The 68,399-nt window shown below is 48.9% G+C and overlaps 1 protein-coding gene and 2 pseudogenes across 6 annotated transcripts; all 3 read right to left on the bottom strand.

Moving 5' to 3' along the window:
• Positions 1 to 11,143: 11,143 nt before the first annotated feature.
• On the bottom strand, positions 11,144 to 23,009 carry LOC307209116 (zinc finger protein RFP-like; annotated as a pseudogene). The gene is made up of 8 exons (XR_013843979.1): positions 22,484 to 23,009; positions 21,955 to 22,050; positions 20,766 to 20,996; positions 20,292 to 20,314; positions 19,361 to 19,479; positions 17,463 to 17,495; positions 14,612 to 14,641; positions 11,144 to 12,839 (listed from the first exon to the last, which is right to left on the bottom strand). The product of XR_013843979.1 is annotated as a zinc finger protein RFP-like (transcript).
• Positions 23,010 to 29,646: 6,637 nt separating this feature from the next.
• On the bottom strand, positions 29,647 to 41,472 carry LOC307209119 (zinc finger protein RFP-like; annotated as a pseudogene). The gene is made up of 8 exons (XR_013843978.1): positions 40,986 to 41,472; positions 40,457 to 40,552; positions 39,268 to 39,498; positions 38,794 to 38,816; positions 37,863 to 37,981; positions 35,959 to 35,991; positions 33,105 to 33,134; positions 29,647 to 31,334 (listed from the first exon to the last, which is right to left on the bottom strand). The product of XR_013843978.1 is annotated as a zinc finger protein RFP-like (transcript).
• Positions 41,473 to 51,978: 10,506 nt separating this feature from the next.
• On the bottom strand, positions 51,979 to 62,885 carry LOC307208692 (zinc finger protein RFP-like). Of its 4 annotated transcripts, XM_079963562.1 has the most exons (8): positions 62,401 to 62,885; positions 61,872 to 61,967; positions 60,683 to 60,913; positions 60,209 to 60,231; positions 59,278 to 59,396; positions 57,369 to 57,401; positions 54,532 to 54,561; positions 51,979 to 52,774 (listed from the first exon to the last, which is right to left on the bottom strand). In XM_079963562.1, the coding sequence occupies exons 1-8, from the start codon at positions 62,824 to 62,826 to the stop codon at positions 52,254 to 52,256; spliced, it is 1,479 nt and encodes a 492-aa protein (XP_079819688.1). In that variant the 5' UTR covers positions 62,827 to 62,885; the 3' UTR covers positions 51,979 to 52,253. The 4 variants fall into 4 exon arrangements, with proteins under 4 accessions (XP_079819688.1, XP_079819689.1, XP_079819690.1 ...); XM_079963563.1 differs by lacking the exon at positions 54,532 to 54,561 and having other exon boundaries at positions 62,401 to 62,884; XM_079963564.1 differs by lacking the exon at positions 57,369 to 57,401 and having other exon boundaries at positions 62,401 to 62,884.
• Positions 62,886 to 68,399: the final 5,514 nt, after the last annotated feature.

Below are 68,399 nucleotides of genomic sequence, written 5' to 3'. Positions count from 1 at the left end.
ATGTTCAAACCAGTGAATGCTTCTCTCTGTGAGGGAGCCTTCCCAGACCCGCTGAAAGAGGCGGTTATCAAACCGCTTCTTAAAAAAAATATCTTTAGATGCTGTCAATAGGGCCAACTCAACCCAGTCTCAAACCTTCCATTCTTGGGCAAGGTGATTGAGCGGGTGGTTGCTGAACAACTCCAGGCACGCCTGGAAGAAGCGGACCATTTGGATCCCTTCCAGTCGGGATTCAGGTCTCATCATGGGACTGAAACTGCCTTGGTCGCGCTGGTTGATGATCTCCGGTGGGCTAGGACAACGGTGAGTGCTGTTTCCTAGTTCTGCTGGATCTCTCAGCGGCCTTTGACACCATCGACCATAACATCCTTCTGGAGCGTCTGGTGGGGCTGGGAGCTGGGGGCACCGTTATACAGTGGTTCCGCTCCTTCCTCCTGGGCTGTGCCCAGAAAAGTGGTGTTTGATTTCTGTGACCCAACTTTCCAGTCACACCTTGTGGCATCCTGTTCTCACTGCAGCCAAGCAGATGCCCAAGGGGAAGTCTGCAGGCGCGATTCAAGCGCAAAAGCCCTCTGCCCCCTGCAGATCCCAGCAACCTGGATTCAGGGTATTCAGAAGCATCTCTGCCTCCAACCGCAGAGGCAGAGCACAGCCATCATGGCCAGTAGCCATTGGTAGCCCCCATGAATTTGCCTAATCCACTTTTAAAGCCGTCCAGGTTGCAGTTTTGCAACATGAGGAGGGGGCGGCAGCAGCAGCAAGAGGGTCCTTTGTGGCAAAGCAGAAGTCCCAGTTTTTCTCCCCGGGACCCTGGGAACGGTAGTTCTGCGGGTGAAGGTTAATGGAGTTCTTGGGTGGCTCACAGAATTGTAGATTTGGAAGGGACCCCAAGGGTCATCTAGCCCAACCCCCTGTAATGCAGGAATCTTCTCGCCCAACACGGGACTCGAACCCACAACCCTGTGATTAAGAGTCTCACGCTCTATCAACTGAGCTACTCATTCAGTTCAGTAAGCTTTAGTTGAACTTCCTGCATTTCAGGGGGTTGGACTAGATGACCCTCGGGGGTCTCTTCAGTTAACAGAGAAATCTGAGGGCTCCCTTGGACAAGAAACAAGGACACCAGCCAGGAATACCAGAGCCAAACAGCAGCCAGTAGGCTTGGTCTTTACTGAAGACTGTCGCAACAGGACTCCCACCTGCCACAAGGTCGAACAAAAGAGCCCCCAAACTTTTTTTAGCTGATAATCCCCATGTTACATCTTCCCCCAAACTATATCACTCATACATCACAGTTACATCATGAAAGGGGAGGTCTGGTGGCAGTAATCTGAACATCCTAGACCCTGCCTCATGGTTCTCCTTGCCCTCCACCAAACACCCATCAAGTGTAGCAAAAGACATATTTGCATTTCCCTGTTTCCCAGCCAAGTTAATCACACCCATTTGTCTTCATCTGGGTTTGTTATTTCTGGAAGGGCTACCTGTCTGGCACTCAGGTATCAGGAGGCCAGGGATTATCACTCAAGCAGAGGGGCTGCTGAGTAGCTGAGCTCACCTGTCTATATGAATTTCTGAAATTTTCCCATATGAGCCAGTACATTTATCAGTGAATTCTTACCTTTGTTATTGTGCAGCAGAGGCCCTTTGAATAGATATGATGAAGTGTTTTGTGGGGACAAAAAACAAGTCACAAAAGCGATTGTGCTGATTTTGGTAGTGGGCTGCATGTGCATGATATCTGCTGGAGGGGCAACCCCCCCCCCACCCTATACATAAATTCCTGCAACACTTCCAATTCTTGGAATTGGAACGTGAGCAACCTTGCCACTGTTTTAGGACTACAACTCCCGTCATCCCTCAGCACTGGCCATGGTAAGCTGGGGCGAAGGTAGGAGCTGTGCTGCCATGGGACTCAAGAAGACTGCTGCTGCAGAGGCCGGCGAGAGGAAGAAGGAGAAGGTGACGCTGGAAATGAAGAAGGAGATCATCCGGAAGCACGACGGTGGAATGCGTGTGACAGACCTCGCCAGGGAGTACGGGAGAAATCGACCATCGCGACCATCCTGAAGATGAGGGGGAAGATCCTTGCGACTGATGTAGCCAAGGGAGTTACCAGGATCGTGAAGAACCGCCCATGAAATATACTCAGAGTCGCAAAGTGATTTCATGCTCTTTATTCAGCTCATAGTGGTGAGGAGGAATGAATGAAAGTCCCCTCAAGGTATCTGCTTTATATACATTATTTACACAATGGACTGCACATGATTGGCTAATTCCGGAATTCTACTGTAAGCCAATCAGGTTGTGGATTCACTTCTATCTGGAGCATGATTGGGTAGTTCCTGCCAACCAATCATACTGCTGCATTGTTCTAGAACCAATCAGACTGCTGCATTCTGAATCCTATTGTTCTAGGACCAATCAGGCTGCTGCCTTTTGGATCCTATTGTTCTAGGGCCAATCAGACTGCTGCAGTTTGGATCCTATTCAACCCAGTACATAACACCCCTCCCCTCTAAGTTCCAGTCCTGCCCGGGAGGTCGCATTCATAGTCCTCGAGGTACGCCGGCGGCCTACGTGTGCGTTGCGGCCTGGGGTGTTCCCTGGTCCGGGGTTCAGGTTCTGGCTCGTGTTCCAAGGATGCTGGCTGTGATGGGGCTGTTTGGTCTGGCGCAACCGGCTCACTCAGTCGTGGTTCTGGTTCCAGTGTCCTTTCAGCCTCGCAGGTCCTCTCTGTATTTACTGATTCTGCCTCTCCTGCTGGCCCCTCATGCTCTATGGGCCTCACTGCCCCTCTGTTCCCTTGGGACTCCTCTGCCCTTTCCTCCTCCTGGTTTTCTCCTGGGAATCGTCGCCGTATCTGGTCGCAGTGGCGGCGCCAGCATTGCCCCCCATCCGTTAGCGCCTCATACGACACGGGGCCAGTGACCCTGATGACTGTGGTGGGTACCCATGCTGGGCCTGCCCCAAAATTCTTTGCGTACACTGGGTCCTGAGCCTCGAAGGTCCGGGGGTTCTTGCCTTCCCCCACCACTGCCTCATCCTGAGCTCTATCGAGGTGAAGGCGGTCCAATCTGATTGCAAGGCGCCGACCCATTAGTAGTTCAGCGGGGCTCCGGCCAGTCGTTGAGCTGGGGGTGCTGTGCTGTGCTAGAAGGAATGTGGCAAGGCGGTACTCCCAATCCCCTTGTGTCATACGGCGAAGGGTGTCCTTGGTGGTCCGCACCATGCGTTCTGCTTGGCCATTGGTGGCAGGGTGGAATGGCGCCGAACGGATGTGGCGGATGGCGTTCTGCACTGTGAAGATTTGGAATTCTCCTGACGTAAATGCAGTCCCGTTGTCTGAGACGAGAGTGTCAGGGAGCCCGTGGGTTGCAAACAGCCTGCGTAGTACCCGGATGGCTGCGGACGTAGAAGTGGACGGTACCAGGGCGACTTCCAGCCATTTGGTGTAGGAGTCCACCACTATGAAGAATGTTTTCCCCTGAAAGGGGCCAGCGAAGTCCACATGCAGGCGTGACCATGGTGCTCGGGCGGACTCCCAGGACTGGACTGGGGCCCTTGGGGGATCTGGGTGGGATTCTTGGCAGGCCTGGCAGTGTTTGACCCAGGCCTCTATCTCTCCGTCGATCCCTGGCCACCACACATAACTCCTGGCAAGGGCCTTCATTCTTACTACCCCTGGGTGTGTCTCGTGTAGGGCTGTGAGGACCCTTTTGCGGAGGGGCTGGGGAACAACGACCCTGCTTCCCCATAACAGGCACCCCTTGTGGGCTGACAGTTCATGTTTGCGGGTTGTGTAGCCGGCGAATTCTGGCCCGGGGCTGCTGCTGGGCCTTCCCCTCCACACCCAGTCCAGGACCCGGGAGATGACCCTATCTTTCTTGGAATGGTGTGCAACTTCTTGTGCCTGAATGGGGCGGTCAGGAAGCAGCTCCAGGCTCATAACCTCTTGTGCAGGTGCTGGGTCGGGGCCTGTTTCCGGTAGTGGTAGCCTGCTGAGGGCGTCCGCATGGCCCATCGCCTTCCCCGGACGGTGAATCAGTGCATACTGGTAGCTGGCAAGGAAAATTGACCACCTGAGGACGCGAGGAGACAGCACTTGGGGGGTCTGCTTTTCAGGGGCAAACAAGCCAAGCAACGGCTTGTGGTCAGTCACCACGGTGAAGGGCCGCCCGTACAAGAAATCATGGAATTTTTTTACTCCCTTCACGATTGCCAGACCCTCCTTGTCGATTTGCGAGTAGTTCCGCTCGGTTGCGTTGAGTGTCTGGGAAAAGTATGCCACTGGTACCTCTCTTCCATCCGGGAGTTGGTGTCCCAGGACAGCGCCAATTCCATAGGGCGAGGCGTCGCATGCTAGCACCACCGGCAGCCTCTCGTCGAAGTGTGCCAAGACCGAGTTTGAGACAAGCAAGTCCTTGACTGCCTGGAATGCGGCCTCCTGGCGCTGGCCCCACACCCAAGGGGCCCGCTTGTCCAGGAGTCTGTGTAGGGGCTCCGCTACCGCCGCCTTGTGGGGAAGGAAGGAATGGTAAAAGTTCAATAGTCCCAAGAAGGCCTGAAGTTCAGTCTTGTTCTTGGGCGCTGGGGCATCACAAGTGGCCCGTACCTTGTCCCCAGTCGGGTGGACCCCTTCTGCGTCCACCATAAATCCCAGAAAGTCCACCTGAGGCACTCCTAGTAGACATTTTTCCCGCTTCACCTTGAGACCCGCCGTCTGGAAACGGTGCAGAACGGTGCGGAGGCGGTCCTCAAACTCCTCTGGTGTGGGCCCGGCAATCAACACATCATCGAAGAAGGGGGTGACACCAGGAATCCCTTTAAGTAGAGAGTCCATTAGATTCTGGAATATGCCTGGTGCCACGCTGATACCGAATTGCAGCCGCTTTACCCTGAATGCTCCTCTGTGCGTCACAATCGTCTGTGCCTCTGCTGTGGCCTCATCTACTGGCAGCTGTTGATATGCTTGGGCCAAGTCCAGCTTGCCCAAAATTTTCGACCCAGCCAGGGTGGCAAGAACATGGCTGACCACTGGCACTGGGTATGCATGGGCCGTAAGGGCCTTGTTTATGGTACATTTGTAGTCTGCGCAGATGCGGACCGAACCATTAGGCTTGACGGGTGTGACAATTGGGGTTTCCCAGCGGGCATTAGGCACCGGCTCCAGCACTCCTTGCTCCAAAAGCCGGTCCAATTCCTCGTCTATACGGGGTTTCAGGGCGAACGGGACCCGGCGGGCCTTGAGCCTGACCGGTCGTACTACGGGGTCAAGCTGTAGAGCAATGGGGGGGCCCGTATACTGTCCCAATTTCCCATCAAAAACCCCCGGAAATTCCTTGCATATGGCGTCCACGTCCACTTGTAAGCTAGTGTGGTTCACCCCGGTGACGGCTAGCCCCAGTGGTCCAAACCATGCCAATCCCAGTAAGCTAATGTAGGGGCCCTTGACCACCAGCAATTCCAGTTGCCGCGTCCGCCCTCGGTATTGCACCCTGAAGGTCCCCACCCCCATTGTGGGGACCTTACGTTTCTGGAAGTCCCGGAGGGTGAATGGGGCCGGCCTGAGTTTGGGACCCCCAGTAGGACACAGTTTCCTTAAGGTCCTTGCCGAGATTATGGATAGAGTTGAACCCGTGTCAAGCTCCATGCGGCATGGGGCCCCCTCTATCTGTACGTCAACATAAATTTTCTCTACGTTGGGGTGGGGCAAGTGGTATACCTGGAAGTCCGTGAGCTCAGTCGAGTTGCCTTGGTGCGTTGGGCCCCGGGACCTGGGGCTCTTGGATTGGTCATCTGATGCCTGGCGTCGGGTGGGCCGAGCCCGACACACCCGGGCGATGTGTCCCGATTTTCTGCACTGCCCGCACTCTGCGTTGCGGAAACGGCAGGTCCTCCTCTCGTGACTTTCTCCGCAGCTTGCGCAGTTCCCTCCTTCTCGTCGAGGCAGCTGTGGTATGTGGGCTGCTTGAGTGCGCTGCTGTACTCGGTGCACCTCCTCCCTGTTGGATCCTGAGTCGTCGGTGAGGTCTTCATGGTGGACCCTCGGTTGGGATGGCTGGCTCGGCCGTGCCTCTTGCGTCGACCTCTCGGCAGCTTCCGTTGCCAGGGCCTCCTCCAGAGTGACCTGGAACGTTAGGTCCTTCTTAGCGTAGAGGCGTCGTTGCAGCTTCTCATCCCTCAGGCCACCGACGAGGCGGTCACGAAGCATGTTCTCCAGCTCTGAGAAGTTGCAGAACCGGGCGGCTTGGCGGAGAGAGGTCACAGACCCAGTTATGGTTTCCCCAGGGGCTTGCCGCTTTGCGTAGAAGGCATTTCGACGAGCCACCACTGAGGGCTGCGGCGAAAAGTGCCCCTTCAGCTGTTCCATTATTGTTTTGTATGGAACAGTAGCGACGTCTTCAGGCGCAAGGAGAGCCCGGGCGATTTCAAACGTCTCCTCTCCGCAGACGCTGAAGAATATTGCCCTCTTCTTGGCGTCTTCTTCATCGGTGACCCCTTTGGCTTCTAGGAGGAAGGTGAAACGGGAGGCGTATGCTTCCCAGTCTCCAGATGCTGGGTTGAACGGCGAAAAGCTGCTGTTGGTTGCCATTCTGAGTTCCTTGTGTCCCGAAGCTGAAGCCTGGATACACGGTGCGAGGCAGCGATGCGGCAGGTGGCGGTGCTGCGGTGCTGTGCGTGGCAGTCAGCTCAGCGGGATCCCACCTTCGTCGCCAGTGAAATATACTCAGAGTCGCAAAGTGATTTCATGCTCTTTATTCAGCTCATAGTGGAGAGGAGGAATGAATGAAAGTCCCCTCAAGGTATCTGCTTTATATACATTATTTACACAATGGACTGCACATGATTGGCTAATTCCGGAATTCTACTGTAAGCCAATCAGGTTGTGGATTCACTTCTATCTGGAGCATGATTGGGTAGTTCCTGCCAACCAATCATACTGCTGCATTGTTCTAGGACCAATCAGACTGCTGCATTCTGAATCCTATTGTTCTAGGACCAATCAGGCTGCTGCCTTTTGGATCCTATTGTTCTAGGGCCAATCAGACTGCTGCAGTTTGGATCCTATTCAACCCAGTACATAACACCCCAGCTGTTCTGGAGGAGGTGGAGAAGTTGCTGCTCATTTGGTTAGAAGAGAAGCAGCGTGCAGGGGACACAGTGACTGAGGCCGTCATTTGTAAGAAGGCCAAGGCCTTGCACGCAGACCTCGTCCAGCAACAGCCAGGAACCTCAGGCGAGCCAGAAGTCTTCAAGGCAAGCAGAGGCTGGTTTGACCGGTTCAAGATGAGATCTGGAATCCACAGCGTGGTCAGGTATGGAGAGGCTGCCAGTTCTGATGTTTCTGCGGCTGAAGACTTTGCAGCGGAGTTCCTGGAGGTTGTGACGACGGAGGGCTACTTTCCACAGCAGGTCTTCAACTGTGACGAGACCGGGCTGTTTTGGAAGAGGATGCCCAAAAGGACTTTCATCACTCAGGAGGAGGCCAAGTTGCCTGACCACAAGCCCATGAAGGACCGTCTGACCCTGCTCTTCTGTGCCAACGCAAGCGGCGACCTGAAGATCAAGCCCCTGCTGGTGTACCACTCGGAGAACCCACGGGCCTTCAAGAAACACAAGGTCGACAAGGAGCAGCTGAGTGTCATGTGGCGATCCAACAGTAAGGCTTGGGTCACACGTGTGCTGTTTGTGGACTGGGTCAATCTTGCTTTTGGCCCTGCTGTCAAACAGTACCTGCTGGACAACGACCTGCCGCTGAAGGCTTTGCTTCTGATGGACAATGCTCCTGCTCATCCTAAAGGCCTTGAGGAGGACTTGTTGGAGGAGTTCAGCTTCATCAGCATCATGTTCCTGCCGCCTAACACCACGCCACTGCTCCAGCCGATGGATCAGCAGCTCATCGACAATTTCAAAAAACTCTACACCAAGGAGCTTTTCAGGCGATGCTTCGAGGTGACTGATTGCACCAACATCACCCTGTGGGAATTCTGGAAGGACCACTTCGACATCGTCACCTGCTTGAAGATGATCACCACGGCCTGGGACGGGATCAACCAGAGAAATTTGAATTGCGCTTGGCGCAGCCTGTGGCCGGACTGTGTGGCACCAAGTGACTCTGATGCACCAGAGTCAACAGTGGTGCAGGACATTGTTTCCTTGGGGAGGGCCATGGGCCTGGAGGTCACAGAGGAGGACGTCAGCGAGCTGGTGGAGGAGCACAACCACGAGCTGACCACCCAGGAGCTGGTCGAACTGCAGGCAGAGGCTGCGCAGGAACAGGCCTTGCTGGAAGAGGAGGAAGCAACTGAGGAACGGCTGTCCTTCAAAGAACTGAGGGACATTTGCCAGAAGTGGAAAGATGTGCAGGCTTTTGCAGAGCGGCACCACCCTGACAAGGACCTGACACGTGACCTTGCAAACATTTTTGATACGAGGGTCATGTCGTCTTTCAGGGAGGTGCTGAAAAGGCGGATGAAGCAGCAGACCATGGGCAGGTTCTTCAGCAAGAAGCAAAGAGTGGAAGAGGAACCTTCTTCGAGTTGTCCCCCAGAGCCTTAGAAAATGTATGTACAGTACTGTGTACACTTTGGTGATTTTTAAATGTTTTTCTGTCATGTTTAGAAACTTAAACTATTGTTCCTTCAATTTTTGAAATGCTCTTTACAGTATGTGTGACTTTAAAGAGCACTTAATAAACTCTTGTTGTTCCAAATTTGGCTTTGTTTGGACTTTTTTTGACCATAGGAACACATTAATTGATTTTCAATGCATTCCTATGGGAATCCGTGCTTCGCAAGACAAAAAATTCGGTAGACGAAAAAACTCGCAGAACGAATTAATTTCGTCTTGCGAGGCTCCACTGTATTTGATTGTTATCCAGGCCCTCTTTTTTCCTTGGGGAAGGAAAATCTCTTTCTAAGGATCCCTCCCCTCCCCCCAACAGATGGTGAGGAGAAGAAGATTGTACCAGTCAATTCTGAAGAAGCTGAACCACATTGGATGCTGCCAGGGAGAGCAGAACGGACTGTATCACGATATGCCGACTGGGGACCAGCATCCGAAAACCAGCAGGAAACTCACCCCCAGAATGAAGAAGGCAAATCTGTTCCTTTCCAGCTCTCTGCCATACCAGTCCAGCAAAGGTTCCTCAAGGGTGAGACATGCGCTGAGTGCGGAAAGTCCTTTCGCTGCAAGGCGGAGCTCACCGAACACCAGAGAATGCACTCAGGAGAGAAACCCTACATCTGCTCCGACTGTGGGAAGATTTTCCGCAGGAGGAATGTCCTAGTTGCACATCAGAGAATCCACACTGGGGAGAAGCCCTTCAACTGCCCGGACTGCGGGAAAAACTTCAACCAGCGATCGCATCTTACGGCACATGAGAGAACCCACACGCAAGAGAAGCCCTTTGCTTGCCTGGACTGCGGACAGAGCTTTAGTAGGCGCACTGGGCTTGTGTCTCACCAGAGGATCCACACGGGAGAGAAGCCCTATCGCTGCCAAGACTGCGGGAAAAGTTTCAGGCAGAGATTCGATCTTATTCGACATCTGAGAATCCACACGGGCGAGAAGCCACACCAGTGCCCCGACTGCGCCAAAAGCTTCAGGAATAAATCCGCTTTCCTCGTGCACAGACGGATCCACACCGAGGAGAAACCGTACCCGTGCTCTGGGTGCGGGAAGAACTTCCGTCATCGCACCAACCTCCTCGCGCACGAAAGGATCCACACGGGAGAGAAGCCCTACAAGTGTGGAGAGTGCGGGAAGAGTTTTGGTGACGGGTCGTCCCTCATGAAACACAAGCGAGCTCACACGGGCGAGAAGCCGTACAAGTGTGCCGAGTGTGGGAAATGCTTCTCTCAGAACGCCGGGCTGGTTCAGCATGAGAAGATCCACACGGGAGAAAAACCCTTCCAGTGCCCGGACTGTCCCAAAAGCTTCCGGGACAAGTCGGCCTTTGTCGTTCACCACAGGACACACACGAGGGAGAAACCGTTTCACTGCTCGGTCTGCGAGAAGAGCTTCAGCCATCGCTCCAACCTTCTCAAGCACGAGAGAACCCACACTGGGGTGAAGCCATACAAGTGCCTGGAGTGCGGAAAGGGCTTCACTCAGAGGCCAAATCTCCTCGTACACGCGAGAAGCCATTTGAAACAGGAAGGGGAGATTGGCTAAGAGGGTGGGGAGAACTACCTCAATGGGCATCCCCGGTTGGAAAATAAAATAAGGTCCCGAGTTTTAGAGATCTCTATTTTGTTGCCATTTGCCACTGTTATTGAGTGGCAAAGAGGAAGGTCAGGAGAAGTATGTGCTTTTTATCTGTGGCATAAAAGGAAGGGGAAGGTGTCAGGCTGCGGTCAAATCTCATAGCAGATGGAGAGACCACCTTGAAAAGGTCCTTTCCGCATCATTCAGTAATTAAATTAAATTAAGAATACAGTCATACCTCATGTTACATTCCCTTCATGTTATGTTCTTTCAGGATACGTCCCGTGGCAACCCGGAAGTACCGAAAGGGTTACTTCCGGGTTTCGCCGCTCGCACATGTGAAGATGCACAAAATGATGTCATGCGCATGCGCAGAAGCAACAAATCACAACCCGTGCGTGCGCAGACGTGCCACTGCAGGTTGCTCTCTTTTCATGTTGCGAATGGGCCTCCAGAACGGATCCCGTTCGCAACCAGAGGTACCACTGTACAGTCGTACCTTGGATTTCAAACACCTTGGCTCCCAAACTACCAAAACCTAGAAGTGAGCGTTTCGGCTTTCAAGCGATTTTTGGAAGCCGAATGTCTGGCATGGCTTCCACAGCTTCCGATTGGCTGCAGGACGGTCCTGCAGCCAATCGGAAGCCACACCTTGGTTTTTGAACAGTTCTGGGGAGTCGAATGGACTCCCGGAACGTATTCTGTTCGAGAACCAAGGTACGACTTTATCAGGAAAGCCAAAGGTCTGTTTAGTCCAACATCAAGTTTGCACAGCTCAGTTTAGTTTCTTCTTCAGATGTCGCTGTCCCAGGAAGCTTTGCCCCACAGCCACTCACAATGAACATTAACGTCTTCAGAGTATACATTACAGTTAATTGATTTTAAAACAAAAACAGAAACCTGTGCATCTGCTTCAACAAATGTCAATGGTGGTGGAGGGGGGGAAGGTGTCTTTATTCCATTATGTGCCACCACCCTGTGGGAAACGCAGGGAAAGGAGAGCAGGCTGGATCGGTCAGTAGTCAGTGGCCCTGATAGTGGAGCCAGAGTGAGTCCTGCCTGGTCTTTGAGAGAGGTCAATTCCACAGGCATGTGTTGTTCCAGCTGTTAGTATCCAAGGAGAGAAATCAGATGCACCTGGTGGCGAAATGGCGCTCCTTGGGGGAGCACTGTGTATTTGGGGTGGGGCTCAGGAACACAGGGAAGGTGCCCTGCGTAATGTGTGGGGCAGCACAGCCCATGGGGCCCCTTCTGGAAGCTGCCAGACTGCAACTCCCATCCTCTCTGACCCCTGGCCATGCTGGATGAGTCGGAGGGGAGTTGGAGTCCAGCATTATCCAGAGGACACCCCATTTGATGCCCCTGATAGACAGAATCCAGCCTGTGAATAAGAAACATTAATGCATCCACTCAAAACACATTTAACTGAGCAGAAGCCCTGCTCAATGCAAGACGGTTTACTTCTGACAATGTGTGGAGATGGCAAGGCTGTTTCTACAGAGGGCATTTGAAGATGATGCCCTGCTCAATTTCTTTTCTTTTTCTTCCCGTCTGAGGTCTCCAGAGCAAGGAGCTATCCTGCCTGACGTGGGGGAAGGGGTTCATTTTTTTTGTCCTCTATTAATCCGACGATGCATGCATTTTCACAGCTGCATAAGGTCTTGTGGGGAGAGGAAGGTTTCCTAGAATTGCAGAGTTGTGAGGGGTCCTGAGAGTCATCTAGTCCCACCCCCTGCAGTGCAGGAAACCTTTGCCCAACGTGGGGCTCAGACCCACAACCCTGGGATCAAGAGTCTCGTCCTCTGCCAAATCAGACACCTCAAATGGAAAACAAGATTGAAGGTGAGAAAATTTATTAGGACTCCAAAAAGTGTGACTGTCTCTTTAAGAAGTGAGCTGCAGAGGGAATTCTGGGAAAAGGAAAGAAAATGAAAAGAGCAACCCATTTTTGTTTTGTTATTTCTGCTGATTTTGACTGGAATGAATCCTCTCAAAGGGCCCTTGGAAAACTGCCCAAAGGGCTCTTGGCGGGTAAATGGTTTTTATATCAGTCATTTTGGTCTGAAGGGAAACTCCTGCTTGGCCTGAGAGACAGATTTAGTCTCCTCAGGAGATAATGAGGGGGGTTGTACAATTTCCCCCCAGACGAAAGAAAGGGAGGAGGGTCTCTCCAGAGAACGAGGCTCCTGAGAACGTGTAGAGTTCGGCTCCTGAGTCAGCAGCATAAAAAGACACACGTCCCCCTTCATAGTCCAGAGTCACCCGGATCCTCCTGGGCTCCTCCCTCAGGGACAGAGGAGAGGAAACAGGGGAGGTGCAGGCCAAGTACACCCCTCCCCTCTTCCCCACAGCCCAGACCCCTCTCTCAGGGCTTAAGGGGAAGCCGCCCTTTCTCTCCACAGACTTCCTGGCGACCCCCAAACCCCACCATTCCCCACTTTCCACAGTGACTTCCCAGAAATGTCTGCCTGCTGTGAATGCCTCACGTCCCAACACACAAGGCCAGGCATTGAATCTCTCGGGATTATCAGGCAGGGCTTGAGGTTTGTCTCCCCATCTCACGATTTTCCCATCCTCCAACAGGATGAGCCTGGGATGGGCTGTGTCTGGATCCAGAGTGACATTTGCTGTTGGGGAGAAGATGAGGGAAAGAGAAGAGAGGCAGAGTCAGCTGAGTGACAGAAACAGACATCCTGACAGATGATAGATAGATAGATAGATAAATAAAAAACACCCAAAAAACCCAGATTCCCTTTCAGACCAAGGGGATTTCTTTGCATCGCATGCTAGACTGAGACTCCTCCTTGCAGACTCTCATCAGAATAAATATCTTCCTTGATGGTTTTTAAATCAGTTCCCGTCACTTTCTTATATTCGATGTGTATTGTGCCTGCCCTCCTCTCAACCCAGGCATTTTCTAAGGGGAAAAACAACCCAGGAACCCTTTTACTCATCTCTTCTGTGTTATCTAAGGGGAAAGAGGGGAGAATTGGAGGAGGCAGGAGAGGGGATTGGCTTTTGGGGAGCTCTGGGTTGGGCTGGGATATGAGGCCCCCCCTGTAGTAGTAGTAGTAATAATAATAATAATAATAATAATAATAATAATAATAATAATAATATTTGCATACTGCCCTTCATCCATTGGTCTCAGGGTGGTTCACAGCATAAAAATACATTAAAGCACATATAGGCCTCCCCTCACTTTCGTGGGGGTCACGTTCTGGGCCCTTGTGCCTACAAGTGAAAATCGCATTAAGTGGGGAGCCTGTTTATTCCTGCTCTTCATCTTTCTCACCCACTTGGTCTCTCCTTCCTCCCAACCATCTTGGAAGTTTAGGCCTTGCCCCCAGGGAAGAAGAGGCAGATGTCAGGGCAATTTTACAAAGGACTGCTTATTCCATTCTTCTCCTTTGGATTTAATATATACCATTAAACTAGTTCCCTGGGGGAAAGGGGGAATAACTCAAAAAGTTACCAGTCAGGGGCTAAGACAGTCATGATAGGCAAGTGTAGAGTTGCCATATTTTGAAGAACAAAAAAGAGGACACATTTGCCAACTTCTACTCTTAACCATGGATCGCTATGACAACTCTCATTTTAAATACCCCTACTCTATGTAGGCTTTCGAAGCTGTGATATACTGCTAGTAGCAATGTTCTTAACTTTCAACAACCAAAGAATAAGAATAATAATACATATTGCTCCTTTGCTTGCCACATGAAAGTATTTGGGCTCGTGTTCACATCTTTGTGAACGCAAGTGTGCACAGAACAATTTATTAAACTGTTAAATATATACATATGGACTCTCCTTAAGGGCAGGGGGATGTTAACTCTTGCCCTCCCATATTTCTTCTCCAAGATCTTGTAGCTGAGCCAGCATCCTTTTAGTTCAGTCACAAGAGAAGGGTTTTATACAGGATGTGGCTAGCTTAAGATGCTGCTCTGTTGCAATTCTCTGCTCTAGGCTAGCTTAGCTGGGTGCCTTAGATCTGAGTCTAATGCACTAGAATTTTTTTCATGGGTTACTGTAAACCAAACCAAACAACTTGAGACATTTTGCCAAATTTTAAAAATCCGCCCAGGGGAGAAATTTTAATTATGAAAATAGAGGACCTGTCCGAGAAAAAGAGGACATGTGGCAACCAGTCCTGAAAAAGGTCACATGGAAAAACAACCCAACTCCCTCTAGGCAGGAATGAAACTCTTCCCTCTTTTTTCTGATCCTTCTGGGCCGTTTCTCCCCCCCCCCCCCCCTTCTGCACCTTCAAGTCCACCCTCTCTGCCTTTGTGGTACAAACAGCAGGGCTAGAGTCAAGCTGTACAGAACAGACTCTTGACCCCCATGAAACACTAGTCCCCCCCCCTCCTGTGAATTGGGGTCTCCATGTGAAATTTACCTTTCTGAAGATTTCTGAATGACTGAACATCTGAGGAAGCAAAAAGACAGGCTTAACAGGCTACAATGCAGTAGCTTAAAAATAAATCTTTTTTTACAAAACATCAACATAACATAGCATCTGTTGTTTCCTTATTTCAAGCAAAAGATTAAATCATATAACAGAATATTTGCAAAGACGACAGCTGTAGGCCTAAGTAGTGATGTTAACTATTGACCAAAAGATTATTCCTGAGAATGTAATATCACTAGGCCTAAGGAATTAAAACAACTACCGTATTTTTCACTCTATAGGATGCACTTTTCCCCTCCAAAAATTAAGGGGAAATGTGTGTGCGTCCTATGGAGCAAATGCAGGCTCCTTGGCTTCAGCGATAGCAACGCGAAGCCTCCGAAGCGCAGAGGGAGCGCTCCCTCCGTACTCCAGAGGCTTCGCATTGCTTTCGAAGCCTGCAGAGCAAGACTCTCCTGGCTTCAGCAGAGAGGGAGAGCTGCACAGCGCCCCTTCAGCCAAGTGGGAGAAGAAATGGAAGGGGCTCTGTTTCTACTGCGTCTTCGCTGAGGGGGCGCTGAGCAGAGAGGGGGATAATTTTTTTCTTGTTCTCCCCCTCTAAAACAAGGTGCTCCGCTAGGGAAACCATGGAAGATGGCCGACAGTACCATCTCTCCAGCTCACACGAGGTAATTTAGAGGCTGAGATGGGAGTAATCAGCCTCCCAAATTCTTCCCGGTGGAAGGGAAGATGCAGTCTCATCCGCCTCCCCACAAACCACCCCCGAGTTCGTAAAGAAGGAGGGGGTGGGGGCACTGGATGGAAAGCCCTCGAGAGAGAGCTCGTATCTCCTGGACACTGTCTTCGTGAGCGCTCCCCGTTTCTTAAGGTTAAAAATTGGATTTAAGATTGTACATGCTTTGGGCGAAGAAAGGGTATTTAATCTGCCAACTACAGCTACAGCCACTGAGGTGCTAAGAGTGACGGAAGGAAGAAGATAACATCAAAGAATAACATCTAAGCCGGTATGTTGGAACAGAACGGAAAGGAGGGGATAAAACTTTTTCTTTTTCTACTACAATAATACCTAACAACGCCCCCCCCCCAGAAGAATCATCTACACTACCTATAGCAAGAGAGATCGGAAAATATAAACTGTGTGGAAATAATCATACTAACTGAAGCCTTTGTTATTTTAAATATTTGGAAGAAGATAAATGACTCTCCTGTGATGCACTATTTAATCGGGATCTGCCATTATGAGACAGACTGAGTTGCAGAGATTAATAGTCATAGGGGGAGGCGAGCTCTTACTTTGTTATCATATCTGTACTTCAAGTCTGACTTGGCAAACCTCCTCTGGAAAGACTAATGTTTGGTGCAACCTGTCTGAGAAAATTAATGAGCAAATGCCTAGATTTTATTTCATCGGAACTGGGAAAAGATGGTGTCTGCCACCAGAGAAGGACTTTTGGATGGATTCGGCATAAACACCAGCATGTGAGGACATACTGCAAGTAAAAGACTTACCAGCTGCAAAAAAAAAAAAAAAGGAGAGTCACACAAAGTTCACACAGAAGCATATTATTGCACGACTCAGAGGCTATGAATGAAAGAAGGATAACAGGAAGATTTAAAGAAGGGACTATTGGAAACTTAAGGCAGTAGAAATATAAGATGATTGGACCCCACTGAACTTGAAGCATGGGAACCCCCAACAAAAATTTATAATTTGGCAAAATATTTGGACTTTATGATATGTATTTGTACAATTTGGAATATTTAATGTGATTTCATTGGATTGTTAAAATGGAAAACTTAATAAAAAACTATTATTTAAAAAAAACCAACAAGGTGCGTCCTATGGTTGGGTGCATCCAATAGAGCGAAAAATACGGTAACGTGTTTAGCTGTGATTCCTGCATTGCGGGGGCTGGACTAGATGATCCTTGGGAACCTTTCAAACTTCGCTATTCCATGATTATATGGAAAAATCAGAAATGGTAAACCATACTAGAAAATGGAGGAATACAATCATTCAAAATCCACAAATGAGATGGGGATCTGAACTGGATGGATGAAGAAAGGTTTAACATCTGCCCCAAGTAAACTGGTGGGGAAAAGCTGTTGAAACTGGAATTTCCAAGCATGCTGACAAACCAAATTGCAGAGGAAGAATTGGCAGAGCTTTGCCATGTAATTCCAAGGGTCTCGTGCAATGGGAAGTCTTCCCTCCTGGAATGGGGCTGATCTCGAAAGAACTGTGGGAACTCTCAGGCGATGGGGATGGCTGAAGCACGAGAAATGGCTGGTGAGGTTGAAACTCTGAGGAAAGGGCGGCTCAGGCCTTGGCTCTGCTGCTGGGAGACCAGCCTGGCAGGAGGTGGAGGAGGGACTGGGTGCTTGCGGGTGCCCCTTTTAACACACTTATTCCTTATACATGAGAACTTGACAAGATGGACATTGGACTGACCCTGTAGGATTCTCCTTAAGGGCTTTTGTAACATATTGTAAGGCTCTGAGGCTTTTCCCCACAATCAAGCAATATATAAATTTTATGAAAGAAAGCAAAATCAATAAAATTAAGGGGAAAAGCAGGATAATAGTCTATTGGCAGGAAAGGAACTCAGACTGGTGTGCAGGTTCTTCTCAGGGACAAGCTCTGCCCCCAATCCAAGCCTTCAACCTCCCTCCCAGTTCATTCATGGGACATAGAAATAACCCAAACACCACTAGAGGACTGTTTCCCAGAGTTACGCCATTGATGGGGGTCCCAAAGTCTGCAGAACAGACTGCTCAACACCCATGAAATACCAGTCCCTATCCCTCCTGTCAAATTGTTCCTCCCCTGGAAATTTACCTTTCGGAATTGGTTTTCTGTATAGCAGAGCATCTGAGGAAGCAAAAAGATATAAAGTGTAAGGGCAACACTCTTCCACCAGAAATAAATCTCCATACAAAAGTAACACTTCATAACGTGGCATCCTTAAATTACAGTTATTAAATATTAATTAAATTGTACATAAATAATTATAAACATGAAAATCATAGGAAGCATCTATGAAATTAACTAAAGCTTTAAAACTCAGCAATCATAGTACAAAGATTGGGAAAGATTGTGGAAAACAGATTTAAAATTTACAGGTTGTTCCCTTTTAAAAGAAAACTACATGAAAATGATGTGTAGATGGTACATTACACAAGTACAGATTGCAAAAATGTACAAAACTGGGTCAAATATATGCTAGAAATGCAAGGAAAAAGAAGGGACTTTTTATCACATGTGGTGGGATTGTAGAGAAATTTTAAAAAATCGGGAAATGATATATAATGAGTTAAAGAAAATGTTCAAATGAACATTTGTAAAGAAGCCAGAAGGGATTGTAGGTAGAGACCTGCCAAAGAAAATGAATAACATACTTATGTATGCGAGAGTGGCGGCAAAAATCTTAATAGCACAAGGATGGAAGAATGAAGAAACCCCGACAAAAGAACAGTGGCAAGGGAAATGGATGGAATATGCGGAATTGGCAAACTAACATACAAACTGTGTGATAAGGACAACTGTGACTTTAAAGAAGAATGGGAACCTTTTACAAAGTATTTAAAGAAACAACAAAATGAACTGGACTCCTTGGCAGGTTTTGAATAAACATACACATTTTTTTTATTATTGTTAACATAATAGATAGATTGCTTAAGGATCTTTACCATTTTATAAAATGCAGAGAATAATATCTGTTGGAAAACCAGAGGGAGGAGCCGAGGGAAGTCCGGGTGGGAGGGAGGGGGAAAATGGGGGGGGGGGGATGAGGATGATATGTTTTTGATAATTTGTTATGTTGAAACTTTTAATAAAAATCTTTTAAGAAAACAAACCAAAAAAACCCTCAGCAATCATAAAGCAAGCTTACAAATAAGAGAATAAAAATATTCAACATGAATCCTGCTGGTCTCTGAACTTTGTCCCTGAAATTGGGCTCTGCATTCTTGGACTGGAGATGAGGCAGAGGAATAGGAATCCCGTAAAAGGAGGCAGAGGGGAGATGGAGGCAGCCTTAACATCTTCCCCAAGTAAAGTGGTGGGGGGAATCATTAAAACCAAAATTGTGAGACATAAGGAGAAGCAAAGTTTGATGAGGAAGAATTGGCAGAGCTCTCAGGCAAAAGGAAGCCCTTCCTCACAGACCTTCTACAAATCTTTAAGGTTCTTAACAAGCATAATTGTGCCCTTTGGGGCTCATGTGCTCTTGCTTCCACTCTCAGTGGGGGAACTCTCAGGAGATCTTGAAGGCTGAATCCCTAGATATGGCAGCTGCAGGGGGACGTTCGAGGAGGAGACGGCTCAGGCCTTGGCTCCACGGCTGAGAAAGAAGCCTGAGCAGGAGGCAGAGGGGGAACTGGGGGCTTCTTAATGCCCTTTGACTCCATTCAGAGCAGGAGAACCTCCCAAAGGACAACCCCAGATTGTGCAGATAGGGAACCACAAGGAAAAGGAGGTTTTGTATAGCTGTAAACAGATGCACATGGGAGGAAAAAATCCTGACTTTGCTGTACACTCTGGTTCAGGCTTTCTTTACAGGATCCAGCGTCACAATATACATGGGCCACTTGGGGGGACAGGAAATGAAGGCTGGAGCCCCAAGAAGGAAGGGATCCTGGGGTTACTCAATTCCATGCAATAAAAGCCTGGTATGTTCAGTTCTGAAGAAGTAACAGAATTCCCAGTGTGAAATCCTGGCAGCCAGTTTTCATTACCTTTCCATTGTTTTATTGTATCCTCCACAAGGTGATTGAGATCACAGGATTCCAAGATCCTGTTCCTCAGCTCTAGAGGGAAAGCCAGTGGCTTCTCTGGACTCTCTCTTTCCTCATACCTGGTGAAAAGAAAAACAATGAATGGCCCCATTGTGGCCCCATCTCCCTAATTATTATAATGAACAAAGTTGAAGTTCATTTCCCAACAGGTAATTTCAGGATTCAGCTTCATCTCTTGACACCCACCTCCAAGCCCTGGTCAGTGGCTTCGTAAGGATGCTAAACAGCACAAGGGACAAGATGTAACCCCAAGCGACACCACCGGAGGGCTCCCATGGCTTCCAACGATGCTGCCCCCTAACAACTTCTGGGAAGGCCCCAGGACTTAAGAACCAAACCCCTGATGTGGAATGCCTGCGATCCCTCCCTCCCTGAGCCTCCCCAGAGGATGTGAGTGATGTCCAAAGCTGCCCAGTGGTCAAGGAGAACAACCTCAACCTTCCCTTCACCCCCTCTCTCACCCAGGAAGGACGCAACCTCATGCCCCATGGGACTCTCCCTCCAGGAGCATCAAACAACTAGACCCGCCACTCCAGACCACCTTCAGCTTCTCACTGTGGAAACACTCCCAAGAAAAGGATCCCACCTATTGTAGACCAACAGACCTTCCCTCCCTTAGTGCCTCAAAGGAGCTGAGTTACCAGAGTTGAGGGGCTTCTAGTTGGACATTGAAATATGTCCTAAGCTCTTCCCAAGCATCTTTGGGACTTTCTCTTCTAGATGTTTGAAATTACCAAAAAGTAAATGAACAGAAAGTGTGAGGTGCTGCAGGGAGTGAGTCCTACAGTCTCCCCCTGCAGCCATTGGAGGGCCATGTTTGAGGTTCCTGCATCTCTGCTTCAAAGAATGGAAATGAGCCAGATCCACTTACCTCTGCAGGGTCCTTCTCACATCCTAGAGGGGAAAAGAAAAGGGAATTCACTGCACACCACAGGCCACACTAGGAAGACCCCCTCAGACCCTGGCCCTCGGATGTCAGTCTGCCTGGCACACGCCAAGGTTTTGGGTAGGAATGGCTGAATCAGCCAGTTTGGGTTTCTCACAGTTTTATTTTTCCATTCTGAAATTATGAATTTTTCCAGTATCATGTTGTTCACATTTCCACATCACAGCTGAAGGGCATTCGGAGACAAAGCATCAGCAAAGAGCAGAAGATCAGCTCCCTTTCCATCAAGAACACAGACGAATCTCTACTCTGCATTCATGCGAGTCCTAGGTCTCTCTGGTCTTCCTGTCCATTCCAAACCTGACTAGAGGCTCCATCAACTCAGCCCCTGCACTCCTTGCGTACATGAAAGGGGCAGCCTTTTCCTGGAGCCTTGGGCTGCTCCTGCCACCATCTTACCTGCAGGAGTTCACTCGCTGGCTGCTGACGCTTCTCCTCCATCTCCTGGATGATCCTCTCAAGAGAGGAGAGTTTCCTGGAGAGTCTGGCCAGCTGCTCATCCCTTCTCCCTGCAATCTTCTTCTCCACCTCTTCCACGTGAGTCAGCAGACATTTTTCTTGTTCTTCCAGGAACTGGCGCAGTTCTCTGAACTTCTCCACGGCCTTCAGCCTCTCCATTTCTGTTAATTTCTGCAAGAAAAGAGGAGGTCAGAGTGTGGAAGGTGCTCAGCCCTCAAAACATCAGGAAGGGAAATGTGAGAATTCCACAGGGAGGACACTTCTGATTTTTCAGAGACATGAACCCTCCAGTGGCTAAAGAAGTAAACCTTTATTTTGAAGGGAGACCCTCTCCATTACTGTTTCTATTGACTTCTATTTTGCAGAGGGCTACAGCCTAAAGGAAGGAGCATTTTTCCTAGCCACGGATGTTCCCTGCATGTTTTGGGGCATGGCATAACCAGAGTTCAAAGTTGTTCAGAGAACATCCAGGGACATAAAACTCCCCTCAGTTTAGGCTGGTGCCATTTAGGTGTAGGAAGGGAAGAGAAACAGAGGAGGAGGAGGACAAAGTGCAGAGTTCATCCCCATAGCTCCCTTGTTTTCTGTAAAGGTTCAAAATGGCCTGAGTTTCCTAAAGATGAAGGAGAGCACACATTTAGAAAGACAATTCTTTAGTAACATTTATGGTAAATCAGGATTTGAATTAACCTGCTTCCACCCTCTCAGCTCACAATTCCTCAGGCTTCTCCTTCACTTCTTTTTACATAATAAATGACAATGGGAAATAAGCTCAATTTAACTGCATTCAAAGGTGAACTGACCTAATTCGCAATTGCTGGAAAAATATGGATACTGAAACAGAGCAGTCTTTTGAAATTCACACCTCTGAATTTTTCAAGGTTGAACAAGCCAGGTAATGTTCACAAAAAATGTATTTATGAGGGTAAAGTACATTTTAAAATATTTATACAAGGAGGTAGCCACCCTAATATCTAATTCATTTTCAGAATAATAAATGAATAAACAAACTGATATGGAAAAGGAGAAATAGGAAGAAGCTGAAATGGGCAGATTTCCCCACCCTCCCCAGTCCTGACTGGACTCTTCCAGTGCTTGTTCCCTCCCTAGTAATAAGAGTGGCACTTACAAGGAGGTCTTTGCATTCCTTGTCCAGGGCTGCTTGATGGGCCAGAATTTCCTCTCTCTCTTTCCTCAGAATCTCCAGGCGGCGACAGATCTCTTCCTAAGAGAAAAGGGAAAACTCAGGTTTGATTGAGACACATAGCAAGACTATAATAGCAAAGTAGTTTACTGGAGGAAATAAAAGTCCAGAGGTTTTCAACCTTTTTGGGTCCAGCTACCTTTCTTCTGTGGCATCCCTGTGGGGCTCTGGGACCCAGTTAGGTCACCCCTTCCTTACAGACTTCTACCTAGTCTTTGCAGATGCTTCTCAGGGATATCAGGGGAGATCCCTTTGTCCCCCTGGCAGAGAAAAAGACTTGAACTCCCTCCTCCCAGTCATCCCAGGAGCCCTCAGGCTTCCCCTTGGCTGCTTTTTACATAATAAACAAGGATGAATTCATGCCATGCCTACTTTGGACCTGAGAATTAAAAAGAAAACCTCCCAAGAAGAATCCACAGCTATTTCTCCCCCTCAAGATCCAGGGATCTCCTACCTTGTATTCCTCGGAAGCCTCCTTCAGAGGAATCACCTCGTGATGTTTGTGGTCCTTGGATCTGTCACACACCAGGCAGATGGGGGCTTCATCCTCCTTGCAAAAGAGCTTCAGGGGCTCCTGGTGCTCCTCGCAGACTCCTCCTTTCCCTCCTTCCTCCTTTCCCTCTTGAAGGCTGAGATTCACGATTAATTCTACGAAGTTTGCCACTTGCCGGTTGGGGATGAGGCTCCTCCTCTGGACTCTTTCTCTGCACTGAGGGCAGGAAGCCTCTGCCTCCGATTCCCCCCAGCACTGGATCAAGCAGGATCGGCAGAAGTTGTGCCCACACTCTGGGATGGTCACTGGATCCTTGAAGTAATCCAGGCAGATGGAGCAAGTGGCTTCATCACGGAGACGCTGGATGTGACCCCCTGCAGCAGCCATGGCTCCCTCGCACCAAAGATCCGAGTTAAGTTTCACTTTCTCAGTTTTCAGCCACTGGGAGTTTCCCTTCCTGGAAATGACTCATTGATCACATGATCTTTATTTTATTTTTTAAAACTAATATGTCTCCAGTGCTTTGCAGTTCCTGAATGTTTTCTCAAGGAGCAGCGAATGCTTTTTGATTGTGTTATAAGAATTTTGAGTTGAATAAAGGTTTCTTTTCCTCTGTATCAATAAGGGAATAAATATTTGCTATCAATAAAGGATCCCCACTTGTCTGCCCCCCTGCATTGCTCCCTGTGATGCTCAAAACCACGGTAGAGTCGGCTGCATTGCTTCCTTTTCCAGCCCCTGTGAGATATTATAATTGTGTTCACCGTCTCTGTACTAATGTTAATTTCTTTAATGTTAGTTTTATGTTGTCTCCCTACTGAATGTAACTTTATATCTCTGAACTAAATGTAACTTTTTAAGTGTCAAATGTACCCACTGTCTTGCAAAAGGAGAAAATAATAAAAACCTGTCAAATGTTCAAACCAGTGAATGCTTCTCTCTGTGAGGGAGCCTTCCCAGACCCGCTGAAAGAGGCGGTTATCAAACCGCTTCTTAAAAAAAATATCTTTAGATGCTGCCAATAGGGCCAACTCAACCCAGTCTCAAACCTTCCATTCTTGGGCAAGGTGATTGAGCGAGCGGTTGCTGAACAACTCCAGGCACGCCTGGAAGAAGCGGACCATTTGGATCCCTTCCAGTCGGGATTCAGGTCTCATCATGGGACTGAACCTGCCTTGGTCGCGCTGGTTGATGATCTCCGGCGGGCTAGGGACAAAGGTGAGAGCTGTTTCCTAGTTCTGCTGGATCTCTCAGCAGTCTTTGACACCATCGACCATAACATCCTTCTGGAGCGTCTGGTGGGGCTGGGAGCTGGGGGCACCGTTATACAGTGGTTCCGCTCCTTCCTCCTGGGCTGTGCCCAGAAAAGTGGTGTTTGATTTCTGTGACCCAACTTTCCAGTCACACCTTGTGGCATCCTGTTCTCACTGCAGCCAAGCAGATGCCCAAGGGGAAGTCTGCAGGCGCGATTCAAGCGCAAAAGCCCTCTGCCCCCTGCAGATCCCAGCAACCTGGATTCAGGGTATTCAGAAGCATCTCTGCCTCCAACCGCAGAGGCAGAGCACAGCCATCATGGCCAGTAGCCATTGGTAGCCCCCATGAATTTGCCTAATCCACTTTTAAAGCCGTCCAGGTTGCAGTTTTGCAACATGAGGAGGGGGCGGCAGCAGCAAGAGGGTCCTTTGTGGCAAAGCAGAAGTCCCAGTTTTTCTCCCCGGGACCCTGGGAATGGTAGTTCTGCAGGTGAAGGTTAATGGAGTTCTTGGGTGGCTCACAGAATTGTAGATTTGGAAGGGACCCCAAGGGTCATCTAGCCCAACCCCCTGTAATGCAGGAATCTTCTCGCCCAACACGGGACTCGAACCCACAACCCTGTGATTAAGAGTCTCACGCTCTATCAACTGAGCTACTCATTCAGTTCAGTAAGCTTTAGTTGAACTTCCTGCATTTCAGGGGGTTGGACTAGATGACCCTCGGGGGTCTCTTCTGTTAACAGAGAAATCTGAGGGCTCCCTTGGACAAGAAACAAGGACACCAGCCAGGAATACCAGAGCCAAATAGCAGCCAGTAGGCTTGGTCTTTACTGAAGACTGTCGCAACAGGACTCCCACCTGCCACAAGGTCGAACAAAAGAGCCCCCAAACTTTTTTTAGCTGATAATCCCCATGTTACATCTTCCCCCAAACTATATCACTCATACATCACAGTTACATCATGAAAGGGGAGGTCTGGTGGCAGTAATCTGAACATCCTAGACCCTGCCTCATGGTTCTCCTTGCCCTCCACCAAACACCCATCAAGTGTAGCAAAAGACATATTTGCATTTCCCTGTTTCCCAGCCAAGTTATAATCACACCCATTTGTCTTCATCTGGGTTTGTTATTTCTGGAAGGGCTACCTGTCTGGCACTCAGGTATCAGGAGGCCAGGGATTATCACTCAAGCAGAGGGGCTGCTGAGTAGCTGAGCTCACCTGTCTATATGAATTTCTGAAATTTTCCCATATGAGCCAGTACATTTCCCATATGAGCCAGTACATTTATCAGTGAATTCTTACCTTTGTTATTGTGCAGCAGAGGCCCTTTGAATAGATATGATGAAGTGTTTTGTGGGGACAAAAAACAAGTCACAAAAGCGATTGTGCTGATTTTGGTAGTGGGCTGCATGTGCATGATATCTGCTGGAGGGGCAACCCCCCCCCAACCTATACATAAATTCCTGCAACACTTCCAATTCTTGGAATTGGAACGTGAGCAACCTTGCCGCTGTTTTAGGACTACAACTCCCGTCATCCCTCAGCACTGGCCATGGTAAGCTGGGGCGAAGGTAGGAGCTGTGCTGCCATGGGACCCAAGAAGACTGCTGCTGCAGAGGCCGGCGAGAGGAAGAAGGAGAAGGTGACGCTGGAAATGAAGAAGGAGATCATCCGGAAGCACGACGGTGGAATGCGTGTGACAGACCTCGCCAGGGAGTACGGGAGAAATCCATCGACCATCGCGACCATCCTGAAGATGAGGGGGAAGATCCTTGCGACTGATGTAGCCAAGGGAGTTACCAGGATCGTGAAGAACCGCCCAGCTGTTCTGGAGGAGGTGGAGAAGTTGCTGCTCATCTGGTTACAAGAGAAGCAGCGTGCAGGGGACACAGTGACTGAGGCCGTCATTTGTAAGAAGGCCAAGGCCTTGCACGCAGACCTCGTCCAGCAACAGCCAGGAACCTCAGGCGAGCCAGAAGTCTTCAAGGCAAGCAGAGGCTGGTTTGACCGGTTCAAGATGAGATCTGGAATCCACAGTGTGGTCAGGTATGGAGAGGCTGCCAGTTCTGATGTTTCTGCGGCTGAAGACTTTGCAGCGGAGTTCCTGGAGGTTGTGACGACGGAGGGCTACGTTCCACAGCAGGTCTTCAACTGTGACGAGACCGGGCTGTTTTGGAAGAGGATGCCCAAAAGGACTTTCATCACTCAGGAGGAGGCCAAGTTGCCTGACCACAAGCCCATGAAGGACCGTCTGACCCTGCTCTTCTGTGCCAACGCAAGCGGCGACCTGAAGATCAAGCCCCTGCTGGTGTACCACACGGAGAACCCACGGGCCTTCAAGAAACACAACGTCGACAAGGAGCTGCTGAGTGTCATGTGGCGATCCAACAGTAAGGCTTGGGTCACACGTGTGCTGTTTGTGGACTGGGTCAATCTTGCTTTTGGCCCTGCTGTCAAACAGTACCTGCTGGACAACGACCTGCCGCTGAAGGCTTTGCTTCTGATGGACAATGCTCCTGCTCATCCTAAAGACCTTGAGGAGGACTTGTTGGAGGAGTTCAGCTTCACCAGCATCATGTTCCTGCCGCCTAACACCACGCCACTGCTCCAGCCGATGGATCAGCAGCTCATCGCCAATTTCAAAAAACTCTACACCAAGGAGCTTTTCAGGTGATGCTTCGAGGTGACTGTTTGCACCACCATCACCCTGCGGGAATTCTGGAAGGACCACTTCGACATCGTCACCTGCTTGAAGATGATCACCACGGCCTGGAACGGGATCAACCAGAGAAATTTGAATTGCGCTTGGCGCAGCCTGTGGCCGGACTGTGTGGCACCAAGTGACTCTGATGCACCAGAGTCAACAGTGGTGCAGGACATTGTTTCCTTGGGGAGGGCCATGGGCCTGGAGGTCACAGAGGAGGACGTCAGCGAGCTGGTGGAGGAGCATGACCACGAGCTGACCACCCAGGAGCTGGTCGAACTGCAGGCAGAGGCTGCACAGGAACAGGCCTTGCTGGAAGAGGAGGAAGCAACTGAGGAACGGCTGTCCTTCAAAGAACTGAGGGACATTTGCCAGAAGTGGAAAGATGTGCAGGCTTTTGCAGAGCGGCACCACCCTGACAAGGACCTGACACGTGACCTTGCGAACATTTTTGATACGAGGGTCATGTCGTCTTTCAGGGAGGTGCTGAAAAGGCGGATGAAGCAGCAGACCATGGGCAGGTTCTTCAGCAAGAAGCAAAGAGTGGAAGAGGAACCTTCTTCGAGTTGTCCCCCAGAGCCTTAGAAAATGTATGTACAGTACTGTGTACACTTTGGTGATTTTTAAATGTTTTTCTGTCATGTTTAGAAACTTAAACTATTGTTCCTTCAATTTTTGAAATGCTCTTTACAGTATGTGTGACTTTAAAGAGCACTTAATAAACTCTTGTTGTACCAAATTTGGCTTTGTTTGGACTTTTTTTGACCATAGGAACACATTAATTGATTTTCAATGCATTCCTATGGGAATCCGTGCTTCGCAAGACAAAAAATTCGGTAGACGAAAAAACTCGCAGAACGAATTAATTTCGTCTTGCGAGGCTCCACTGTATTTGATTGTTATCCAGGCCCTCTTTTTTCCTTGGGGAAGGAAAATCTCTTTCTAAGGATCCCTCCCCCCCCCCAACAGATGGTGAGGAGAAGAAGATTGTACCAGTCAATTCTGAAGAAGCTGAACCACATTGGATGCTGCCAGGGAGAGCAGAACGGACTGTATCACGATATGCCGACTGGGGACCAGCATCCGAAAACCAGCAGGAAACTCACCCCCAGAATGAAGAAGGCAAATCCGTTCCTTTCCAGCTCTCTGCCATACCAGTCCAGCAAAGGTTCCTCAAGGGTGAGACATGCGCTGAGTGCGGAAAGTCCTTTCGCTGCAAGGCGGAGCTCACCGAACACCAGAGAATGCACTCCGGAGAGAAACCCTACATCTGCTCCGACTGTGGGAAGAGCTTCCGCAGGAGGAATGTCCTAGTTGCACATCAGAGAATCCACACTGGGGAGAAGCCCTTCAACTGCCCGGACTGCGGGAAAAACTTCAACCAGCGATCGCATCTTACAGCACATGAGAGAACCCACACGCAAGAGAAGCCCTTTGCTTGCCTGGACTGCGGACAGAGCTTTAGTAGGCGCACTGGGCTTGTGTCTCACCAGAGGATGCACAAGGGAGAGAAGCCCTATCGCTGCCAAGACTGCGGGAAAAGTTTCAGGCAGAGATTCGATCTTATTCGACATCAGAGAATCCACACGGGCGAGAAGCCACACCAGTGCCCCGACTGCGCCAAAAGCTTCAGGAACAAATCCGCTTTCCTCGTGCACAGACGGATCCACACCGAGGAGAAACCGTACCCGTGCTCTGGGTGCGGGAAGAACTTCCGTCATCGCACCAACCTCCTCGCGCACGAAAGGATCCACACGGGAGAGAAGCCCTACAAGTGCGGAGAGTGCGGGAAGAGTTTTGGTGACGGGTCGTCCCTCATGAAACACAAGCGAGCTCACACGGGCAAGAAGCCGTACAAGTGTGCCGAGTGTGGGAAATGTTTCTCTCAGAACGCCGGCCTGGTTCAGCATGAGAAGATCCACACGGGAGAAAAACCCTTCCAGTGCCCGGACTGTCCCAAAAGCTTCCGGGACAAGTCGGCCTTTGTCGTTCACCACAGGACACACACGAGGGAGAAACCGTTTCACTGCTCGGTCTGCGAGAAGAGCTTCAGCCATCGCTCCAACCTTCTCAAGCACGAGAGAACCCACACTGGGGTGAAGCCATACAAGTGCCTGGAGTGCGGAAAGGGCTTCACTCAGAGGCCAAATCTCCTCGTACACGCGAGAAGCCATTTGAAACAGGAAGGGGAGATTGGCTAAGAGGGTGGGGAGAACTACCTCAATGGGCATCCCCGGTTGGAAAATAAAATAAGGTCCTGAGTTTTAGAGATCTCTATTTTGTTGCCATTTGCCACTGTTATTGAGTGGCAAAGAGGAAGGTCAGGAGAAGTATGTGCTTTTTATCTGTGGCATAAAAGGAAGGGGAAGGTGTCAGGCTGCGGTCAAATCTCATAGCAGATGGAGAGACCACCTTGAAAAGGTACTTTCCGCATCATTCAGTAATTAAATTAAATTAAGAATACAGTCATACCTCATGTTACATTCCCTTCATGTTATGTTCTTTCAGGATACGTCCCGTGGCAACCCGGAAGTACCGAAAGGGTTACTTCCGGGTTTCGCCGCTCGCACATGTGAAGATGCACAAAATGATGTCATGCGCATGCGCAGAAGCAACAAATCACAACCCGTGCGTGCGCAGACGTGCCACTGCAGGTTGCTCTCTTTTCATGTTGCGAATGGGCCTCCAGAACGGATCCCGTTCGCAACCAGAGGTACCACTGTACAGTCGTACCTTGGATTTCAAACACCTTGGCTCCCAAACTACCAAAACCTAGAAGTGAGCGTTTCAGCTTTCAAGCGATTTTTGGAAGCCGAATGTCTGGCATGGCTTCCACAGCTTCCGATTGGCTGCAGGACGGTCCTGCAGCCAATCGGAAGCCACACCTTGGTTTTTGAACAGTTCTGGGGAGTCGAATGGACTCCCGGAACGTATTCTGTTCGAGAACCAAGGTACGACTTTATCAGGAAAGCCAAAGGTCTGTTTAGTCCAACATCAAGTTTGCACAGCTCAGTTTAGTTTCTTCTTCAGATGTCGCTGTCCCAGGAAGCTTTGCCCCACAGCCACTCACAATGAACATTAACGTCTTCAGAGTATATATTACAGTTAATTTATTTTAAAACAAAAACAGAAACCTGTGCATCTGCTTCAACAAATGTCAATGGTGGTGGGGGGGGGGGAAGGTGTCTTTATTCCATTATGTGCCACCACCCTGTGGGAAACGCAGGGAAAGGAGAGCAGGCTGGATCGGTCAGTAGTCAGTGGCCCTGATAGTGGAGCCAGAGTGAGTCCTGCCTGATCTTTGAGAGAGGTCAATTCCACAGGCATGTGTTGTTCCAGCTGTTAGTATCCAAGGAGGGAAATCAGATGCACCTGGTGGCGAAATGACGCTCCTTGGGGGAGCACTGTGTATTTGGGGTGGGGCTGAGGAACACAGGGAAGGTGCCCTGCGTAATGTATGGGGCAGCACAGCCCATGGGGCCCCTTCTGGAAGCTGCCAGACTGCAACTCCCATCCTCTCTGACCCCTGGCCATGCTGGATGAGTCGGAGGGGAGTTGGAGTCCAGCATTATCCAGAGGACACCCCATTTGATGCCCCCGATAGACAGAATCCAGCCTGTGAATAAGAAACATTAATGCATCCACTCAAAACACATTTAACTGAGCAGAAGCCCTGCTCAATGCAAGACGGTTTACTTCTGACAACGTGTGGAGATGGCAAGGCTGTTTCTACAGAGGGCATTTGAAGATGATGCCCTGCTCAATTTCATTTTCTTCCCGTCTGAGGTCTCCAGAGCAAGGAGCTATCCTGCCTGACGTGGGGGAAGGGGTTCATTTTATACTCCTCTATTAATCCGACGATGCATGCATTTTCACAGCTGCATAAGGTCTTGTGGGGAGAGGAAGGTTTCCTAGAATTGCAGAGTTGTGAGGGACCCTGGGGGTCATCTAGTCCCACCCCCTGCAGTGCAGGAAACCTTTGCCCAATGTGGGGCTCAGACCCACAACCCTGGGATCAAGAATATCGTCCTCTGCCAAATCAGACACCTCAAATGGAAAACAAGATTGAAGGTGAGAAAATTTATTAGGACTCCTAAAAGTGTGACTGTCTCTTTAAGAAGTGAGCTGCAGAGGGAATTCTGGGAAAAGGAAGGAAAATGAAAAGAGCAACCCATTTTTGTTTGGTTATTTCTGCTGATTTTGACTGGAATGAATCCTCTCAAAGGGCCCTTGGAAAACTGCCCAAAGGGCTCTTGGCGGGTAAATGGTTTTTACGTCAGTCACTCTGGTCTGGAGAGAAACTCCTGCTGGGCCTGAAAAGCAGATTTAGTCTCCTCAGGAGATACGGAGGTGGGCTTTGTTATCCAATAGACGAAAGTAAGGGAGGAGGGTCTCTCCAGAGAACGAGGCTCCTGAGAACGTGTAGAGTTCGGCTCCTGAGTCAGCGTCAGAAAAAGACACACGTCCCCCTTCATAGTCCAGAGTCACCCGGATCCTCCTGGGCTTCTCCCTCAGGGACAGAGGAGAGAAAACAGGGGATGTCCAGGCCAAGTACTCGCTTTCCCAATTCCCCACAGCCCAGATCCCTCTCTCAGGCCTTAAGGGGAAGATGCCCTGTCTCTCCACAGACTTCCTGGCAACCCCCAAACCCCACCCTCCCCCACTTTCCACAGTGACTTCCCAGAAATGTCTGCCTGCTGTGAATGCCTCACGTCCCAACACACAAGGCCAGGCATTGAATCTCTCGGGATTATCAGGCAGGGCTTGAGGTTTGTCTCCCAATCTCAGGCCTTTCCCCATCCTCCGACAGGATGAGCCTGGGATGGGCTGTGTCTGGATCCAGAGTGACATTTGCTGTTGGGGAGAAGATGAGGGAAAAAGAAGAGAGGCAGAGTCAGCTGAGAGACAGAAACGGACATCCTGACAGATGATAGATAGATAGATAGATGATAGATAACACCCCAAAAACCCAGATTCCCTTTCCGATCAAGGGGATTTCTTTGCATCGCATGCTAGACTGAGACTCCTCCTTGCAGACTCTCATCAGAATAAATATCTTCCTTGATGGTTTTTAAATCAGTTTTCTTCACTTTCTTATATTCGATGTGTATTATTCCTGCCCTCCTCTCAAACCAGACATTTTCTAAGAGGAAAAACCACCCAGGAAACCTTTTAATCAGCTCTTCTGTGTTATCTAAGGGGAAAGAGGGGAGAATTGGAGGAGGCAGGAGAGGGGATTGGCTTTTGGGGAGCTCTGGGTTGGGCTGGGATATGAGGCCCCCCCTGTAATAATAATAATAATAATCATCATCATCATCATCATCATCATCATCATCATCATCATAATTATTGCATACTGCCCTTCATCCATTGGTCTCAGGGTGGTTCACAGCATAAAAATACATTAAAGCACATATAGGCCTCCCCTCACTTTCGTGGGGGTCACGTTCTGGGCCCTTGTGCCTACAAGTGAAAATCGCATTAAGTGGGGAGCCTGTTTATTCCTGCTCTTCATCTTTCTCACCCACTTGGTCTCTCCTTCCTCCCAACCATCTTGGAAGTTTAGGCCTTGCCGCCAGGGAAGAAGAGGCAGATGTCAGGGCAATTTTACAAAGGACTGCTTATTCCATTCTTCTCCTTTGGATTTAATATATACCATTAAACTAGTTCCCTGGGGGAAAGGGGGAATAACTCAAAAAGTTACCAGTCAGGGGCTAAGACAGTCATGATAGGCAAGTGTAGAGTTGCCATATTTTGAAGAACAAAAAAGAGGACACATTTGCCAACTTCTACTCTTAACCATGGATCGCTATGACAACTCTCATTTTAAATACCCCTACTCTGTCTAGGCTTTCGAAGCTGTGATATACTGCTAGTAGCAATGTTCTTAACTTTCAACAACCAAAGAATAAGAATAATAATACATATTGCTCCCTTGCTTGCCACATGAAAGTATTTGGGCTCGTGTTCACATCTTTGTGAACGCAAGTGTGCACAGAACAATTTATTAAACTGTTAAATATATACATATGGACTCTCCTTAAGGGCAGGGGGATGTTAACTCTTGCCCTCCCATATTTCTTCTCCAAGATCTTGTAGCTGAGCCAGCATCCTTTTAGTTCAGTCACAAGAGAAGGGTTTTATACAGGATGTGGCTAGCTTAAGATGCTGCTCTGTTGCAATTCTCTGCTCTAGGCTAGCTTAGCTGGGTGCCTTAGATCTGAGTCTAATGCACTAGAATTTTTTTCATGGGTTACTGTAAACCAAACCAAACAACTTGAGACATTTTGCCAAATTTTAAAAATCCGCCCAGGGGAGAAATTTTAATTATGAAAATAGAGGACCTGTCCGAGAAAAAGAGGACATGTGGCAACCAGTCCTGAAAAAGGTCACATGGAAAAACAACCCAACTCCCTCTAGGCAGGAATGAAACTCTTCCCTCTTTTTTCTGATCCTTCTGGGCCGTTTCTCCCCCCCCCCCCTTCTGCACCTTCAAGTCCACCCTCTCTGCCTTTGTGGTACAAACAGCAGGGCTAGAGTCAAGCTGTACAGAACAGACTCTTGACCCCCATGAAACACTAGTCCCCCCCCTCCTGTGAATTGGGGTCTCCATGTGAAATTTACCTTTCTGAAGATTTCTGAATGACTGAACATCTGAGGAAGCAAAAAGACAGGCTTAACAGGCTACAATGCAGTAGCTTAAAAATAAATCTTTTTTTACAAAACATCAACATAACATAGCATCTGTTGTTTCCTTATTTCAAGCAAAAGATTAAATCATATAACAGAATATTTGCAAAGACGACAGCTGTAGGCCTAAGTAGTGATGTTAACTATTGACCAAAAGATTATTCCTGAGAATGTAATATCACTAGGCCTAAGGAATTAAAACAACTACCGTATTTTTCACTCTATAGGATGCACTTTCCCCCTCCAAAAATTAAGGGGAAATGTGTGTGCGTCCTATTGAGCAAATGCAGGCTCCTTGGCTTCAGCGATAGCAACGCGAAGCCTCCGAAGCGCAGAGGGAGCGCTCCCTCCGCACTCCAGAGGCTTCGCATTGCTTTCGAAGCCTGCAGAGCAAGACTCTCCTGGCTTCAGCAGAGAGGGAGAGCTGCACAGCGCCCCTTCAGCCAAGTGGGAGAAGAAATGGAAGGGGCTCTGTTTCTACTGCGTCTTCGCTGAGGGGGCGCTGAGCAGAGAGGGGGAGAATTTTTTTCTTGTTCTCCCCCTCTAAAACAAGGTGCTCCGCTAGGGAAACCATGGAAGATGGCCGACAGTACCATCTCTCCAGCTCACACGAGGTAATTTAGAGGCTGAGATGGGAGTAATCAGCCTCCCAAATTCTTCCCGGTGGAAGGGAAGATGCAGTCTCATCCGCCTCCCCACAAACCACCCTCGAGTTCGTAAAGAAGGAGGGGGTGGGGGCACTGGATGGAAAGCCCTCGAGAGAGAGCTCGTATCTCCTGGACACTGTCTTCGTGAGCGCTCCCCGTTTCTTAAGGTTAAAAATTGGATTTAAGATTGTACATGCTTTGGGCGAAGAAAGGGTATTTAATCTGCCAACTACAGCTACAGCCACTGAGGTGCTAAGAATGACGGAAGGAAGAAGATAACATCAAAGAATAACATCTAAGCCGGTATGTTGGAACAGAACGGAAAGGAGGGGATAAAACTTTTTCTTTTTCTACTACAATAATACCTAACAACGCCCCCCCAGAAGAATCATCTACACTACCTATAGCAAGAGAGATCGGAAAATATAAACTGTGTGGAAATAATCATACTAACTGAAGCCTTTGTTATTTTAAATATTTGGAAGAAGATAAATGACTCTCCTGTGATGCACTATTTAATCGGGATCTGCCATTATGAGACTGACTGAGTTGCAGAGATTAATAGTCATAGGGGGAGGCGAGCTCTTACTTTGTTATCATATCTGTACTTCAAGTCTGACTTGGCAAACCTCCTCTGGAAAGACTAATGTTTGGTGCAACCTGTCTGAGAAAATTAATGAGCAAATGCCTAGATTTTATTTCATCGGAACTGGGAAAAGATGGTGTCTGCCACCAGAGAAGGACTTTTGGATGGATTCGGCATAAACACCAGCATGTGAGGACATACTGCAAGTAAAAGACTTACCAGCTGCAAAAAAAAAAAAAAAAAAAAGGAGAGTCACACAAAGTTCACACAGAAGCATATTATTGCACGACTCAGAGGCTATGAATGAAAGAAGGATAACAGGAAGATTTAAAGAAGGGACTATTGGAAACTTAAGGCAGTAGAAATATAAGATGATTGGACCCCACTGGACTTGAAGCATGGGAACCCCCAACAAAAATTTATAATTTGGCAAAATATTTGGACTTTATGATATGTATTTGTACAATTTGGAATATTTAATGTGATTTCATTGGATTGTTAAAATGGAAAACTTTATAAAAAACTAATATTTAAAAAAAACCAACAAGGTGCGTCCTATGGTTGGGTGCATCCAATAGAGCGAAAAATACGGTTATGTGTTTAGCTGTGATTCCTGCATTGCAGGGGGCTGGACTAGATGATCCTTGGGATCCTTTCAAACTTCGCTATTCCATGATTATATGGAAAAATCAGAAATGGTAAACCATACTAGAAAATGGAGGAATACAATCATTCAAAATCCACAAATGAGATGGGGATCTGAACTGGATGGATGAAGAAAGGTTTAACATCTGCCCCAAGTAAACTGGTGGGGAAAAGCTGTTGAAACTGGAATTTCCAAGCATGCTGACAAACCAAATTGCAGAGGAAGAATTGGCAGAGCTTTGCCATGTAATTCCAAGGGTCTCGTGCAATGGGAAGTCTTCCCTCCTGGAATGGGGCTGATCTCGAAAGAACTGTGGGAACTCTCAGGCGATGGGGATGGCTGAAGCACGAGAAATGGCTGGTGAGGTTGAAACTCTGAGGAAGAGGCGGCTCAGGCCTTGCACTGCTGCTGGGAGACCAGTCTGGGCAGGAGGTGGAGGAGGGACTGGGTGCTTGCGGGTGCCCCTTTTAACACACTTATTCCTTATACATGAGAACTTGACAAGATGGACATTGGACTGACCCTGTAGGATTCTCCTTAAGGGCTTTTGTAACATATTGTAAGGCTCTGAGGCTTTTCCCCACAATCAAGCAATATATAAATTTTATGAAAGAAAGCAAAATCAATAAAATTAAGGGGAAAAGCAGGATAATAGTCTATTGGCAGGAAAGGAACTCAGACTGGTGTGCAGGTTCTTCTCAGGGACAAGCTCTGCCCCCAATCCAAGCCTTCAACCTCCCTCCCAGTTCATTCATGGGACATAGAAATAACCCAAACACCACTAGAGGACTGTTTCCCAGAGTTACGCCATTGATGGGGGTCCCAAAGTCTGCAGAACAGACTGCTCAACACCCATGAAATACCAGTCCCTATCCCTCCTGTCAAATTGTTCCTCCCCTGGAAATTTACCTTTCGGAATTGGTTTTCTGTATAGCAGAGCATCTGAGGAAGCAAAAAGATATAAAGTGTAAGGGCAACACTCTTCCACCAGAAATAAATCTCCATACAAAAGTAACACTTCATAACGTGGCATCCTTAAATTAAAGTACAGTTATTAAATATTAATTAAATTGTACATAAATAATTATAAACATGAAAATCATAGGAAGCATCTATGAAATTAACTAAAGCTTTAAAACTCAGCAATCATAGTACGAAGATTGGGAAAGATTGTGGAAAACAGATTTAAAATTTACAGGTTGTTCCCTTTTAAAAGAAAACTACATGAAAATGATGTGTAGATGGTACATTACACCAGTACAGATTGCAAAAATGTACAAAACTGGGTCAAATATATGCTAGAAATGCAAGGAAAAAGAAGGGACTTTTTATCACATGTGGTAGGATTGTAGAGAAATTTTAAAAAATTGGGAAATGATATATAATGAGTTAAAGAAAATGTTCAAATGAACATTTGTAAAGAAGCCAGAAGGGATTGTAGGTAGAGACCTGCCAAAGAAATGAATAACATACTTATGTATGCGAGAGTGGCGGCAAAAATCTTAATAGCACAAGGATGGAAGAATGAAGAAACCCCGACAAAAGAACAGTGGCAAGGGAAATGGATGGAATATGCGGAATTGGCAAACTAACATACAAACTGTGTGATAAGGACAACTGTGACTTTAAAGAAGAATGGGAACCTTTTACAAAGTATTTAAAGAAACAACAAAATGAACTGGACTCCTTGGCAGGTTTTGAATAAACATACACATTTTTTTTATTATTGTTAACATAATAGATAGATTGCTTAAGGATCTTTACCATTTTATAAAATGCAGAGAATAATATCTGTTGAAAAACCAGAGGGAGGAGCCGAGGGAAGTCCGGGTGGGAGGGAGGAGGAAAATGGGGGGGGGGGGGGATGAGGATTATATGTTTTTGATAATTTGTTATGTTGAAACTTTTAATAAAAATCTTTTAAGAAAACAAACCAAAAAAACCCTCAGCAATCATAAAGCAAGCTTACAAATAAGAGAATAAAAATATTCAACATGAATCCTGCTGGTCTCTGAACTTTGTCCCTGAAATTGGGCTCTGCATTCTTGGACTGGAGATGAGGCAGAGGAATAGGAATCCCGTAAAAGGATGCAGAGGGGAGATGGAGGCAGCCTTAACATCTTCTCCAAGTAAAGTGGTGGGGGGAATCATTAAAGCCAAGATTGTGAGACATAAGGAGAAGCAAAGTTTGATGAGGAAGAATTGGCAGAGCTCTCAGGCAAAAGGAAGCCCTTCCTCACAGACCTTCTACAAATCTTTAAGGTTCTTAACAAGCATAATTGTGCCCTTTGGGGCTCATGTGCTCTTGCTTCCACTCTCAGTGGGGGAACTCTCAGGAGATCTTGAAGGCTGAATCCCTAGATATGGCAGCTGCAGGGGGACGTTCGAGGAGGAGACGGCTCAGGCCTTGGCTCCACGGCTGAGAAAGAAGCCTGAGCAGGAGGCAGAGGGGGAACTGGGGGCTTCTTAATGCCCTTTGACTCCATTCCGAGCAGGAGAACCTCCCAAAGGACAACCCCAGATTGTGCAGATAGGGAACCACAAGGAAAAGGAGGTTTTGTATAGCTGTAAACAGATGCACATGGGAGGAAAAAATCCTGACTTTGCTGTACACTCTGGTTCAGGCTTTCTTTACAGGATCCAGCGTCACAATATACATGGGCCACTTGGGGGGACAGGAAATGAAGGCTGGAGCCCCAAGAAGGAAGGTATCCTGGGGTTACTCAATTCCATGCAATAAAAGCCTGGTATGTTCAGTTCTGAAGAAGTAACAGAATTCCCAGTGTGAAATCCTGGCAGCCAGTTTTCATTACCTTTCCATTGTTTTATTGTATCCTCCACAAGGTGATTGAGATCACAGGATTCCAAGATCCTGTTCCTCAGCTCTAGAGGGAAAGCCAGTGGCTTCTCTGGACTCTCTCTTTCCTCATACCTGGTGAAAAGAAAAACAATGAATGGCCCCATTGTGGCCCCATCTCCCTAATTATTATAATGAACAAAGTTGAAGTTCATTTCCCAACAGGTAATTTCAGGATTCAGCTTCATCTCTTGACACCCATCTCCAAGCCCTGGTCAGTGGCTTCGTAAGGATGCTAAACAGCACAAGGGACAAGATGTAACCCCAAGCGACACCACCGGAGGAATCCCATGGCTTCCAACGATGCTGCCCCCTAACAACTTCTGGGAAGGTCCCAGGACTTAAGAACCAAACCCCTGATGTGGAATGCCTGGAATCCCTCCCTCCCTGAGCCTCCCCAGAGGATGTGAGGGATGTCCAAAGTTGCCCAGTGGTCAAGGAGAACAACCTCAACCTTCCCTTCACCCCCTCTCTCACCCAGGAAGGACGCAACCTCATGCCCCATGGGACTCTCCCTCCAGGAGCATCAAACAACTAGACCCGCCACTCCAGACCACCTTCAGCTTCTCACGGTGGAAACACTCCCAAGAAAAGGATCCCACCTATTCTAGACCAACAGACCTTCCCTCCCTAAGTGCCTCAAAGGAGCTGAGTTACCAGAGTTGAGGGGCTTCTAGTTGGACATTGAAATATGTCCTAAGCTCTTCCCAAGCATCTTTGGGACTTTCTCTTCTAGATGTTTGAAATTACCAAAAAGTAAATGAACAGAAAGTGTGAGGTGCTGCAGGGAGTGAGTCCTACAGTCTCCCCCTGCAGCCATTGGAGGGCCATGTTTGAGGTTCCTGCATCTCTGCTTCAAAGAATGGAAATGAGCCAGATCCACTTACCTCTGCAGGGTCCTTCTCACTTCCTAGAGGGGAAAAGAAAAGGGAATTCACTGCACACCACAGGCCACACTAGGAAGACCCCCTCAGACCCTGGCCCTCGGATGTCAGTCTGCCTGGCACACGCCAAGGTTTTGGGTAGGAATGGCTGAATCAGCCAGTTTGGGTTTCTCACAGTTTTATTTTTCCATTCTGAAATTATGAATTTTTCCAGTATCATGTTGTTCACATTTCCACATCACAGCTGAAGGGCATTCGGAGACAAAGCATCAGCAAAGAGCAGAAGATCAGCTCCCTTACCATCAAGAACACAGACGAATCTCTACTCTGCATTCATGCGAGTCCTAGGTCTCTCTGGTCTTCCTGTCCATTCCAAACCTGACTAGAGGCTCCATCAACTCAGCCCCTGCACTCCTTGCGTACATGAAAGGGGCAGCCTTCTCCTGGAGCCTTGGGCTGTTCCTGCCACCATCTTACCTGCAGGAGTTCACTCGCTGGCTGCTGACGCTTCTCCTCCATCTCCTGGATGATCCTCTCAAGAGAGGAGAGTTTCCTGGAGAGCCTGGCCAGCTGCTCATCCCTTCTCCCTGCAATCTCCTTCTCCACCTCTTCCACGTGAGTCAGCAGACGTTTTTCTTGTTCTTCCAGGAACTGGCGCAGTTCTCTGAACTTCTCCACGGCCTTCAGCCTCTCCATTTCTGTTAATTTCTGCAAGAAAAGAGGAGGTCAGAGTGTGGAAGGTGCTCAGCCCTCAAAACACCAGGAAGAGAATTGTGAGAATTCCACAGGGAGGACACTTCTGATTTTTCAGAGACATGAACCCTCCAGTGGCTAAAGAAGTAAACCTTTATTTTGAAGGGAGACCCTCTCCATTACTGTTTCTATTGACTTCTATTTTGCAGAGGGCTACAGCCTAAAGGAAGGAGCATTTTTCCTAGCCACGGATGTTCCCTGCATGTTTTGGGGCATGGCATAACCAGAGTTCAAAGTTGTTCAGAGAACATCCAGGGACATAAAACTCCCCTCAGTTTAGGCTGGTGCCATTTAGGTGTAGGAAGGGAAGAGAAACAGAGGAGGAGGAGGACAAAGTGCAGAGTTCATCCCCATAGCTCCCTTGTTTTCTGTAAAGGTTCAAAATGGCCTGAGTTTCCTAAAGATGAAGGAGAGCACACATTTAGAAAGACAATTCTTTAGTAACATTTATGGTAAATAAGGATTTGAATTAACCTGCTTCCACCCTCTCAGCTCACAATTCCTCAGGCTTCTCCTTCACTTCTTTTTACATAATAAATGACAATGGGAAATAAGCTCAATTTAACTGCATTCAAAGGTGAACTGACCTAATTCGCAATTGCTGGAAAAATATGGATACTGAAACAGAGCAGTCTTTTGAAATTCACACCTCTGCATTTTTCAAGGTTGAACAAGCCAGGTAATGTTCACAAAAAATGTATTTATGAGGGTAAAGTACATTTCAAAATATTTATACAAGGAGGTAGCCACCCTAATATCTAATTCATTTTCAGAATAATAAATGAATAAACAAACTGATATGGAAAAGGAGAAATAGGAAGAAGCTGAAATGGGCAGATTTCCCCACCCTCCCCAGTCCTGACTGGACTCTTCCAGTGCTTGTTCCCTCCCTAGTAATAAGAGTGGCACTTACCAGGAGGTCTTTGCATTCCTTGTCCAGGGCTGCTTGATAGGCCAGAATTTCCTCTCTCTCTTTCCTCAGAATCTCCAGGCGGCGACAGATCTCTTCCTAAGAGAAAAGGGAAAACTCAGGTTTGATTGAGACACATAGCAAGACTATAATAGCAAAGTAGTTTACTGGAGGAAATAAAAGTCCAGAGGTTTTCAACCTTTTTGGGTCCAGCTACCTTTTTTCTGTGGCATCCCTGTGGGGCTCTGGGACCCAGTTAGGTCACCCCTTCCTTACAGACTTCTACCTAGTCTTTGCAGATGCTTCTCAGGGATATCAGGGGAGATCCCTTTGTCCCCCTGGCAGAGAAAAAGACTTGAACTCCCTCCTCCCAGTAATCCCAGGAGCCCTCAGGCTTCCCCTTGGCTGCTTTTTACATAATAAACAAGGATGAATTCATGCCATGCCTACTTTGGATCTGAGAATTAAAACGAAAACCTCCCAAGAAGAATCCACAGCTATTTCTCCCCCTCAAGATCCAGGGATCTCCTACCTTGTATTCCTCAAAAGCCTCCTCCAGAGGAATCACCTCGTGATGTTTGTGCTCCTTGGATCTGTCACACACCACACAGATGGGGGCTTCATCCTCCTTGCAAAAGAGCTTCAGGGGCTCCTGGTGCTTCTCACAGACTCCTCCTTTCCCTCCTTCCTCCTTTCCCTCTTGAAGGCTGAGATTCTGGGCTATTTCTACCATATTAGCCAGTTGCCTGTTGGGGATGAGGCTCCTTCTCTGGACTCTTTCTCTGCACTGAGGGCAGGAAGCCTCTGCCTCCGATTCCCCCCAGCACTGGATCAAGCAGGATCGGCAGAAGTTGTGCCCACACTCTGGGATGGTGACTGGATCCTTAAAATATTCCAGGCAGATGGAGCAAGTGGCTTCATCACGGAGACGCTGGATGTGACCCCCTGCAGCAGCCATGGCTCCCTCGCACCGAAGATCCGAGTTAAGTTTCACTTTCTCAGTTTTCAGCTACTGGGAGTTTCCCTTCCTGGAAATGACTCATTGATCACGTGCTGTTTATTTTATTTTTTAAAACTAATATGTCTCCAGTGCTTTGCAGTTCCTGAATGTTTTCTCAAGGAGCAGCGAATGATTTTTGATTGTGTTATAAGAATTTTGAGTTGAATAAAGGTTTCTTTTCCTCTGTATCAATAAGGGAATAAATATTTGCTATCAATAAAGGATCCCCACTTGTCTGCCCCCCTGCATTGCTCCCTGTCATGCTCAAAACCACGGTAGAGTCGGCTGCATTGCTTCCTTTTCCAGCCCCTGTGAGATATTATAATTGTGTTCACCGTCTCTGTACTAATGTTAATTTCTTTAATGTTAGTTTTATGTTGTCTCCCTACTGAATGTAACTTTGTATCTCTGAACTAAATGTAACTTTTTAAGTGTAAAATGTACCCACTGTCTTGCAAAAGGAGAAAATAATAAAAACCTGTCAAATGTTCAAACCAGTGAATGCTTCTCTCTGTGAGGGAGCCTTCCCAGACCCGCTGAAAGAGGCGGTTATCAAACCGCTTCTTAAAAAAAATATCTTTAGATGCTGCCAATAGGGCCAACTCAACCCAGTCTCAAACCTTCCATTCTTGGGCAAGGTGATTGAGCGAGCGGTTGCTGAACAACTCCAGGCACGCCTGGAAGAAGCGGACCATTTGGATCCCTTCCAGTCGGGATTCAGGTCTCATCATGGGACTGAACCTGCCTTGGTCGCGCTGGTTGATGATCTCCGGCGGGCTAGGGACAAAGGTGAGAGCTGTTTCCTAGTTCTGCTGGATCTCTCAGCGGCCTTTGACACCATCGACCATAACATCCTTCTGGAGCGTCTGGTGGGGCTGGGAGCTGGGGGCACCGTTATACAGTGGTTCCGCTCCTTCCTCCTTCCTCCAGAAAAGTGGTGTTTGATTTCTGTGACCCAACTTTCCAGTCACACCTTGTGGCATCCTGTTCTCACTGCAGCCAAGCAGATGCCCAAGGGGAAGTCTGCAGGCGCGATTCAAGCGCAAAAGCCCTCTGCCCCCTGCAGATCCCAGCAACCTGGATTCAGGGTATTCAGAAGCATCTCTGCCTCCAACCGCAGAGGCAGAGCACAGCCATCATGGCCAGTAGCCATTGGTAGCCCCCATGAATTTGCCTAATCCACTTTTAAAGCCGTCCAGGTTGCAGTTTTGCAACATGAGGAGGGGGCGGCAGCAAGAGGGTCCTTTGTGGCAAAGCAGAAGTCCCAGTTTTTCTCCCCGGGACCCTGGGAACGGTAGTTCTGCGGGTGAAGGTTAATGGAGTTCTTGGGTGGCTCACAGAATTGTAGATTTGGAAGGGACCCCAAGGGTCATCTAGCCCAACCCCTTGTAATGCAGGAATCTTCTCGCCCAACACGGGACTCGAACCCACAACCCTGTGATTAAGAGTCTCACGCTCTATCAACTGAGCTACTCATTCAGTTCAGTAAGCTTTAGTTGAACTTCCTGCATTTCAGGGGGTTGGACTAGATGACCCTCGGGGGTCTCTTCTGTTAACAGAGAAATCTGAGGGCTCCCTTGGACAAGAAACAAGGACACCAGCCAGGAATACCAGAGCCAAACAGCAGCCAGTAGGCTTGGTCTTTACTGAAGACTGTCGCAACAGGACTCCCACCTGCCACAAGGTCGAACAAAAGAGCCCCCAAACTTTTTTTAGCTGATAATCCCCATGTTACATCTTCCCCCAAACTATATCACTCATACATCACAGTTACATCATGAAAGGGGAGGTCTGGTGGCAGTAATCTGAACATCCTAGACCCTGCCTCATGGTTCTCCTTGCCCTCCACCAAACACCCATCAAGTGTAGCAAAAGACATATTTGCATTTCCCTGTTTCCCAGCCAAGTTATAATCACACCCATTTGTCTTCATCTGGGTTTGTTATTTCTGGAAGGGCTACCTGTCTGGCACTCAGGTATCAGGAGGCCAGGGATTATCACTCAAGCAGAGGGGCTGCTGAGTAGCTGAGCTCACCTGTCTATATGAATTTCTGAAATTTTCCCATATGAGCCAGTACATTTATCAGTGAATTCTTACCTTTGTTATTGTGCAGCAGAGGCCCTTTGAATAGATATGATGAAGTGTTTTGTGGGGACAAAAAACAAGTCACAAAAGCGATTGTGCTGAATTTGATAGTGGGCTGCATGTGCATGATATCTGCTGGAGGGGCAACCCCCCCCACACCCTATACATAAATTCCTGCAACACTTCCAATTCTTGGAATTGGAATGTGAGCAACCTTGCCGCTGTTTTAGGACTACAACTCCCGTCATCCCTCAGCACTGGCCATGGTAAGCTGGGGCGAAGGTAGGAGCTGTGCTGCCATGGGACCCAAGAAGACTGCTGCTGCAGAGGCCGGCGAGAGGAAGAAGGAGAAGGTGACGCTGGAAATGAAGAAGGAGATCATCCGGAAGCACGACGGTGGAATGCGTGTGACAGACCTCGCCAGGGAGTACGGGAGAAATCCATCGACCATCGCGACCATCCTGAAGATGTGGGGGAAGATCCTTGCGACTGATGTAGCCAAGGTAGTTACCAGGATCGTGAAGAACCGCCCATGAAATATACTCAGAGTCGCAAAGTGATTTCATGCTCTTTATTCAGCTCATAGTGGTGAGGAGGAATGAATGAAAGTCCCCTCAAGGTATCTGCTTTATATACATTATTTACACAATGGACTGCACATGATTGGCTAATTCCGGAATTCTACTGTAAGCCAATCAGGTTGTGGATTCACTTCTATCTGGAGCATGATTGGGTAGTTCCTGCCAACCAATCATACTGCTGCATTGTTCTAGGACCAATCAGACTGCTGCATTCTGAATCCTATTGTTCTAGGACCAATCAGGCTGCTGCCTTTTGGATCCTATTGTTCTAGGGCCAATCAGACTGCTGCAGTTTGGATCCTATTCAACCCAGTACATAACACCCCTCCCCTCTAAGTTCCAGTCCTGCCCGGGAGGTCGCATTCATAGTCCTCGAGGTACGCCGGCGGCCTACGTGTGCGTTGCGGCCTGGGGTGTTCCCTGGTCCGGGGTTCAGGTTCTGGCTCGTGTTCCAAGGATGCTGGCTGTGATGGGGCTGTTTGGTCTGGCGCAACCGGCTCACTCAGTCGTGGTTCTGGTTCCAGTGTCCTTTCGGCCTCGCAGGTCCTCTCTGTATTTACTGATTCTGCCTCTCCTGCTGGCCCCTCGTGCTCTATGGGCCTCACTGCCCCTCTGTTCCCTTGGGACTCCTCTGCCCTTTCCTCCTCCTGGTTTTCTACTGGGAATCGTCGCCGTATCTGGTCGCAGTGGCGGCGCCAGCATTGCCCCCCATCCGTTAGCACCTCATACGACACGGGGCCAGTGACCCTGGTGACTGTGGCGGGTACCCATGCTGGGCCTGCCCCAAAATTCTTTGCGTACACTGGGTCCTGAGCCTCGAAGGTCCGGGGGTTCTTGCCTTCCCCCACCACTGCCTCATCCTGAGCTCTATCGGGGTGAAGGCGGTCCAATCTGATTGCAAGGCGCCGACCCATTAGTAGTTCAGCGGGGCTCCGGCCAGTCGTTGAGCTGGGGGTGCTGTGCTGTGCTGTGCTAGAAGGAATGTGGCAAGGCGGTACTCCCAATCCCCTTGTGTCATACGGCGAAGGGTGTCCTTGGTGGTCCGCACCATGCGTTCTGCTTGGCCATTGGTGGCAGGGTGGAATGGCGCCGAACGGATGTGGCGGATGGCGTTCTGCGCTGTGAAGATTTGGAATTCTCCTGACATAAATGCAGTCCCGTTGTCTGAGACGAGAGTGTCAGGGAGCCCGTGGGTTGCAAACAGCCTGCGTAGTACCCGGATGGCTGCGGACGTAGAAGTGGACGGTACCAGGGCGACTTCCAGCCATTTGGTGTAGGAGTCCACCACTATGAAGAATGTTTTCCCCTGAAAGGGGCCAGCGAAGTCCACATGCAGGCGTGACCATGGTGCTCGGGCGGACTCCCAGGACTGGACTGGGGCCCTTGGGGGATCTGGGCGGGATTCTTGGCAGGCCTGGCAGTGTTTGACCCAGGCCTCTATCTCTCCGTCGATCCCTGGCCACCACACATAACTCCTGGCAAGGGCCTTCATTCTTACTACCCCTGGGTGTGTCTCGTGTAGGGCTGTGAGGACCCTTTTGCGGAGGGGCTGGGGAACAACGACCCTGCTTCCCCATAACAGGCACCCCTTGTGGGCCGACAGTTCATGTTTGCGGGTTGTGTAGCCGGCGAATTCTGGCCCGGGGCTGCTGCTGGGCCATCCCCTCCACACCCAGTCCAGGACCCGGGAGATGACCCTATCTTTCTTGGAATGGTGTGCAACTTCTTGTGCCTGAATGGGGCGGTCAGGAAGCAGCTCCAGGCTCATAACCTCTTGTGCAGGTGCTGGGTCGGGGCCTGTTTCCGGTAGTGGTAGCCTGCTGAGGGCGTCTGCATGGCCCATCGCCTTCCCCGGACGGTGAATCAGTGCATACTGGTAGCTGGCAAGGAAAATTGACCACCTGAGGACGCGAGGAGACAGCACTTGGGGGGTCTGCTTTTCAGGGGCAAACAAGCCAAGCAACGGCTTGTGGTCAGTCACCACGGTGAAGGGCCGCCCGTACAAGAAATCATGGAATTTTTTTACTCCCTTCACGATTGCCAGACCCTCCTTGTCGATTTGCGAGTAGTTCCGCTCGGTTGCGTTGAGTGTCTGGGAAAAGTATGCCACTGGTACCTCTCTTCCATCCGGGAGTTGGTGTCCCAGGACAGCGCCAATTCCATAGGGCGAGGCGTCGCATGCTAGCACCACCGGCAGCCTCTCGTCGAAGTGTGCCAAGACCGAGTTTGAGACAAGCAAGTCCTTGACTGCCTGGAATGCGGCCTCCTGGCGCTGGCCCCACACCCAAGGGGCCCGCTTGTCCAGGAGTCTGTGTAGGGGCTCCGCTACCGCCGCCTTGTGGGGAAGGAAGGAATGGTAAAAGTTCAATAGTCCCAAGAAGGCCTGAAGTTCAGTCTTGTTCTTGGGCGCTGGGGCATCACAAGTGGCCCGTACCTTGTCCCCAGTCGGGTGGACCCCTTCTGCGTCCACCATAAATCCCAGAAAGTCCACCTGAGGCACTCCTAGTAGACATTTTTCCCGCTTCACCTTGAGACCCGCCGTCTGGAAACGGTGCAGAACGGTGCGGAGGCGGTCCTCAAACTCCTCTGGTGTGGGCCCGGCAATCAACACATCATCGAAGAAGGGGGTGACACCAGGAATCCCTTTAAGTAGAGAGTCCATTAGATTCTGGAATATGCCTGGTGCCACGCTGATACCGAATTGCAGCCGCTTTACCCTGAATGCTCCTCTGTGCGTCACAATCGTCTGTGCCTCTGCTGTGGCCTCATCTACTGGCAGCTGTTGATATGCTTGGGCCAAGTCCAGCTTGCCAAAAATTTTCGACCCAGCCAGGGTGGCAAGAACATGGCTGACCACTGGCACTGGGTATGCATGGGCCGTAAGGGCCTTGTTTATGGTACATTTGTAGTCTGCGCAGATGCGGACCGAACCATTAGGCTTGACGGGTGTGACAATTGGGGTTTCCCAGGGGGCATTAGGCACCGGCTCCAGCACTCCTTGCTCCACAAGCCGGTCCAATTCCTCGTCTATACGGGGTTTCAGGGCGAACGGGACCCGGCGGGCCTTGAGCCTGACCGGTCGTACTGCGGGGTCAAGCTGTAGAGCAATGGGGGGGCCCGTATACTGTCCCAATTTCCCATCAAAAACCCCCGGAAATTCCTTGCATATGGCGTCCACGTCCACTTGTAAGCTAGTGTGGTTCACCCCGGTGACGGCTAGCCCCAGTGGTCCAAACCATGCCAATCCCAGTAAGCTAATGTAGGGGCCCTTGACCACCAGCAATTCCAGTTGCCGCGTCTGCCCTCGGTATTGCACCCTGAAGGTCCCCACCCCCATTGTGGGGACCTTACGTTTCTGGAAGTCCCGGAGGGTGAATGGGGCCGGCCTGAGTTTGGGACCCCCAGTAGGACACAGTTTCCTTAAGGTCCTTGCCGAGATTATGGATAGAGTTGAACCCGTGTCAAGCTCCATGCGGCATGGGGCCCCCTCTATCTGTACGTCAACATAAATTTTCTCTACGTTGGGGTGGGGCAACTGGTATACCTGGAAGTCCGTGAGCTCAGTCGAGTTGCCTTGGTGCGTTGGGCCCCGGGACCTGGGGCTCTTGGATTGGTCATCTGATGCCTGGCGTCGGGTGGGCCGAGCCCGACACACCCGGACGATGTGTCCCGATTTTCTGCACTGCCTGCACTCTGCGTTGCGGAAACGGCAGGTCCTCCTCTCGTGACTTTCTCCGCAGCTTGCGCAGTTCCCTCCTTCTCGTCGAGGCAGCTGTGGTATGTGGGCTGCTTGAGTGCGCTGCTGTACTCGGTGCACCTCCTCCCTGTTGGATCCTGAGTCGTCGGTGAGGTCTTCATGGTGGACCCTCGGTTGGGATGGCTGGCTCGGCCGTGCCTCTTGCGTCGACCCCTCCCCCCCCCAACAGATGGTGAGGAGAAGAAGATTGTACCAGTCAATTCTGAAGAAGCTGAACCACATTGGATGCTGCCAGGGAGAGCAGAACGGACTGTATCACGATATGCCGACTGGGGACCAGCATCCGAAAACCAGCAGGAAACTCACCCCCAGAATGAAGAAGGCAAATCCGTTCCTTTCCAGCTCTCTGCCATACCAGTCCAGCAAAGGTTCCTCGAGGGTGAGACATGCGCTGAGTGCGGAAAGTCCTTTCGCTGCAAGGCGGAGCTCACCAAACACCAGAGAATGCACTCCGGAGAGAAACCCTACATCTGCTCCGACTGTGGGAAGAGCTTCCGCAGGAGGAATGTCCTAGTTGCACATCAGAGAATCCACACTGGGGAGAAGCCCTTCAACTGCCCGGACTGCGGGAAAAACTTCAACCAGCGATCGCATCTTACGGCACATGAGAGAACCCACACGCAAGAGAAGCCCTTTGCTTGCCTGGACTGCGGACAGAGCTTTAGTAGGCGCACTGGGCTTGTGTCTCACCAGAGGATCCACACGGGAGAGAAGCCCTATCGCTGCCAAGACTGCGGGAAAAGTTTCAGGCAGAGATTCGATCTTATTCGACATCAGAGAATCCACACGGGCGAGAAGCCACACCAGTGCCCCGACTGCGCCAAAAGCTTCAGGAACAAATCCGCTTTCCTCGTGCACAGACGGATCCACACCGAGGAGAAACCGTACCCGTGCTCTGGGTGCGGGAAGAACTTCCGTCATCGCACCAACCTCCTCGCGCACGAAAGGATCCACACGGGAGAGAAGCCCTACAAGTGCGGAGAGTGCGGGAAGAGTTTTGGTGACGGGTCGTCCCTCATGAAACACAAGCGAGCTCACACGGGCGAGAAGCCGTACAAGTGTGCCGAGTGTGGGAAATGCTTCTCTCAGAACGCCGGCCTGGTTCAGCATGAGAAGATCCACACGGGAGAAAAACCCTTCCAGTGCCCGGACTGTCCCAAAAGCTTCCGGGACAAGTCGGCCTTTGTCGTTCACCACAGGACACACACGAGGGAGAAACCGTTTCACTGCTCGGTCTGCGAGAAGAGCTTCAGCCATCGCTCCAACCTTCTCAAGCACGAGAGAACCCACACTGGGGTGAAGCCATACAAGTGCCTGGAGTGCGGAAAGGGCTTCACTCAGAGGCCAAATCTCCTCGTACACGCGAGAAGCCATTTGAAACAGGAAGGGGAGATTGGCTAAGAGGGTGGGGAGAACTACCTCAATGGGCATCCCCGGTTGGAAAATAAAATAAGGTCCTGAGTTTTAGAGATCTCTATTTTGTTGCCATTTGCCACTGTTATTGAGTGGCAAAGAGGAAGGTCAGGAGAAGTATGTGCTTTTTATCTGTGGCATAAAAGGAAGGGGAAGGTGTCAGGCTGCGGTCAAATCTCATAGCAGATGGAGAGACCACCTTGAAAAGGTACTTTCCGCATCATTCAGTAATTAAATTAAATTAAGAATACAGTCATACCTCATGTTACATTCCCTTCATGTTATGTTCTTTCAGGATACGTCCCGTGGCAACCCGGAAGTACCGAAAGGGTTACTTCCGGGTTTCGCCGCTCGCACATGTGAAGATGCACAAAATGATGTCATGCGCATGCGCAGAAGCAACAAATCACAACCCGTGCGTGCGCAGACGTGCCACTGCAGGTTGCTCTCTTTTCATGTTGCGAATGGGCCTCCAGAACGGATCCCGTTCGCAACCAGAGGTACCACTGTACAGTCGTACCTTGGATTTCAAACACCTTGGCTCCCAAACTACCAAAACCTAGAAGTGAGCGTTTCGGCTTTCAAGCGATTTTTGGAAGCCGAATGTCTGGCATGGCTTCCACAGCTTCCGATTGGCTGCAGGACGGTCCTGCAGCCAATCGGAAGCCACACCTTGGTTTTTGAACAGTTCTGGGGAGTCGAATGGACTCCCGGAACGTATTCTGTTCGAGAACCAAGGTACGACTTTATCAGGAAAGCCAAAGGTCTGTTTAGTCCAACATCAAGTTTGCACAGCTCAGTTTAGTTTCTTCTTCAGATGTCGCTGTCCCAGGAAGCTTTGCCCCACAGCCACTCACAATGAACATTAACGTCTTCAGAGTATACATTACAGTTAATTTATTTTAAAACAAAAACAGAAACCTGTAAATCTGCTTCAACAAATGTCAATGGTGATGGAGGGGGGGAAGGTGTCTTTATTCCATTATGTGCCACCACCCTGTGGGAAACGCAGGGAAAGGAGAGCAGGCTGCACTGGTCAGTAGGGGGAGAGATGTCAGTGGCCCTGATAGTGGAGCCAGAGTGAGTCCTGCCTGGTCTTTGAGAGAGGTCAATTCCACAGGCATGTGTTGTTCCAGCTGTTAGTATCCAAGGAGAGAAATCAGATGCACCTGGTGGCGAAATGGCGCTCCTTGGGGGAGCACTGTGTATTTGGGGTGGGGCTCAGGAACACAGGGAAGGTTGGCCACTCCAGTCAGCTTCTCCCTGGGGTTCCCAACGTGGCCTTTGGCCCCTCCCATTTGTAACGAGGGCTGCTTTTTGGACCAAGGGTGGTGTGGAAGGGGCTGCGTGGTGTTGCCTGTCAGCAGTGGGGGTGGGCATCGGGCCAGACCCCCAGCTCAGGGTGCCCGGGGCAAGGGGTGGGTGCCCCCGCCAAGGAGCAGGGGAAGGTGCTGGAGGGGACCGAGGGATAAAACCAAGCTGAAAGTGGAGGGGATTAGGGCTTATCTGCTCCCCCCACCAAAAATATTTTTATTCAAGTTGGCTCCCATGCTTGTAAAGATCGGTTGCTGGAGGCTGCAGGTGGGGGGGGGGGCAAGGCTGCTTTTGCTCTCTGGTCCCCCTTGCAGGTTTTCCACAGGCGTCTGGGTGGCCCCTCTTGGGCGCTGGACCAAATGGGACACTTTTGTGTCTTTCCACGGGGTGAGAGTGGAGGCTCACAGGGAAATGTACGATGACACACAAAGGAGGCCAACATCATGTAGGGGATGGAGGAAGGGGAGGTGGCCCTCAGGCAGGTGGGGGGGAAGGTGTCTTTATTCCATCATGTGCCACCACCCCGTGGAAAACGCAAGGAAAGGAGAGCAGGCTGCAGCGGTCAGTAGTCAGTGCCCTGATAGTGGAGCCAGAGTGAGTCCTGCCTGATCTTTGAGAGGGGTCAATTCCACAGGCATGTGGTGTTCCAGCTGTTAGTATCCAAGGAGGGAAATCAGATGCACCTGGTGGCGAAATGACGCTCCTTGGGGGAGCACTGTGTATTTGGGGTGGGGCTGAGAAAAGGGAAGGTGCCCTGCGTAATGTATGGGGCAGCACAGCCCATGGGGCCCCTTCTGGAAGCTGCCAGACTGCAACTCCCATCCTCTCTGACCCCTGGCCATGCTGGATGAGTCGGAGGGGAGTTGGAGTCCAGCATTATCCAGAGGACACCCCATTTCATGCCCCTGATAGACAGAATCCAGCCTGTGAATAAGAAACATTAATGCATCCACTCAAAACACATTTAACTGAGCAGAAGCCCTGCTCAATGCAAGACGGTTTACTTCTGACAACGTGTGGAGATGGCAAGGCTGTTTCTACAGAGGGCATTTGAAGATGATGCCCTGCTCAATTTCATTTTCTTCCCGTCTGAGGTCTCCAGAGCAAGGAGCTATCCTGCCTGATGTGGGGGAAGGGGTTCATTTTTTTTGTCCTCTATTAATCCGACGATGCATGCATTTTCACAGCTGCATAAGGTCTTGTGGGGAGAGGAAGGTTTCCTAGAATTGCAGAGTTGTGAGGGGTCCTGAGGGTCATCTAGTCTCACCCCCTGCAGTGCAGGAAACATTTGCCCAACGTGGGGCTAAGACCCACAACCCTGGGATCAAGAATATCGTCCTCTGCCAAATCAGACATCTCAAAAGGAAAACAAGATTGAAGGTGAGAAAATTTATTAGGACTCCAAAAAGTGTGACTGTCTCTTTAAGAAGTAAGCTGCAGAGGGAATTCTGGGAAAAGGAAGGAAAATTCAAAGCCAGAGCAACCCATTTTTGTTTGGTTATTTCTGCTGATTTTGACTGGAATGAATCCTCTCAAAGGGCCCTTGGAAAACTGCCCAACCTGCTCTTGGCGGGTAAATGGTTTTTACGTCAGTCACTCTGGTCTGGAAAGAAACTCCCAACTGGGCCTGAGAGGCAGATTTAGTCTCCTCAGGAGATAATGAGGGGGGTTTTATCATTTTCCCACAGAAGAAAGTAAGGGAGGAGGGTCTCTCCAGAGAACGAGGCTCCTGAGAAGGTGTAGAGTTCGGCTCCTGAGTCAGCGTCATAAAAAGACACACGTCCCCCTTCATAGTCCAGAGTCACCCGGATCCTCCTGGGCTCCTCCCTCAGGGACAGAGGAGAGGGATCAGGGGAGGTGCAGGCCAAGTACTTCCCTCCCCTCTTCTCCACAGCCCAGATCCCTCTCTCAGGGCTTAAGGAGAAGCTGCCCTTTCTCTCCACAGACTTCCTGGCGACCCCCAAAACCCACCACCCCCCACTTCCCACAGTGACTTCCCAGAAATGTCTGCCTGCTGTGAATGCCTCACGTCCCAACACACAAGGCCAGGCATTGAATCTCTCAGGATTATCAGGCAGGGCTTGACGTTTGTCTCCCAATCTCAGGCTTTTCCCATCCTCCGACAGGATGAGCCTGGGATGGGCTGTGTCTGGATCCAGAGTGACATTTGCTGTTGGGGGGAAGATGAGGGAAAAAGAAGAGAAGCAGAGTCAGCTGAGAGACAGAAACAGACATCCTGACAGATGATAGATAGATAGATGATAGATAAATAAATAACACCCCAAAAACCCAGATTCCCTTTCAGATCAAGGGGATTTCTTTGCATCACATGCTAGACTGAGACTCCTCCTTGCAGACTCTCATCAGAATAAATATCTTCCTTGATGGTTTTTAAATCAGTTCCCGTCACTTTCTTATATTCGATGTGTATTATTCCTGCCCTCCTCTCAAACCAGGCATTTTCTAAGAGGAAAAACCACCCAGGAAACCTTTTACTCAGCTCTTCTGTGTTATCTAAGGGGAAAGAGGGGAGAATTGGAGGAGGCAGGAGAGGGGATTGGCTTTTGGGGAGCTCTGGGTTGGGCTGGGATATGAGGCCCCCCCTGTAATAATAATAATAATAATAATAATAATAATAATAATAATAGTAATATTTGCATACTGCCCTTCATCCATTGGTCTCAGGGTGGTTCACAGCATAAAAATACATTAAAGCACATATAGGCCTCCCCTCACTTTTGTGGGGGTCACGTTCTGGGCCCTTGTGCCTACAAGTGAAAATCGCATTAAGTGGGGAGCCTGTTTATTCCTGCTCTTCATCTTTCTCACCCACTTGGTCTCTCCTTCCTCCCAACCATCTTGGAAGTTTAGGCCTTGCCGCCAGGGAAGAAGAGGCAGATGTCAGGGCAATTTTACAAAGGACTGCTTATTCCATTCTTCTCCTTTGGATTTAATATATACCATTAAACTAGTTCCCTGGGGGAAAGGGGGAATAACTCAAAAAGTTACCAGTCAGGGGCTAAGACAGTCATGACAGGCAAGTGTAGAGTTGCCATATTTTGAAGAACAAAAAAGAGGACACATTTGCCAACTTCTACTCTTAACCATGGATCGCTATGACAACTCTCATTTTAAATACCCCTACTCTGTCTAGGCTTTCGAAGCTGTGATATACTGCTAGTAGCAGTGTTCTTAACTTTCAACAACCAAAGAATAAGAATAATAATACATATTGCTCCCTTGCTTGCCACATGAAAGTATTTGGGCTCGTGTTCACATCTTTGTGAACGCAAGTGTGCACAGAACAATTTATTAAACTGTTAAATATATACATATGGACTCTCCTTAAGGGCAGGGGGATGTTAACTCTTGCCCTCCCATATTTCTTCTCCAAGATCTTGTAGCTGAGCCAGCATCCTTTTAGTTCAGTCACAAGAGAAGGGTTTTATACAGGATGTGGCTAGCTTAAGATGCTGCTCTGTTGCAATTCTCTGCTCTAGGCTAGCTTAGCTGGGTGCCTTAGATCTGAGTCTAATGCACTAGAATTTTTTTCATGGGTTACTGTAAACCAAACCAAACAACTTGAGACATTTTGCCAAATTTTAAAAATCCGTCCAGGGGAGAAATTTTAATTATGAAAATAGAGGACCTGTCCGAGAAAAAGAGGACATGTGGCAACCAGTCCTGAAAAAGGTCACATGGAAAAGCAACCCAACTCCCTCTAGGCAGGAATGAAACTCTTCCCTCTTTTTTCTGATCCTTCTCGGCCATTTCTCCCCCCCCCCCTTCTGCACCTTCAAGTCCACCCTCTCTGCCTTTGTGGTACAAACAGCAGGGCTAGAGTCAAGCTGTACAGAACAGACTCTTGACCCCCATGAAACACTAATCCCCCCCTCCTGTGAATTGGGGTCTCCATGTGAAATTTACCTTTCTGAAGATTTCTGAATGACTGAACATCTGAGGAAGCAAAAAGACAGGCTTAACAGGCTACAATGCAGTAGCTTAAAAATAAATCTTTTTTTACATAACATAGCATCTGTTGTTTCCTTATTTCAAGCAAAAGATTAAATCATATAACAGAATATTTGCAAAGACGACAGCTGTAGGCCTAAGTAGTGATGTTAACTATTGACCAAAAGATTATTCCTGAGAATGTAATATCACTAGGCCTAAGGAATTAAAACAACTACCGTATTTTTCACTCTATAGGATGCACTTTTCCCCTCCAAAAATTAAGGGGAAATGTGTGTGCGTCCTATGGAGCAAATGCAGGCTCCTTGGCTTCAGCGATAGCAACGCGAAGCCTCCGAAGCGCAGAGGGAGCGCTCCCTCCGCACTCCAGAGGCTTCGCATTGCTTTCGAAGCCTGCAGAGCAAGACTCTCCTGGCTTCAGCAGAGAGGGAGAGCTGCACAGCGCCCCTTCAGCCAAGTGGGAGAAGAAATGGAAGGGGCTCTGTTTCTACTGCGTCTTCGCTGAGGGGGCGCTGAGCAGAGAGGGGGAGAATTTTTTTCTTGTTCTCCCCCTCTAAAACAAGGTGCTCCGCTAGGGAAACCATGGAAGATGGCCGACAGTACCATCTCTCCAGCTCACACGAGGTAATTTAGAGGCTGAGATGGGAGTAATCAGCCTCCCAAATTCTTCCCGGTGGAAGGGAAGATGCAGTCTCATCCGCCTCCCCACAAACCACCCCCGAGTTCGTAAAGAAGGAGGGGGTGGGGGCACTGGATGGAAAGCCCTCGAGAGAGAGCTCGTATCTCCTGGACACTGTCTTCGTGAGCGCTCCCCGTTCCATTTCTTAAGGTTAAAAATTGGATTTAAGATTGTACATGCTTTGGGCGAAGAAAGGGTATTTAATCTGCCAACTACAGCTACAGCCACTGAGGTGCTAAGAATGACGGAAGGAAGAAGATAACATCAAAGAATAACATCTAAGCCGGTATGTTGGAACAGAACGGAAAGGAGGGGATAAAACTTTTTCTTTTTCTACTACAATAATACCTAACAACGCCCCCCCCAGAAGAATCATCTACACTACCTATAGCAAGAGAGATCGGAAAATATAAACTGTGTGGAAATAATCATACTAACTGAAGCCTTTGTTATTTTAAATATTTGGAAGAAGATAAATGACTCTCCTGTGATGCACTATTTAATCGGGATCTGCCATTATGAGACAGACTGAGTTGCAGAGATTAATAGTCATAGGGGGAGGCGAGCTCTTACTTTGTTATCATATCTGTACTTCAAGTCTGACTTGGCAAACCTCCTCTGGAAAGACTAATGTTTGGTGCAACCTGTCTGAGAAAATTAATGAGCAAATGCCTAGATTTTATTTCATCGGAACTGGGAAAAGATGGTGTCTGCCACCAGAGAAGGACTTTTGGATGGATTCGGCATAAACACCAGCATGTGAGGACATACTGCAAGTAAAAGACTTACCAGCTGCAAAAAAAAAAAAAGGAGAGTCACACAAAGTTCACACAGAAGCATATTATTGCACGACTCAGAGGCTATGAATGAAAGAAGGATAACAGGAAGATTTAAAGAAGGGACTATTGGAAACTTAAGGCAGTAGAAATATAAGATGATTGGACCCCACTGGACTTGAAGCATGGGAACCCCCAACAAAAATTTATAATTTGGCAAAATATTTGGACTTTATGTATTTGTACAATTTGGAATATTTAATGTGATTTCATTGGATTGTTAAAATGGAAAACTTAATAAAAAACTATTATTTAAAAAAAACCAACAAGGTGCGTCCTATGGTTGGGTGCATCCAATAGAGCGAAAAATACGGTAACGTGTTTAGCTGTGATTCTTGCATTGCAGGGGGCTGGACTAGAAGATACTTGGGATCCTTTCAAACTTCGCTATTCCATGATTATATGGAAAAATCAGAAATGGTAAACCATACTAGAAAATGGAGGAATACAATCATTCAAAATCCACAAATGAGATGGGGATCTGAACTGGATGGATGAAGAAAGGTTTAACATCTGCCCCAAGTAAACTGGTGGGGAAAAGCTGTTGAAACTGGAATTTCCAAGCATGCTGACAAACCAAATTGCAGAGGAAGAATTGGCAGAGCTTTGCCATGTAATTCCAAGGGTCTCGTGCAATGGGAAGTCTTCCCTCCTGGAATGGGGCTGATCTCAAAAGAACTGTGGGAACTCTCAGGCGATGGGGATGGCTGAAGCACGAGAAATGGCTGGTGAGGTTGAAACTCTGAGGAAAGGGCGGCTCAGGCCTTGGCTCTGCTGCTGGGAGACCAGCCTGGCAGGAGGTGGAGGAGGGACTGGGTGCTTGCGGGTGCCCCTTTTAACACACTTATTCCTTATACATGAGAACTTGACAAGATGGACATTGGACTGACCCTGTAGGATTCTCCTTAAGGGCTTTTGTAACATATTGTAAGGCTCTGAGGCTTTTCCCCACAATCAAGCAATATATAAATTTTATGAAAGAAAGCAAAATCAATAAAATTAAGGGGGAAAGCAGGATAATAGTCTATTGGCAGGAAAGGAACTCAGACTGGTGTGCAGGTTCTTCTCAGGGACAAGCTCTGCCCCCAATCCAAGCCTTCAACCTCCCTCCCAGTTCATTCATGGAACATAGAAATAACCCAAACACCACTAGAGGACTGTTTCCCAGAGTTACGCCATTGATGGGGGTCCCAAAGTCTGCAGAACAGACTGCTCAACACCCATGAAATACCAGTCCCTATCCCTCCTGTCAAATTGTTCCTCCCCTGGAAATTTACCTTTCTGAATTGGTTTTCTGTATAGCAGAGCATCTGAGGAAGCAAAAAGATATAAAGTGTAAGGGCAACACTCTTCCACCAGAAATAAATCTCCATACAAAAGTAACACTTCATAATGTGGCATCCTTAAATTAAAGTACAGTTATTAAATATTAATTAAATTGTACATAAATAATTATAAATTATAATTATGAAAATCATAGGAAGCATCTATGAAATTAACTAAAGCTTTAAAACTCAGCAATCATAGTACGAAGATTGGGAAAGATTGTGGAAAACAGATTTAAAATTTACAGGTTGTTCCCTTTTAAAAGAAAACTACATGAAAATGATGTGTAGATGGTACATTACACAAGTACAGATTGCAAAAATGTACAAAACTGGGTCAAATATATGCTAGAAATGCAAGGAAAAAGAAGGGACTTTTTATCACATGTGGTGGGATTGTAGAGAAATTTTAAAAAATCGGGAAATGATATATAATGAGTTAAAGAAAATGTTCAAATTAACATTTGTAAAGAAGCCAGAAGGGATTGTAGGTAGAGACCTGCCAAAGAAAATGAATAACATACTTATGTATGCGAGAGTGGCGGCAAGTCTTAATAGCACAAGGATGGAAGAATGAAGAAACCCCGACAAAAGAACAGTGGCAAGGGAAATGGATGGAATATGCGGAATTGGCAAACTAACATACAAACTGTGTGATAAGGACAACTGTGACTTTAAAGAAGAATGGGAACCTTTTACAAAGTATTCAAAGAAACAACAAAATGAACTGGACTCCTTGGCAGGTTTTGAATAAACATACACATTTTTTTTATTATTGTTAACATAATAGATAGATTGCTTAAGGATCTTTACCATTTTATAAAATGCAGAGAATAATATCTGTTGGAAAACCAGAGGGAGGAGCCGAGGGAAGTCCGGGTGGGAGGGAGGGGGAAAATGGGGGGGGGGGATGAGGATGATATGTTTTTGATAATTTGTTATGTTGAAACTTTTAATAAAAATCTTTTAAGAAAACAAACCAAAAAAACCCTCAGCAATCATAAAGCAAGCTTACAAATAAGAGAATAAAAATATTCAACATGAATCCTGCTGGTCTCTGAACTTTGTCCCTGAAATTGGGCTCTGCATTCTTGGACTGGAGATGAGGCAGAGGAATAGGAATCCCGTAAAAGGAGGCAGAGGGGAGATGGAGGCAGCCTTAACATCTTCCCCAAGTAAAGTGGTGGGGGGAATCATTAAAACCAAAATTGTGAGACATAAGGAGAAGCAAAGTTTGATGAGGAAGAATTGGCAGAGCTCTCAGGCAAAAGGAAGCCCTTCCTCACAAGCTTTCTACAAATCTTTAAGGTTCTTAACAAGCATAATTGTGCCCTTTGGGGCTCATGTGCTCTTGCTTCCACTCTCAGTGGGGGAACTCTCAGGAGATCTTGAAGGCTGAATCTCTAGATATGGCAGCTGCAGGGGGACGTTCGAGGAGGAGACGGCTCAGGCCTTGGCTCCACGGCTGAGAAAGAAGCCTGAGCAGGAGGCAGAGGGGGAACTGGGGGCTTCTTAATGCCCTTAATGACTCCATTCAGAGCAGGAGAACCTCCCAAAGGACAACCCCAGATTGTGCAGACAGGGAACCACAAGGAAAAGGAGGTTTTGTATAGCTGTAAACAGATGCACATGGGAGGAAAAAATCCTGACTTTGCTGTACACTCTGGTTCAGGCTTTCTTTACAGGATTCAGCGTCACAATATACATGGGCCACTTGGGGGGACAGGAAATGAAGGCTGGAGCCCCAAGAAGGAAGGTATCCTGGGGTTACTCAATTCCATGCAATAAAAGCCTGGTATGTTCAGTTCTGAAGAAGTAACAGAATTCCCAGTGTGAAATCCTGGCAGCCAGTTTTCATTACCTTTCCATTGTTTTATTGTATCCTCCACAAGGTGATTGAGATCACAGGATTCCAAGATCCTGTTCCTCAGCTCTAGAGGGAAAGCCAGTGGCTTCTCTGGACTCTCTCTTTCCTCATACCTGGTGAAAAGAAAAACAATGAATGGCCCCATTGTGGCCCCATCTCCCTAATTATTATAATGAACAAAGTTGAAGTTCATTTCCCAACAGGTAATTTCAGGATTCAGCTTCATCTCTTGACACCCACCTCCAAGCCCTGGTCAGTGGCTTCGTAAGGATGCTAAACAGCACAAGGGACAAGATGTAACCCCAAGCGACACCACCGGAGGGCTCCCATGGCTTCCAACGATGCTGCCCCCTAACAACTTCTGGGAAGGTCCCAGGACTTAAGAACCAAACCCCTGATGTGGAATGCCTGGAATCCCTCCCTCCCTGAGCCTCCCCAGAGGATGTGAGGGATGTCCAAAGTTGCCCAGTGGTCAAGGAGAACAACCTCAACCTTCCCTTCACCCCCTCTCTCACCCAGGAAGGACGCAACCTCATGCCCCATGGGACTCTCCCTCCAGGAGCATCAAACAACTAGACCCGCCACTCCAGACCACCTTCAGCTTCTCACGGTGGAAACACTCCCAAGAAAAGGATCCCACCTATTCTAGACCAACAGACCTTCCCTCCCTAAGTGCCTCAAAGGAGCTGAGTTACCAGAGTTGAGGGGCTTCTAGTTGGACATTGAAATATGTCCTAAGCTCTTCCCAAGCATCTTTGGGACTTTCTCTTCTAGATGTTTGAAATTACCAAAAAGTAAATGAACAGAAAGTGTGAGGTGCTGCAGGGAGTGAGTCCTACAGTCTCCCCCTGCAGCCATTGGAGGGCCATGTTTGAGGTTCCTGCATCTCTGCTTCAAAGAATGGAAATGAGCCAGATCCACTTACCTCTGCAGGGTCCTTCTCACATCCTAGAGGGGAAAAGAAAAGGGAATTCACTGCACACCACAGGCCACACTAGGAAGACCCCCTCAGACCCTGGCCCTCGGATGTCAGTCTGCCTGGCACACGCCAAGGTTTTGGGTAGGAATGGCTGAATCAGCCAGTTTTGGTTTCTCACAGTTTTATTTTTCCATTCTGAAATTATGAATTTTTCCAGTATCATGTTGTTCACATTTCCACATCACAGCTGAAGGGCATTCGGAGACAAAGCATCAGCAAAGAGCAGAAGATCAGCTCCCTTTCCATCAAGAACACAGACGAATCTCTACTCTGCATTCATGCGAGTCCTAGGTCTCTCTGGTCTTCCTGTCCATTCCAAACCTGACTAGAGGCTCCATCAACTCAGCCCCTGCACTCCTTGCGTACATGAAAGGGGCAGCCTTTTCCTGGAGCCTTGCGCTGTTCCTGCCACCATCTTACCTGCAGGAGTTCACTCGCTGGCTGCTGACGCTTCTCCTCCATCTCCTGGATGATCCTCTCAAGAGAGGAGAGTTTCCTGGAGAGTCTGGCCAGCTGCTCATCCCTTCTCCCTGCAATCTTCTTCTCCACCTCTTCCACGTGAGTCAGCAGACGTTTTTCTTGTTCTTCCAGGAACTGGCGCAGTTCTCTGAACTTCTCCACGGCCTTCAGCCTCTCCATTTCTGTTAATTTCTGCAAGAAAAGAGGAGGTCAGAGTGTGGAAGGTGCTCAGCCCTCAAAACATCAGGAAGAGAATTGTGAGAATTCCACAGGGAGGACACTTCTGATTTTTCAGAGACATGAACCCTCCAGTGGCTAAAGAAGTAAACCTTTATTTTGAAGGGAGGCCCTCTCCATTACTGTTTCTATTGACTTCTATTTTGCAGAGGGCTACAGCCTAAAGGAAGGAGCATTTTTCCTAGCCATGGATGTTCCCTGCATGTTTTGGGGCATGGCATAACCAGAGTTCAAAGTTGTTCAGAGAACATCCAGGGACATAAAACTCCCCTCAGTTTAGGCTGGTGCCATTTAGGTGTAGGAAGGGAAGAGAAACAGAGGAGGAGGAGGACAAAGTGCAGAGTTCATCCCCATAGCTCCCTTGTTTTCTGTAAAGGTTCAAAATGGCCTGAGTTTCCTAAAGATGAAGGAGAGCACACATTTAGAAAGACAATTCTTTAGTAACATTTATGGTAAATCAGGATTTGAATTAACCTGCTTCCACCCTCTCAGCTCACAATTCCTCAGGCTTCTCCTTCACTTCTTTTTACATAATAAATGACAATGGGAAATAAGCTCAATTTAACTGCATTCAAAGGTGAACTGACCTAATTCGCAATTGCTGGAAAAATATGGATACTGAAACAGAGCAGTCTTTTGAAATTCACACCTCTGAATTTTTCAAGGTTGAACAAGCCAGGTAATGTTCACAAAAAATGTATTTATGAGGGTAAAGTACATTTCAAAATATTTATACAAGGAGGTAGCCACCCTAATATCTAATTCATTTTCAGAATAATAAATGAATAAACAAACTGATATGGAAAAGGAGAAATAGGAAGAAGCTGAAATGGGCAGATTTCCCCACCCTCCCCAGTCCTGACTCAATTCTTCAAGTGCTTGTTCCCTCCCTAGTAATAAGAGTGGCACTTACAAGGAGGTCTTTGCATTCCTTGTCCAGGGCTGCTTGATGGGCCAGAATTTCCTCTCTCTCTTTCCTCAGAATCTCCAGGCGGCGACAGATCTCTTCCTAAGAGAAAAGGGAAAACTCAGGTTTGATTGAGACACATAGCAAGACTATAATAGCAAAGTAGTTTACTGGAGGAAATAAAAGTCCAGAGGTTTTCAACCTTTTTGGGTCCAGCTACCTTTCTTCTGTGGCATCCCTGTGGGGCTCAGGGACCCAGTTAGGTCACCCCTTCCTTACAGACTTCTACCTAGTCTTTGCAGATGCTTCTCAGGGATATCAGGGGAGATCCCTTTGTCCCCCTGGCAGAGAAAAAGACTTGAACTCCCTCCTGCCAGTAATCCCAGGAGCCCTCAGGCTTCCCCTTGGCTGCTTTTTACATAATAAACAAGGATGAATTCATGCCATGCCTACTTTGGACCTGAGAATTAAAAAGGAAACTTCCCAAGAAGAATCCACAGCTATTTCTCCCCCTCAAGATCCAGGGATCTCCTACCTTGTATTCCTCGGAAGCCTCCTCCAGAGGAATCACCTCATGGTGTTTGTGCTCCTTGGATCTGTCACACACCAGGCAGATGGGGGCTTCATCCTCCTTGCAAAAGAGTTTCAGGGGCTCCTGGTGCTCCTCACAGACTCCTCCTTTCCCTCCTTCCTCCTTTCCCTCTTGAAGGCTGAGATTCTCGATTAATTCTATGAAGTTTACCAGTTGCCGGTTGGGGATGAGGTTCCTTCTCTGGACTGTTTTTCTGCATTGAGGGCAGGAAGCCTCTGCCTCCGATTCCCCCCAGCACTGGATCAAGCAGGATCGGCAGAAGTTGTGCCCACACTCTGCGATGGTCACTGGATCCTTAAAATATTCCAGGCAGATGGAGCAAGTGGCTTCATCACGGAGACGCTGGATGTGACCCCCTGCAGCAGCCATGGCTCCCTCGCACCGAAGATCCGAGTTAAGTTTCACTTTCTCAGTTTTCAGCTACTGGGAGTTTCCCTTCCTGGAAATGACTCATTGATCACATGATCTTTATTTTATTTTTTAAAACTAATATGTCTCCAGTGCTTTGCAGTTCCTGAATGTTTTCTCAAGGAGCAGCGAATGATTTTTGATTGTGTTATAAGAATTTTGAGTTGAATAAAGGTTTCTTTTCCTCTGTATCAATAAGGGAATAAATATTTGCTATCAATAAAGGATCCCCACTTGTCTGCCCCCCTGCATTGCTCCCTGTCATGCTCGAAACCACGGTAGAGTCGGCTGCATTGCTTCCTTTTCCAGCCCCTGTGAGATATTACAATTGTGTTCACCGTCTCTGTACTAATGTTAATTTCTTTAATGTTAGTTTTATGTTGTCTCCCTACTGAATGTAACTTTGTATCTCTGAACTAAATGTAACTTTTTAAGTGTAAAATGTACCCACTGTCTTGCAAAAGGAGAAAATAATAAAAACCTGTCAAATGTTCAAACCAGTGAATGCTTCTCTCTGTGAGGGAGCCTTCCCAGACCCGCTGAAAGAGGCGGTTATCAAACCGCTTCTTAAAAAAAATATCTTTAGATGCTGCCAATAGGGCCAACTCAACCCAGTCTCAAACCTTCCATTCTTGGGCAAGGTGATTGAGCGAGCGGTTGCTGAACAACTCCAGGCACGCCTGGAAGAAGCGGACCATTTGGATCCCTTCCAGTCGGGATTCAGGCCTCATCATGGGACTGAACCTGCCTTGGTCGCGCTGGTGGATGATCTCTGGCGGGCTAGGGACAAAGGTGAGAGCTGTTTCCTAGTTCTGCTGGATCTCTCAGCGGCCTTTCTGGAGCGTCTGGTGGGGCTGGGAGCTGGGGGCACCGTTATACAGTGGTTCCGCTCCTTCCTCCTGGGCTGTGCCCAGAAAAGTGGTGTTTGATTTCTGTGACCCAACTTTCCAGTCACACCTTGTGGCATCCTGTTCTCACTGCAGCCAAGCAGATGCCCAAGGGGAAGTCTGCAGGCGCGATTCAAGCGCAAAAGCCCTCTGCCCCCTGCAGATCCCAGCAACCTGGATTCAGGGTATTCAGAAGCATCTTTGCCTCCAACCGCAGAGGCAGAGCACAGCCATCATGGCCAGTAGCCATTGGTAGCCCCCATGAATTTGCCTAATCCACTTTTAAAGCCGTCCAGGTTGCAGTTTTGCAACATGAGGAGGGGGCGGCAGCAGCAAGAGGGTCCTTTGTGGCAAAGCAGAAGTCCCAGTTTTTCTCCCCGGGACCCTGGGAACGGTAGTTCTGCGGGTGAAGGTTAATGGAGTTCTTGGGTGGCTCACAGAATTGTAGATTTGGAAGGGACCCCAAGGGTCATCTAGCCCAAACCCCTGTAATGCAGGAATCTTCTCGCCCAACACGGGACTCGAACCCACAACCCTGTGATTAAGAGTCTCACGCTCTATCAACTGAGCTACTCATTCAGTTCAGTAAGCTTTAGTTGAACTTCCTGCATTTCAGGGGGTTGGACTAGATGACCCTCGGGGGTCTCTTCTGTTAACAGAGAAATCTGAGGGCTCCCTTGGACAAGAAACAAGGACACCAGCCAGGAATACCAGAGCCAAACAGCAGCCAGTAGGCTTGGTCTTTACTGAAGACTGTCGCAACAGGACTCCCACCTGCCACAAGGTCGAACAAAAGAGCCCCCAAACTTTTTTTAGCTGATAATCCCCATGTTACATCTTCCCCCAAACTATATCACTCATACATCACAGTTACATCATGAAAGGGGAGGTCTGGTGGCAGTAATCTGAACATCCTAGACCCTGCCTCATGGTTCTCCTTGCCCTCCACCAAACACCCATCAAGTGTAGCAAAAGACATATTTGCATTTCCCTGTTTCCCAGCCAAGTTATAATCACACCCATTTGTCTTCATCTGGGTTTGTTATTTCTGGAAGGGCTACCTGTCTGGCACTCAGGTATCAGGAGGCCAGGGATTATCACTCAAGCAGAGGGGCTGCTGAGTAGCTGAGCTCACCTGTCTATATGAATTTCTGAAATTTTCCCATATGAGCCAGTACATTTCCCATATGAGCCAGTACATTTATCAGTGAATTCTTACCTTTGTTATTGTGCAGCAGAGGCCCTTTGAATAGATATGATGAAGTGTTTTGTGGGGACAAAAAACAAGTCACAAAAGCGATTGTGCTGATTTTGGTAGTGGGCTGCATGTGCATGATATCTGCTGGAGGGGCAACCCCCCCCCCACCCTATACATAAATTCCTGCAACACTTCCAATTCTTGGAATTGGAACGTGAGCAACCTTGCCGCTGTTTTAGGACTACAACTCCCGTCATCCCTCAGCACTGGCCATGGTAAGCTGGGGCGAAGGTAGGAGCTGTGCTGCCATGGGACTCAAGAAGACTGCTGCTGCAGAGGCCGGCGAGAGGAAGAAGGAGAAGGTGACGCTGGAAATGAAGAAGGAGATCATCCGGAAGCACGACGGTGGAATGCGTGTGACAGACCTCGCCAGGGAGTACGGGAGAAATCCATCGACCATCGCGACCATCCTGAAGATGAGGGGGAAGATCCTTGCGACTGATGTAGCCAAGGGAGTTACCAGGATCGTGAAGAACCGCCCATGAAATATACTCAGAGTCGCAAAGTGATTTCATGCTCTTTATTCAGCTCATAGTGGTGAGGAGGAATGAATGAAAGTCCCCTCAAGGTATCTGCTTTATATACATTATTTACACAATGGACTGCACATGATTGGCTAATTCCGGAATTCTACTGTAAGCCAATCAGGTTGTGGATTCACTTCTATCTGGAGCATGATTGGGTAGTTCCTGCCAACCAATCATACTGCTGCATTGTTCTAGGACCAATCAGACTGCTGCATTCTGAATCCTATTGTTCTAGGACCAATCAGGCTGCTGCCTTTTGGATCCTATTGTTCTAGGGCCAATCAGACTGCTGCAGTTTGGATCCTATTCAACCCAGTACATAACACCCCTCCCCTCTAAGTTCCAGTCCTGCCCGAGAGGTCGCATTCATAGTCCTCAAGGTACGCCGGCGGCCTACGTGTGCGTTGCGGCCTGGGGTGTTCCCTGGTCCGGGGTTCAGGTTCTGGCTCGTGTTCCAAGGATGCTGGCTGTGATGGGGCTGTTTGGTCTGGCGCAACCGGCTCACTCAGTCGTGGTTCTGGTTCCAGTGTCCTTTCGGCCTCGCAGGTCCTCTCTGTATTTACTGATTCTGCCTCTCCTGCTGCCTCTCGTGCTCTATGGGCCTCACTGCCCCTCTGTTCCCTTGGGACTCCTCTGCCCTTTCCTCCTCCTGGTTTTCTCCTGGGAATCGTCGCCGTATCTGGTCGCAGTGGCGGCGCCAGCATTGCCCCCCATCCGTTAGCACCTCTTACGACACGGGGCCAGTGACCCTGGTGACTGTGGCGGGTACCCATGCTGGGCCTGCCCCAAAATTCTTTGCGTACACTGGGTCCTGAGCCTCGAAGGTCCGGGGGTTCTTGCCTTCCCCCACCACTGCCTCATCCTGAGCTCTATCGGGGTGAAGGCGGTCCAATCTGATTGCAAGGCGCCGACCCATTAGTAGTTCAGCGGGGCTCCGGCCAGTCGTTGAGCTGGGGGTGCTGTGCTGTGCTAGAAGGAATGTGGCAAGGCGGTACTCCCAATCCCCTTGTGTCATACGGCGAAGGGTGTCCTTGGTGGTCCGCACCATGCGTTCTGCTTGGCCATTGGTGGCAGGGTGGAATGGCGCCGAACGGATGTGGCGGATGGCGTTCTGCGCTGTGAAGATTTGGAATTCTCTTGACGTAAATGCAGTCCCGTTGTCTGAGACGAGAGTGTCAGGGAGCCCGTGGGTTGCAAACAGCCTGCGTAGTACCCGGATGGCTGCGGACGTAGAAGTGGACGGTACCAGGGCGACTTCCAGCCATTTGGTGTAGGAGTCCACCACTATGAAGAATGTTTTCCCCTGAAAGGGGCCAGCGAAGTCCACATGCAGGCGTGACCATGGTGCTCGGGCGGACTCCCAGGACTGGACTGGGGCCCTTGGGGGATCTGGGTGGGATTCTTGGCAGGCCTGGCAGTGTTTGATCCAGGCCTCTATCTCTCCGTCGATCCCTGGCCACCACACATAACTCCTGGCAAGGGCCTTCATTCTTACTACCCCTGGGTGTGTCTCGTGTAGGGCTGTGAGGACCCTTTTGCAGAGGGGCTGGGGAACAACGACCCTGCTTCCCCATAACAGGCACCCCTTGTGGGCCGACAGTTCATGTTTGCGGGTTGTGTAGCCGGCGAATTCTGGCCCGGGGCTGCTGCTGGGCCATCCCCTCCACACCCAGTCCAGGACCCGGGAGATGACCCTATCTTTCTTGGAATGGTGTGCAACTTCTTGTGCCTGAATGGGGCGGTCAGGAAGCAGCTCCAGGCTCATAACCTCTTGTGCAGGTGCTGGGTCGGGGCCTGTTTCCGGTAGTGGTAGCCTGCTGAGGGCGTCCGCATGGCCCATCGCCTTCCCCGGACGGTGAATCAGTGCATACTGGTAGCTGGCAAGGAAAATTGACCACCTGAGGACGCGAGGAGACAGCACTTGGGGGGTCTGCTTTTCAGGGGCAAACAAGCCAAGCAACGGCTTGTGGTCAGTCACCACGGTGAAGGGCCGCCCGTACAAGAAATCATGGAATTTTTTTACTCCCTTCACGATTGCCAGACCCTCCTTGTCGATTTGCGAGTAGTTCCGCTCGGTTGCGTTGAGTGTCTGGGAAAAGTCACTGGTACCTCTCTTCCATCCGGGAGTTGGTGTCCCAGGACAGCGCCAATTCCATAGGGCGAGGCGTCGCATGCTAGCACCACCGGCAGCCTCTCGTCGAAGTGTGCGAAGACCGAGTTTGAGACAAGCAAGTCCTTGACTGCCTGGAATGCGGCCTCCTGGTGCTGGCCCCACACCCAAGGGGCCCGCTTGTCCAGGAGTCTGTGTAGGGGCTCCGCTACCGCCGCCTTGTGGGGAAGGAAGGAATGGTAAAAGTTCAATAGTCCCAAGAAGGCCTGAAGTTCAGTCTTGTTCTTGGGCGCTGGGGCATCACAAGTGGCCCGTACCTTGTCCCCAGTCGGGTGGACCCCTTCTGCGTCCACCATAAATCCCAGAAAGTCCACCTGAGGCACTCCTAGTAGACATTTTTCCCGCTTCACCTTGAGACCCGCCGTCTGGAAACGGTGCAGAACGGTGCGGAGGCGGTCCTCAAACTCCTCTGGTGTGGGCCCGGCAATCAACACATCATCGAAGAAGGGGGTGACACCAGGAATCCCTTTAAGTAGAGAGTCCATTAGATTCTGGAATATGCCTGGTGCCACGCTGATACCGAATTGCAGCCGCTTTACCCTGAATGCTCCTCTGTGCGTCACAATCGTCTGTGCCTCTGCTGTGGCCTCATCTACTGGCAGCTGTTGATATGCTTGGGCCAAGTCCAGCTTGCCAAAAATTTTCGACCCAGCCAGGGTGGCAAGAACATGGCTGACCACTGGCACTGGGTA

This window comes from Podarcis cretensis (genome assembly GCF_951804945.1).
Source record: "Podarcis cretensis genome assembly, chromosome: 2".
NCBI lineage: Eukaryota > Metazoa > Chordata > Lepidosauria > Squamata > Lacertidae > Podarcis > Podarcis cretensis.
The sequence above is the reverse complement of the archived record's forward strand: the minus strand, read 5'-3'. Positions and strand labels throughout refer to the sequence as shown.

Excerpts from the sequence above, each read along its gene's own strand:
- LOC307208692 (XM_079963562.1), bottom strand. The coding sequence starts at position 62,826 with ATGGCTGCTGCAGGGGGTCACATCCAGCGTCTCCGTGATGAAGCCACT. Across the intron at positions 61,968-62,400 it reads AGGCTTCCGAGGAATACAAG|GAAGAGATCTGTCGCCGCCT; the intron begins GTAGGAGATCCC and ends CTTTTCTCTTAG. Across the intron at positions 59,397-60,208 it reads GTGAGAAGGACCCTGCAGAG|GTATGAGGAAAGAGAGAGTC; the intron begins GTAAGTGGATCT and ends TCTTTTCACCAG.